This window comes from Lonchura striata, chromosome Z, assembly GCF_050655825.1.
Source record: "Lonchura striata isolate lonStrDom1 chromosome Z, ASM5065582v1, whole genome shotgun sequence".
NCBI lineage: Eukaryota > Metazoa > Chordata > Aves > Passeriformes > Estrildidae > Lonchura > Lonchura striata.
In genome coordinates, this window is record NC_140740.1 from 14,626,121 (window position 1) to 14,698,209 (window position 72,089).

Genomic DNA, 72,089 nt, shown 5'->3' on the forward strand with positions numbered 1-72,089 from the left:
CTTTCAGTTTAATTACAGATTCTACCTCTGTTACTAATGTAGGTAAAAATATCGTTTTAAAAAATATTAGTAATAATAATTTATATTGCTAGCTCTCATGTCTTCATAAAAATTTACAACACAGAACTAACCTATATTTTATTTCTCATATTACAACTCATTCATCTTTACCAAGATGTTTAGCAAAAAGAAATACAAGAACAAAAAAACTGGCCATAGTTATCTCAAACACATTAGCAAACATTTTTCAGCATGCAAAATTGAGTCATACCTTTTTCCTCAATATACACAAGTACTTGTACAGACGTTTTGTATCTCTAAATCCCAAGCTAAAGCTATTATTAACAGTTACCCTGATTGTCACCTTGTGCAAACCCCTGTTTCTACAGGAACTGTTAATCCACAAAGTTTATAAAGAGTACAATTATAACAAACATCACTAAATACCCTTCTTTGGGGAGATTTAAAAATATTCATGTTTCAGTAGATTCACTATCAAGTACAGTTTTTACCTCTATCCACACAAGAGAACAAGTAATCGTACCTATCAACATTTTTTACAAACATTTACTTCATTAAGTGTACTCCAGGAAATGAAAACAAACAATAGCCCCACATATCTATCTCAAAAAGTAACAACATTCCTAATAAATTAAAATGTTCATCACACCTGTAGTATTCCCCACTCCCCCACAAATCAAACAACTGTTAAAAAGACATATCACATATTAAAACACATTTAGATCAACAGAAGAGGGGAGCAGAAGTAATACTACAGATAAAATTGAGTCAAGCTTTATATGTTTATAATTTTTTAAACAGTTCTTTTGCAGAACCAGATCCACCAATTCTTAAGCATTTTACAAATAACACACAAACAAAACTAAAAAAAAATTCTCTTGTTTTAATTAAAAGACCTGAAACCAGACAAATTAAAAGTCCTCGCCAATTAATAACTTAAAGCAAAGAGTATACTTGTATTTCTCCAAGTACTAGAAAAGCAAAGTGAATTCCAATAAAGAGCATCAAACCATACAACACACCAAAACACACTAACAAACCCAAAAGTAAAAAAGCAATCACACAAACGTAAGCTAAACAGAGACTACAAGTCACGCCCAGTGTTCCTATGTCACCTGTAGAATCTGCAAACTTCAATCTAATGATAATGATACATGTGTAGAGCTTGTTTCGTAGAGCTCTTTTAACAAAAACATGAAAAGAAAGATTTCTTATCATTAGATTCTAAAAAATTAATATTCTAAACTCTCCAAAAAATGCAGTTTAAAAGTTAAAATATTATCGAAAATTCTTTTAACAAAGAGTAACTCAACAAAAAAGATATGAAAGAAAATCAGTTCACTTTGTATTTTCTAACTTTGCTTACTTTTTATCATGCAAATTTTCCTATACAACACCAAAACCAAATGTCTAAGTCACATTAACCAAAGCTACAAGATCAGATACCATATGTATGTCTCACTCAAATCCAAAAAAGCCTTTTTCAACCTGTTTAGTTAGTGTACCACTAAAAATTAGCCAATACCTATATAACATGATCTTTTAACAAAAAAGTGATTTAACAACAAGCTAAGTGAAATTACTAATAGAAACAATCGCACATGGGATTAAAGCCTCTAGACCAAACAACTCCTGAAAACAAGTTCAGAACCCCAAGAATTAAAGATCCATAGTTCCTTAGCAATAAATTTCCGTGTCACATTTTCAAGAAACAATTAGAAAAAAAATAATTCTCCAAAATACAGTGCTATTCACTCTTACTATGAATACAAAAATTTAAGGCTTTAGTGCAATTACTCATACACTGTAGATAAAAATCTAAAGTTAACAAATATCCACGGAAATTACCAAAATGTTATTAGTTCATTTGTAGAAATAAAACATAGCAAAACATTCTATCATACCCTAAAGACAAACCATGTAACATTAGCACACTCACTGTAATAACACCTAGTACTAAAACAGTTTCAAAAAAGACAAGAAAAGACAAAAGATCTATTCATATATACCCAAAAAATTACAGCAGTAATTTCAGTCTTTCAAAAAAAACCACAAAATATTTCAACAAGCTTCTTCTTACCTACAATTGCTTCAGAAAAAACATTAAGACAAATAGACAAGATTAAATATTAACTAAACAAACAAATACCACATCCAGTGCGCTCAGTAACACGCAGACTGACATCAGCAGTGTCCAACAAATTCCAAAATCAAACAACAGTTAATTTTCTTTTCTAACACATAAACAGAGTTGAAAAGAATTCAAAAGAATGTGCTACATAAATTTGTCTAATCATTCTAAATCCATTCACAAAAATATACAAAAACTTAAAAACTCTACAATCTACAATTAAAAATAAAGAAACATAGTTAAACAATTTATTCAGGAAGTAGAGCTTAACTCCTTAATCAAAAGAACTTTACAAGTTCAGTAAAATCTTGTTATTAGAATATTAATATTAATACCACATACACTTCATTATTCACAACAAATTACAAACTCATCAAAAAAGTTTTTATTTTCCAAAAGAAAAAAATTTTAAAAAATTATAGACAATTCACAAAACCTCAGCAAAAACAATTAAAGTCACTCACAAATTTAACCTTTACATTGAGGCCTTAAAAAAGTCAAAATTTATCAGAACCTAATACAGATACTAAACCTAACTTTACCCAACATTAAGAATGGTTTAACTTAGAATTATAGAGCTTAAAACAAACAAAAACAAAAGTACCTTCATGTAAAAAGTTTATAACTTTTTTCCTACATGAATAAATATATGCAGTAGTAAAGCTATGGAACACAAAGTAATAAATAAGTGACAAGTCAAAAATAGTTTATTTAAAAAGAGAGGGGGAATTGTAGGAATATATAAAAGGTAAAAAACTTTAGAAAGTGCAAAAAGGCCCCAGAAAGTAGACATAAAGCTGAAAAAGGCTGGGAAATTTCAAAACCTTCTCATGGGAAGCTAGGAAAATAAGAACCAAGTGAATTCATTTATATTTATCATAAGGAGCAAGAAAGAACAAGAACTTAGTGATAGTTTGAGATGTCAAAAGTCCTAGATATATGCTTTGCAAAAATAGAAAAAGTTTCAGTCTTATATAATGAATTACTCTATATCGTTTGAGGTTCATAGAAGTCCTTCTGGTAATGTTAAACCCACATGGGTCCTTTTCTTATTGGTTAGGGTATAATGACTCTGCACCTTTTCTTTTATGTTATAGGTTCAAAGAATATGTAGAAAAAGGCTTTGCATCAACTGCCATCTTGCCTTTGATCTAGATTTGCATGGATGTTCATTTCTCTGTGTCTCTGGCTTTTTGCTTGGAGGATACAGACATAATAAATGCTAAGTCTGCAACCAGTCCGGGTCCCATCCTGTTTTGTGAGATGCAGACCGACCGGGCAGAAAGTGGACACACACTCTCAGCTCTGGCCGCAGCGCTGCCCAGCCCAGGGGGACGGTCACTGCCCTGCTCCTGCTGCCCCACTGCTGCTGACACAGGCCAGGATGGCCTTGGCCTTCTTGGCTACCTGGCCAGGCGCTGGCCACCTTCAGCTGCTCTTGACCAGCACCCTGGGCTCCTTTGGCCCACGCAGCTGCCCAGCCACAAAATTGCCCGTTTGACTGCAAATACCGCATTAAATTGTCCTTCTAATTCTACAACCACATCTTCTAAGGAAGTATCATGAAGTTTTATAAGGATAGGAATCTAAGTTGCTGTGACTTCATTAAAATGGGCTTATTCAACTCTCTGCAAAACTGAGTTTGTAGGTCTTCAAGGCTCTGAGTTGGAAATTAGGAAATATCCAGCTATGCCTTTGTATTTGTTGTGGAATGCCTGAAAATGGATTTTCTTTCAGCCTGCATGCCTGGCCCTCTACAGCCTACTGGTTCTGGCTAAGCACACAGCTTACTCTGCAATTGCCAAACAGCACAAACATGAAATGTTCCTTTCTTACTCACCTTAGGACCAGCACCGCTGAATACATGCTTCAGGTGACCTGTAGTAGGCAAGGGAAAATGAACCAGATGCTGTGAGAAAAATTGTCTGGGCTGGTGAAACCCACAGAACAAGCACCACGAACAGAGAGTTTTCCCTTTCACAACATCCCTTCAGCAGACACATTTCATTCATACAACCAGCAAGAGATCCAGATAATATTCTTGGGCATGCCTACCCTTTGGCCTGTTTAGCCATTAAATGAACACAAACATGATGAAGAAAATGCAAATTGTTCTCTAACACTCAATGCTCCTGTTCTACCAAACACATAACACCTCTTTTAAAAATCCTCTCCTTCTGGTACCTAGGGTTTTTTTTAATCAGATGCATGCACAACTTCTCATTAACTTGCTGGAAACAGTTGCCCAGAAAAGCTTTTCCAAAATTCCACTATGATGGGGCAGGCTCTATTGTGACACAACACAGCAGCAGCTCCAAGTTCCAGGAGCAGACACTCACTGCTTTGGAGTTTGCTCTTCCTTGCAAAGGGAATCACTATTTAACACTCAGTCAAGGCTCAAGTTAGACAGTCAAATCCTTTCATGACAAAATGTAGAAAGAAAGAAGCTTTCCCTGAATTCTGGGAAATACTGCACAGTTGTTAGAAGGCCTTCCAAGAAGGTCTCCAGTTTACATTTTCAAAGCTGTCTTGCATGTCCCAGCAAACTGAGGAAAAGACAGACTCTGCTGCCTCAGACTCTCCCGTGGAGGGAAAAGAACCCCTGCAGGTTCCCTTGCAAATGCTGCCCCTGTGGCTGCAGAAATCCCCTTGTACCTGGATGCCTTGACAGGAGCTTTACCAAACCAGTGGCACCCTAGTGTTCTTTCTGTTTTAAAATAACTCAGGCACTAACAAAGAGCAGGAAGACATACAGAAGCCAGGTTCGGGTACACCCAGGGAAAACCTCTACTTACGTGCCAGGTTAGTGAGGTAATAGCCAGAATAAACAACGCCATAAGCTGTGAAAGCTGCAGCAGCAAGTTGCTCAATCATTGTAGCACTGCTGTGCAGATTTGTCCAACTCTAGAAAAAACAAGGCTCTTGTCAGTGGGCAGCTCTCACTGACAAGCGCCTCAACCAGGAGGATGCTCCTGCACTGAGCAAGCCCTAGGGTTGCTCTGACACTGAGGCCTTCCGTGCACCAAGACAACCTTCTGCTGTCACCATGACCACATGGCAACCATGCCCTGACATCACAGTGCAAGCACTCTATATTGGCCTGTGAATTTATGCAGAGCAATAACCACCCTTCCGTACAGCAAACGCAAAATAACCGGGGAAGTTCTTCTCTGTCACAAAGCAGCACAAATTCACTTTGTGGCCAAACCCTGTTGTTCAAGGAATCCAAGAGTAACTCCAGGAGTGCACCAAACACCTATACCTTGTACCCCAACTGAGCACTCAGATGGGACCCAAGCAAAGGAAACCAGACCAAGAAAACGGCCCAAAGCATTGCACTTCTGAGAAACAACCCTTACTTTTAAAAAATTTAAATGTTTATTAAATCTTAACAAAGGACTGAATAAGGAAAATTTGCAGCACTGGGAGTCTCTGACCATTACAAGCAGCACATCTATAGAATGGATGCTCTGCCTTTTATACCCTTAACCCCTCCAAAGTTTTGTCAAAGTTTTGCCATCCACTGGTGGAGATTCCTTTCTTACATTCTTATTGGAGGTCAGGTGTTGCTACGCCACCCACACCTCCTGGTCACAAGCCAGCCCTCCCCAAAACCCCTGACTACCAAGGCTATTGCAAGGGGCAGGGGAAATAGGACTCTGGGAGGATGTATTACAATAACATCACTATACATTTTTACATCCCCATAATATCTACCTCTTAACAGTGAGAGCCAACTGTTACATGACTCATCTATAACACACAGAACCAGGAGAGAAGGCACTGTTGGCATAACAGCTGAAACAATTCCTGACAAATCTCCCACATGTTTGCACATTTATTGGATATGCCCAGGGCTCCTGAGCATGTACATCTCTGCCTTTATTCCCCTTTGAAAGCAGTCAAACTGGCAGCATCTGCCTGCCAGTAGGAGCTGCTCCGAGCTGGGAAGAAGACTGTTGGTGCTGATTTCCAGAGGCTTCTGTGTCCCAGGAGAAGATAAGGAAGGAGTGGATTGAAAGGTGCTGGCGCTGCTGCTGCTCTGTGCCAGACAGCCCTGGCTGAGCAGGGCACGGCGCTGCAGACTCTTGCTCCTGTCAGAGCTGGGCACACCTGGGAACAAGGCATGGCAACTTGTGGGGAAACCAAGGACTTCATGGGTTCTGCACTGCTCAGCACACACCCAGGCCATCTGTGACCCAGAGTTCTGGCACCTAAAAAGATAAAGCAGACGGAAATAGCTGGGAAAAGTTTCATTTTGACCTTTCTTACCTGTTCACAGAAGTGGCCAAAATGAAAGTTACAGAGCAGGGCCTGATCCCTTCTCCTGCAGGAGGGGCCCTGTACTGGCTCCTGCCCAGGGCTGGTGCCCATGTGCTAACATTCAGCTGAGTGGGAGCAGAGCTCCTGGGGCTCTACAGCGATACACCAAGCCCAGCCCAGTTACCTGGTACACATGCAAAGCTTCAGAAAAAGATTAGAATGGAAAAATGTAACTGTCATGATCATTGTATTTTACTATGTTCACATGCTGTATAGGACTGCAATTTTATGTATTTGTGGTATTTTCACACATTTTAATCTCCGAAATACTGTCAGATACACTTTGATTCCTAATGGAAAGTCTTAAACTATTAATTTAGCTTATAAAATGAAGTTACTGACATTAAATAATATGTACTTTGTAGCGTAGAAGAACACAGTAATAGTATGAGTAATTATGATTGCTTAAGCACAATTGGCTTGGGTCTGTACAGGAATGTGAAATTTTGCAAGAAAATAATATTTTCACTAGGTTTTGTAAAATATTTGAGAAACACTTCTTGTTTGAAAGAATACGTTTCAAACAACCTTTTACTTAGGAGTTTGAGGAAGGTTCTTACTTTTGAGAGCAGTACAATTTTACATTTTAAGAATAATGTAAGCAGCTGATGAACTTTAGAATTATTGCAGACCATATTTAGTCTTTCAGAAAGTATTAGTGATATATATCTGATTCAATGCATCTTTTAGCCAGGTTTTGTCAGTGTAGGAAAGCCTGGTTGTAAAGCTCCCATTGTTGCCATTACAGCATTTATGTGCTGTAAATCATGTAAAAGTCTCCATTTTCCTGATTTCTTTTTTATTACAAGGGGTATTCAAGGGGCCGAATGATTCTTCAATATGACCCACTTGCAATTGTTCTGTGACTAATTCTTGCAGGGCAGTAAGCGTTTCAGTAGTAAGGGGCCACTGATCAACCCAGACAGGTTTATCTGTTAACCATGTCAAGGCTACAACTGGACATTCACCACCCTGCATCACAGTGGCTCCTATTAAAAATCCATAGCAATTCTGTAATAATAGTAATTAAAAATCCCAGTAATTCTGAGGGTCTGATGTTAGCTTGTTGGCCATCGGGATGTTTCACATGAATTACAATGGCTGACAAGCCACCTGTTGTAGAACCACCCAACCCCATCAGTCCAAAACTTGCACGAGTGAGAGGTCACGATTGAGGCCAACGCAGTCACAAGAGTATTGTAGCATCTGCTCCAGTGTCAATCAAACCTGTTACCGATACGGTCCCTGGATGATATCCACTGGCTGTGAGGATGCATGTCTTTTCTGGATGGTTCTCCGTTACTTTCTCAGTCCGGAACACTTGAGGTACTTACCGTATTGGGAACAAAACTCACAGAGGCTACAAGCTGAGTGATGCAAGTTCCTTTCTGAATAGTAATAGGGCACTCATCAATTCATATCATAGCATGACTCTGTCCTAAATAATCAACATCAATAAGTCCTAAATGCACATGAATACCTTTAAGTGTAGTACTTGATATCCCTATCAGAAATGCACTCAATCCACGTCCTATTGGGCCATAGGTGTCATGGGGCACTTTGCAGATTTCTTTTGTCAAAATAGTTACTGTGTCGGTGGTGGGTACATCAATCCCTGTGGACCCACTTGTTGCTCCTGAATACTGTTTGCAAATGGGTAGCTTTACAGTGCTGGGAAGGCCCATAATTGCTGTTAATGGTCGTCAGGTTATTTGTGTCCCCACACACCCCTTCGTGTTCTTCTTCCCATTTCCCTGCAACAGCTGACCATTTGCATGATACTTACTCGTGCACAGTGCCCAAATTTAGCACAATGATTGCACATAACATTGCTGCTTGCATTTGACTTAGATGTTATTTTCTGGGTATTACACTGTGCCCTTACATGCCCTTGCTGTCCACAATTACAGCATTTCGGTGGTGGTCTTAGAACTGCAGCAAGAGCTGTCATTTTATGCTCTACTGAACCATCTTTTGAGCAAGCAGTAACCATTTCAGGCAATGTGGGCTCCCCAGGTAAGGTGTCAATAATCGTTCTGCAGTCTGGGTCTGCACTTTCTTTCACCAATTCTATACACAATCTATGTCACAAAGGTTCATTATCTACCTGTTTTTCAATAGCTGCAGCAAGCTTTTCCACAAACTGCAAAAATGGTTCTCTCATCCCTTGTTGTATAGTAACATATCTCTGTTTTGGAGCTGCCATTTCCATTGTTTTAATTAAAGCACTCATGCCTATTTGCCGAGCTTGTGTCAAAATTGAAGGATCCCACCTTGCCTGCAAATCTGGGTTAGCAAAAGGCCCAGTGCCCAATAAGGCATCAACACCCACAGCATGACGAGTCGTGTTGAGGCAGCTGCATATTTGTTAAAGCTGTGAGCTCAGCCACTCACCTCCGAGTTTCTTGAAACACACCATACTGTACTGGTTGGAATAAAACTGTAGCAAGATGCATGATGTCATAAGGTACAAGCATACTGCATTAATTACATGTATTAATTGCATTACCTCTGAGGAATTAATACCAAACTGAGCCACTTTCAATTGGAGATCTTGCACAACCTTCCAGGCAAAGACATGATGACTGTCATCCTGCCCTATTCCAGGAACTGCATTAAAAACTGGAAAAGCCATAGGATTATCACAGGCAACATTTGCCTTAACACTCTCCTCCTGAGGTACTTTTGGGGCACCAAATCTTTCTATTAGGTCCCAATTTTTTTATTCAGCTGCTTTCTTCCTAAGAAATTCCCAAAACTTCTGAGGCTGTCATGGAAGCACAGTTACTTGACACAGAGGCAAAGTCCATGGGGCAGTAGGGCTAGATCTCTTAGAAGCTGAACTGCCAACAGTTCCCTGCCCCACCTCAGGTGTTACTGCGGGTGACTCTTCACTTGATTTGCTGTCACTGTCCAGCAGTGGAGGATACGACCTTGCAACTGTTCATGCAGCTCAGAGGGGGGCGGGGGGCAAATGGCTGGGCTAGAGTGGAGGGGTGTAGGTCTTAGATTCAAAGAAAAACCATAAATTTCTAACCAGGTAGAAGCTTGAGAAAGTGTTGAGAAAGAATGTAAGTTCTTTATCTCTCTTGTTCACATTGTTTATAATTAGGTTTTACTACTGTACGTCATCCACTGCACACCAATAGGGTGACATGTTTTCACTTCAGGACCAATAGAGTTGGTCTGCACAAAGCTCTGTATAAAAGAGTGATGTATTTTGAAATAAATCAGTTATAGTCTCAGCCTTCTGAACAAAGTCTGTTCATTCCCATCCTGCCTCAACAGCGTCAGAGGGGAGCAGGGGGGCAGACAGCTGGGTTTGTCTCTCTGCCAAAGACATTTCCGCTAACTGGCGCAGTGGTGCAGTGTATAGAGGCACCGCTGAAAGCTGCTGTGCAGGTGAGATAAAGAGGCTTAGGAGTCTGAGAAGGAGATACTCTGTCAGTCTGCCCAGAAGCCTTAGCAGCTTTCCCAAAAGCTTCAGCATCCAGCCCAGAAGCTCTGGCAACTTTCCTGGAAGCTTTGGTAGCCTGCCTGGTAACTTCCATGGGCACCTGCACTTTCTTCAAGGATGTATGCAACAAGTTCCCCATCAGAGGCCCCATCTGACTCATCCCTCCCATCAGACTACTTTATCAACCCCAAATCTTCATCCACCTTGTACTCTGCTTGTTCCCGCTGTTTTCCATTCCTTTAATGCCTCAAAAGGCGATCTCCAAGTAACAACTAGATTGACAATAGTTTTATCTCCCGCTCAGGTGACTTCCCACAGCTTGTTCCTGACTTTTTTTCCAACCTTTAACACTAAATGCTGTGTCAGGATCAGTAGCAAAATCCTATGATCTAGCCCACAGCAATATACTACAAAGGGCATAGTCTGAAGTAGTAATTCCCTTATTTCTTAACAAAGCTTTCTATGTAGCCAAAACAGTCTCTTCCTCTTTAGATTTATCTCCCATTATCACTAGTTGTTGCCTCACCTGCTTCCAGGTGTGTTGATAGGAGAAAATCAGGTCAGGACTTGCCTGTGGCTTCCACCCGCCACTCTCAGCTGCACCAGCGCCGCCTCCCCCGCCACTCCCCAGCGGGTCAGGGCTGCCAGTCGCTGGGACCCCGCGTGGCTCCAGACCGACCACGCTGCTCAGGCTGCTGCTCCACGCGGTGGGCACCAGCTGTCACTGGTATATACACTGCATCGTGAGGCGGTCGCCACACAAAGCACAGACCACAGGCGGTCTCAGATGGCAACTCTTTATTATCGAACATGACCTTTTATAAACTTTCTAATTGTTTATACTTCTTCTACCCCAACTGTTGGCCACAAAAAAATCAACATAACACCACTGGTGAACAGTAACAGTGACTTTAGTTAACTTTCTGAAAATGCTTTATCCAGCTGCAGTTCTCTCCTTATCTTTCTCCAGTTCTTCTCTCAGCCTCCTTGGTAGCAGCCTTGGAGAGAGCTCTTGATCAGCTTCTTGCCTCTCAGCTTCTTTTTGCTCCTTTAGCTAACAGGCCTGCTGTTAGCCCCTTCCACAGTAATTCATCCATGAGGGGCAGGAAACAAGAATAGGGGGCAGGAAGCAGAATAGGATTAAAAAGCCTAGTGATTAATTAGAATTGGTTAAAATCTGACAGACCTTGAGATGACACCAAAATTCATCATCCTAGAGTGTAGCCTACAGCACACTACTCGCATTTCTATATTCGGGAAACATGTTTTCTTCCTTTTACGCTGTCTTAATTTAAAAGCTGAAAGATTCAAGAGGAATTACTACATCCTCCAATGAGTCCATGAAGTTTCCTCTGAATGATCTCCTTTGTGTTACTGCAGTCTACTATTCAAGTATATAGGGACAACTGTCACAGTAATCTCATTAAAAATGTGTGCTTTGTTAAAATAACCATCACAAAAATCAGTCCTAGTAAGGCAGGTAAGACAGAATCAGTATTGATACTGAAAATCTATTATGAATGCAGAAAAAGGCAGAATCCAAAAACTTCAGAAGTATGTATATAATATACTCATTTAGTTGAAAAAAACTTACACGTTTATTAGAACAAGTTTGGGATTTTTTTTAAATCTCATTTTTTCTACTTTGGATAGCTTTACCTCAGCAGTCCATAAATTATTTTTGCTGTATTAAACTAGTGAAACAAGGATATTTAGTCTAGATTTTTAAATTCCAGAAGGAAGTATTATGCAGTGTTACAAATGAAAAGCTACGTTAGATTCCTAATTTATCAGTAAAATACCTAACTGCAGAATGATATCAGCAAGAAATTCTATTATTTTGGAAGAGCAGGGTAGTATGTTAGAGAACTCTACCTTTCCAGACACTGGAGAAGAAGGAGTAGCACAGGGGCTGGAATAGCTACTGCTTTCTGCAGGTTTTACTGAGGACTGAGCTGATCTGTCATCTGAGGATTGTCCGGAGAGCAAAATGTCTTTTTCTTTGTACTTCTTTGGCTGGTGGAGTGCAGGAGAAGAAGATTTCACTGAAACCCTACAAAGGACATACCTTGAGTTTCACAAGCAGTCACTGAACAATTTACATCGACCTGTCCACCTACAGCATGACCCCATGTATTACAGCAACTACAACATCTATTAAACCTAACTAAAAACTCATACTGACCATTCATTGCTTTTTAATGCTACTGTTAAACTTCTTCTGCTACTTCTCAAACATCACAATTCATGGACAATATTCCTGACTGCTCTCTCAAACAGCAGCCCCAGGTATGAAATACTTCTCTTTGGGATTACAATGCAGCATACAACAGTATAACACCTTCCAAATGTACTTCCACTGTTTTCACCTATTACTAGCAGAAACTTAAGTGATACTTGTATACATAAACTGCAACCTACAGTAAGCAGAAGACCTCAGCATCTTACTTTTCAGCATGAGAGGAGTCAGACAATTCTGTTTCTGTTGAGCTTTTTCTGCTGCTGGTTGACTTCCATGTAGATGCCAAAGGAAGTTCTTCACAAGTCACAGGCCTTGGTCTCTGGCCAATTCCTGAAGGCTGCTGCAGACCTGCAGACTGTTCTTCAGCACTCAGAACAGCTGTAATTGCTCTTACAGTTGTTTCATCAACCTGAGACCACAGCTTAGAAGGAGCTCGCATACGACGCAGAAACAAGCTGTGCCACTTCTGCCTGAGCTGCAGCAGCATACCAGCAGCCTGCAATGAATTCCAATTCTGTTAAATACTGATGAAAATTAGATCACACAGGTAAGAGAACCCTGTCTTTTCCCTATCAAGCAACACCTGGCATTCCAATATAAACAGAGCCCAGAATTGAAGGCAAGACTAAGGTCTTGGGGAAGGGGAATAATCCATATTTAAACTATGATGTTAATTTGCTTTCTTTTCCTTGGGTACAAGGTCATTTTGGAAACATTTCATTTAGCTCTGTACTAAACTTAGCTTTGTATTGTAATTCCACAGACTTTTTTTTTCCTTCTTATCTTTCAAGAAAACTCAATCCTTTCATGCTTTATGCCCTTCCTCTCAAATCAGTCTCTACTCATGCACTCTTCAGTATAGTTGATGGAAAAGAGCTCTAAGTGATATTTTTCTTACATCGACACCTGGTCAAGTGTGATGACTAAATTCAGAAGACTATTGTCTAATTCTGCTACCAGAAACGCTTCCATTACGATAAATTTTTAAAAATCACTCTTCTGGACATGACTAGGAGAGAGAGTATTATTATTAGAGTTGGTAAAGTTGTGTGTTTCATGACCCATAAACTGCAGCCACAGCTCCTCAATGACATAAAGACTTCTATTTCAAAGAGGATTTGAAATGTATCCTTCCAAAATCTGACAGCAACTTTCTCTCAGCAACTTCAGCTTCAAGTGCTCCTTTTTTGATCTGATTTTGGTTATCCTCTCAGAGAAAGAAGAACACAATATGCCAATGTGACTGTTCTCTCAGCTCCTGTCCAGATTTTAGCTTATCCCAGCTTGTGCTATGGCCTGATGGAGCACCATGCAGGCAGGACAGGAGGCCAGAAGGAGCAGAAGGGCCCTTATGCTGTCACTGTCACCTGCAGCTTGCTGTCCCTTGCAGTCATCATTTTTTGTCTGCCAGTCTCTTCAGAATCTGCTGACTTGTGGAAAGGGACAAAACTGCCAAGCTCAGATATAAAACATCATATTACCCAGAAAGTTTTTGAAACAGACCCAACAGCATCTGGATTGCTGAGGCTTTCCTGCTCCCTTTTGTGAGAGACAGGACACCCACACCAATATGGAGGAAGAGGGATGAGCACTCTCACTGTTGACTTAGGTGACTATTCTCTTTCTTTCTGCTGACAGGTAAAAGAAGAGAAAGGTATGGGTGACAGGTGATCAAACACTGCAACTTGGATTTTGAATACACAAATTCATGCAACAGACAACTCTGTGCCAAAGGGGATTGAAGCCGTTTAATTCTTAATGAGCTTGTGAAGTAAAGGTTAAATCACAGAGTACCTAGTTCGAGAGACCCAAATGGACCATGACATTCTTGGAGAAAATTCTTGGCTACTCAAATGTTACAAAAACCTTTTCACATCTTTTTACAATTCCTCTACATGAAGCAAACCCAGGAGTAATTTCTTACTTCAGGGTCCAGTTTAAGATGGAGCCATTCATCCAGCTTCAGCAGTGCCAGATCAGCAGACGTCCTGTCCTCCATCTCACTGTCGCTGCTATCATTAGATACCCCTCCCCCTGAATTAAAGACAAAAGGTTCATCAGAATTTCCATATTTTTTCTACTATTATTTCTATACAAAAACCCGCATACTACTGTATTACCAGCAATATTTTTCCTTCTAAAATTGACTTTAAATGTAAACATTTGTAAAACTACCTCTTCTTTTCTGCAAATACACTGCAAAGTCTTTGCTCCAGATAGCAGCAATCAAGTAGCCAGACCTGCTGAAGGTCCTACTATGTAAAAACGTGGATTGATATGATGTGACCCAACTCATGTACCTTCACCAGTTTTCACAGGCCACTATACAACTTTTGCCTAAAGCTGTTGGCAAAATCACACATGCCTCTATTTCCTAGTAAAACAGCAGATTTAAAGACCCAGTAAGAAAAAAAAAATATGTATGGCTATTAATTAGGATTCTTTATTTTTCTTAAGTGCAATTCAGTCAGCATGAGTACTACTCTAAGGTTCACAGTTTAAAAGCAAGACAGGAAAGCTTTAGAAATAAGTTGGACTTTTAGTTTGATTCAAACTATGACAACTAGAAGCAGTTATTTTTGCTTCCATTCCAACAGGACTCAATTTAAATGAGAAAAAAAGAAGGAAATGTAAATATATTCTCTATTACTTACAGTTAATAGTACAGTTAACTGAAATTAAAAATTATCAGTAGAACATATCTTGAAAATGTATGTGTTAGCTAGAAGCAACATGACTTGTTTGCCATACTGATTGTTTCTAAATTATTCTGTTTGAATAATCTGGTTCAATGATTCAAATAAAGTAGTCTGCAGAAAGAGAACATGCATACTACACTTCTCAGTACCAATACTACAGTTCTCATTAGATATTGTGGCTGCATTCTTTCCTTACAAACTATACTGCAGTTTCTGAGACCCTACGACTGTGTAATTTATGGACTTGAATAGGTAAGGAATCCCAAAATGGAGAGATTTGTTACAGAACCAACAAACTCTTCCTGAATAGCTACAGGAATTATAACAGCGCTGTTTCCAGAATCAGCCAATATATGTATTAAATATTACTGAAAAAAAAGCTCTGCATGTCACACGCTGATGTATACCAATGGAAACATCCCAAATCCAGACTCCAGTGTACCTTGAAAGGATGAAGATGCCTGCAAGGCATTACTTTGCAGTCTGGCTGGTCCACAGAAGAGGGCCACGGTGACAGGTGTCACAACAGAGCAGCACCTGATGTTTGCTGTCTTGTGAGCTCTCGTCATTTCATCATATATAAGCCAGTCTGTGGGGAGGGCCTGGATGGCTGCAGCTTGTCCATTTGCTGGGGCAATCTGTGGAAGAGCAGGTAAAACCAGGCTATTGTACCCTCTACCTGTAATTAATGTAAATTTGAACGTATTTCTCATTTTATCCGGAGACACTGTGGGTGCCTCAACCTGGCAGTGCCCAAGGCCAGGCTGGGTGGAGCTCTGAGCAACCTGGACTAGTGGAAGGTGTCCCTGCCCATGGCAGGGGCTGGAATGAGATAAGCTTTAAGGTCCCTTCCAACACAAACCATTCTATGATTCTGTATTTTGAGAATTAAATACATGTACAATTATATACATATAAAAATATACATGCATGTTGCTATCATGCTGGCATGGTAGTGTGGAGGAAGGTTTTAGAAAGGCCTTGGGAATGGTAAACAGAGGAAAAAGATACATTTATGTATGCCCCATTGTTTTAGGAAGGCCCTGGAAATGAGAAACTGAGGGAAAAGATACATTTATGTATGGTCCATTGTTTCAGGAAAGTCCTGCTTCAGCATTCCTCTCTAAACCCCCTTTCTCCCCACCCCTGAGCAGTTCCCATTGGACCTGGCCCCTGGGGCGGTTCTGATGTGCCTAAGATGAAAACTGTCTCTATTGTTTAGACCTTAACTCTTAATTCTGCTGTATAAAACTGTATCTGGGCAATAGCCCGGGGCTTTTGGTCCCTGCAACCGTTCAGGCAATACAACCTCTCTGGACAAGCATACCATTGGTCTCTCTTGGTCTCTTTATCTCGAATCCTAGCGGCGACTGAGGCAACGCTGCCGCTCGGACCGTGCTAACCCAGCCCTGCCTGGTGAGCCCAGGGCAGCGGGACCGCGGAAAACCCCGGCCCCGAGAGGGGACAGCTAGCCGGAGGGTCCCGGGGGGCCGGGGAGGGACGGGGGACAGCAGCGAGAACCCCCCGAAAGCCGCACATGCACATAAAAAAGTGTGAGAATTCAACCAGATTCATCAATTATCCTACCATGGTAAAACAAAATATGTTGTTTTAAAAAGAAATGTTAAAAATGAGTTTCAGAGAAAAACTTGCTTTTAAGAATAGGGATCATTATATCTTTAAAACAATTTTATAGCAGGGCAGTTTTTTTGCCTTTTTGCCTTTTCCATCTAGAGAAAGGACTAACTGAAACGACAGAAAAATGAATCAACTCCAATTCTATCAGCTGGGTAGAACAGTATTTTCTAAAGCTGTAGTGTTAAATGCCTATACTGCTTTTGAAGTACTGACAAACAGGAAAAGACATTTCTAAAACACGTGACAGATTTTAGTGCCCTTTTTTTTGAACTATGAATTCAAAGTGTCTTTACCTTTTTATATTGAGACTGACCAAGAACAGAGGTAGGATGAAATCGCACTTTCTTCTCCTTTGGTTCCGTCAACACCAGGCTGTCTCTGTCTACATGCACAAGATTGGGATACATCCCAGCCACTAAGGCACCTTTAATTACAGCCCAGTTCTCAGAGTTAGTATTAACATCTCTAATATCAGCTCCTCCTCTGGCTCTCACAAAACCTGACAAATGAAAGAGACAAAACAGTGCCATGTTACCTTGTGTTTGGCTCTCAAAAGGAGTCAGAAACAAAAGGTGAAATAAATGACTTCTTTGTTGCATTTTTCACCACTGCCAACCTTAACAGCACCAAGAAGAAACCATTACACTGAAATCCTTCCTGATAAGGGGTTTCATACTGACACAGAATACCACTATTTTCTACAATATAAAGACATTTCCTATGGGAATAATTCATTAAAACATGAAACGCAGTGGCATGTGGAGATGAAGGTGCTTTCAGTTTGATCAGGCACAATTCCTCATCTGCACCATACCCTGCATGAATGTGTGCATGACAGTGTATTTCAAATTAAGGAAAATTACACCAGTGAACATGATTTTTGTTACAATTTCTATATGCTTGACTTTAAAACAACGTTAAAATTGTTTCCAACTTCTCTACCTGAGGCTCTAAGCTGGCCAAGCACCTGTGTTCTCATTCCTGCAATGATTTCCATTGTGGCTCGGGACAGGAAGTTCTTTTCACAGAAGGCTCTCTCCCAGCCATCACTGCGTGCCTTCTGCCATGCCTGAAAATGTTTTTACATTTGCCTATTAATTTGAAGGACTTAAACTAAAAACTGCAGGTGTTTTTTTAAAGATTACATTTATGTCAATAAAATGAATGCAAAACCCACTCTAAAAGTTAATGTATCAAACCAGATTATTTTTTCTGTTCAACAATTAGATTCTCTTTATGTGCTCACTCCAGTGATGATTATGTCAAATTAAAACAATAAATAAAGATCATTACATTAAGATCATGATTCAAAGTTCAGTGTAGTAGGATGCAAAGAGGCACATTGTTGAAACATTCAAAATTTTCTAGGGTTTGAAACAAAACATACTACAAAAAGGGTTCCCTCACAAATTTATGAGTCCAATACACAGGAAAGGCACTAGGCAAAAAGAAAGTCTTCTCTGAGGACTTAATCACAGTCCGCCACTCTACATCCAACTGGTACATCTGCATTTTGCTTGGGTGATGTGCTGTGATTAGTACTCTCTGAAATGAAAGACTACCTGGAAAGCCCTGAGCAGGGCCATGTGGTCACTGAATGTCCCGGCAGCAAAACGCTTCCTGCACAGCACGGCTGCACGCTTTTGGGAGGCCAGCGTGGGCAGCACAAAAGGGTCTTGGCAGGCAAGAGCACAGGCAATGGTCAGAACAGGATCCAGGCACTTCAGAACTACAGCATACAACACCATTTTACCGAGGTGTGGCTCTACAGGTAATTCAGTCAGCTGATAACCAAGCTCAGTGAGATCTTCCCAAGGGTCCAGGGCATCTATGGTCTGTTCATAAACAAACAAACAAACAAATAAAGGAGAGGAGGATGGGTACAGTGGACAAAATCAATTTACAGTGAAAGCAAAAAGGATGTGAATAATGGACTTTAACTAGACTTGTTTCCAAACACTGAAGAAGCAAGTCAGACTATTAACAGAGACAAGACTTTGAAGCACTCTCTTCCCTTGACATGGAAAAACACATCCCCACACACAAAATGAAAACAGACAACAAGCAAAACTTCAAAACATCCTTAAGTAATTAAAAACAGCTTCAGTACAAACTGAAGTCAGTAAACTGCTACACCACAAATTTGGGATCAAACACAATTACCATCTAAACTTATTCCTTTTCTGACCTTAAGCATATGCACAGCATTTCTCACAGTTACAGCAGGCGGAGGATCAGGAGCTTTCATAAGAAAGTCTACAATTGGACAATTAATTGGAGCCAGAATTTTTGTGTACAAACAGATCTCCTGCAAGGTAAAAGGCAGTACAAAAAAAGATTACCAAGATTTGGAAGCAGCCGCCAAACACATGATTTGTTGCAATTAGTAGTATGGTTTGAGGACATTGTATTTTTTAAAGTTATAGTTTCTAACTGAACATGCACCTGAAGCGGCAGTCTTAGAAGTTCTGGAGATTGAAATTCCAACATATTCTGAAATCGGAGCCTGCTGAAGAGATGAAAGCAGACCCCAGGCTGACAGCGCCCAGCCCTTGAAAATAAAATATGGGAAGTTGTGAAAATGAGGATTTCTTTCTAAAAACAAAACCAAAAGCCAACAAACAGACACAGAAACTCAGAATGGAAAAGAAGAGGCACTACCATGAAGAAAGTGTTGTTAGGTCACATGCAACATGAGAATTTCCTAATCATTAATTATTTTTGAGAGTGTGGCAATTTTTTACTGTAATTTTAACCCAACACTGAGAAATCTGGAGAAAGAAAAACAAGGCTTTTCTAATGTAAAGTGCTGTGGGTTTTTTGCTAACCTAAGACCAGTCCAAATCTCAATCATCCTTTGTTGTAAGGAACCAGTTGCAAACTTTCTTGCTTCCCCTCACATCCCCTAAACAGAAGTTATCCTTGGAGTAAAAGGTAGAATAAAGATGAAGTAACTTGTGAGTGAATGAGGGAGGAATGAGCAAATTCTCTCAGTCATATACATCTATGTGCATACATGCAGCTTAATGCCAATATGATTGATTAAACAGGCATTTGTTGCTACATAAACTTCTGAGCCCTCCCCCACAGTGCTGGGAAGAATATAATCATGGCCTGTTAAGTCATGGATAGCTTGGAGAAAGTGAAATAGGCAGTCCTCTGCCCATACACATGATGTGAAAACATTGTGACTGCGGGTGCTACGTGGGAGAAAGAGGAAGGAGAACAAATTAATGGGGGGAAAACAACCCAGACCTTTGGGAAATGCCTGAGCATCACTTTTCTACAACTTGGGAGATTATTCCAAGGAAATACATGCTGACGCCTACTCGTCTGCAGAGAACCAGTGTTGGCCTCTATGCAACACAACACCGGAATAGGCCAGAAACAATTACTATGTTGTGTGGTTTATTCTAAACATAAAGGACTGTGCATATCTGCAAAATGGGAACCACTATGAGGCATTTATTACCTGCCTTTTCTCTGGATAGCACTGGCTTTTGAAATCCACCCCATTTTTAGCACTGTAGCACAACTCAGTGCATCAAAAGACTTCTAGAAAAACAAAGAAAGGAATACAAACTGAAAACTCAATAGGGTACATGAAATACAAGTTACTAGTTAGATTACCAACAGGAGTTTTCTAAAAAGTATGAAATAGTAATATATACAGCAGCTTCTGAGACAAAGGTACCTTCTCAATTTCAAGTGAATTAATGAGGGTATCTCCTTTCTAGTATCTTAATGCTCCACAAGTTTTGAAATTCAAGATTTTCAAGGTTTTTGAGACGGATAGCTTACAGTATTTGTCTTAAAACAAATTCATGTTGAAGCCTTTCAGAAAGGACTGTTGCCTGACAGGCACTAGCTCTCAGCTAGTAAAAGCTTTTTCTCACTTTACTGTAAAGTAATAAAAAAAAAAAAAAAGTTCTCCAAAATTTATACACTTTGTGTTTTAGAATCACACTAGGAAAATTTAAGGCAGTCCTACCTCTTTCACCTTTCCTGAGTCAATGACAAACACCACATCATTGACTGTTATGCTGGTTTCTGCAATATTAGTAGAAAGAATCTGCAAAGAAAAAACCCAAAACCACCAAAACTATAATAACTGCAAAAGCAATGGCAAAATAGGTCATTGTGGCATTGGAAAAAGTCCTCTAATACTTGCAATTTTGCGGATGCCAAAAGGTGGACTTTCAAGCACTTTCTTCTGGTCCAAAGTCTGCATACTTGAATGAAGCACGAAAACTTGGTATCTAATGCAAGACAAAAGGAACATTTTAAGGATCCTTAAAAGAAGCAATGAAAAGCCACAGTAACTAAAGGTTTTACCTGTGAGCATTATCAGAAAATCTCTTGTCATCCAAAACAATGCGGTCCCTCAGGCTCACTATCTCATCATACCCAGGAAGAAATATTAAAATTGCTCCTAAAAAAGGAAGTGGGTTTGCAAAGTTAAACAGAAAATTCAAATACATGTCGAATAGCACTCAGAAGGTTTTAACATCTGTGGATTGCTGAAAAAAGAGCATGATTATCAGAAGTCAAATCCACAACCACTGGTTAGGTATTTACCTACCTGCATCAGAACTATGACAGATGCTGTGAAGTAAGTGCATTATCAGATCCAGATCCACTTTTTCATCATCAAAACTGTGATGGTAAGCTGTCAGTAGCTCTCTGTCCTCTGCACTAAGGTCACTAGCACTTTTTTGGACCAGGGAACTGGAACTTTCATCCATGTTTCCAAATCCAAATGAAGCGCTGTAACAGGAAAATACACCAGAATCAAGGCTGCCCCTTCGGGTTTGCATTGAGCCATCAAATCAAACTTAGATTGAGACCAACTCAATTCAAGACTGTTGGTCTTGAATTCTGATGTTTAAGTGTTGCAGAAGGGAATCACCATACTATTACTGTTTACTGATTCCAATGTTAACCCAATGAAGGATGCCACTTTATTTATTAGTGTTAACTTTAGTTTTCTTCAACTTCATTGAAACACAACCATAAGCAAAGGAAAGTATAAAGATACTTCTCGTTTATCTGTTCAAGTAAAAATATTTGAGAGATATGTCTTCTCCAAAAATTTCCCACTAGCAGAAACTACACTAAGAGAAATTATAGTAGAGATAATCTTTACAAAACACTACCACAAGTATGACAACTGTAAGTTAATCAGAAAATCATTCTTGAATGGCCTAGTGTACACATTACTTCTGCAAATTTTCTTTAATATGCCTATTGCATATAAAAAATATAGATAAAAACACATTACAGATTTGTTTCCAAAATAAGCATGTGAAAAGAAAATGGTACATAGTATAGAATTAGCAAGTTGTGCAAGCATAAACAATATGCTATTGAGTACAAACTTTTTTGCTGTTTATTTTTTGAAATACTCCTATTCTTAAAAAAAGGTATTGCTATTAAGTCCAGATTTTAGAGCATGAAAAGCTAAAACCTGTTCTGATTAGAAGAACACAAATCTCAAATTTCCCATCACAACTCTATGTATATCATATACAACTCATTCTGCAAAACAGTTACAGCTTACCTGTAGGATTCCAACAGATGAACAACCTCTGTCTGTCCAAAGTGCCTAGCCCAGTCCACAGCCATCCTGAAATAGTTGCACAAGTATTTTTATTAGACTTTTCACTTCAAAAGATGCATATGAAGAGCACATCAGGAGAGGCAATTGACATCAGACTTTTGTACCCATTTCTGTATTGACATCAGTACTGTTATTGCTGGATCTGCAACTTCCCATTTGAAAGTGCTTGAATAGGTGTTAACAGCTGACTTTTAGGTGACTACAGTTCTTTACCACAACAGAATGTCAGTTTTACACAGGAGCAAACATGCTCAAGGAAGTGAGGAGGAAGAAGGTGCCATTCCTTTAAAAATGGTGCAGAGATCAGACCTGCCTGTTTGCAGTATCCTTGAAGTCATCTCAAAAAGTCACACCCCAGGCATAACATCTGGCTATTTCATGTCTTTCAGAAGCTGTCCTCACTATGCAGTTCACCCTTTTAACTTTAAATTGCATTTCTTCCCCAAGTTATTCAAATGTTAGTACCAAATATCAGACCCCTGGAATCCTAATTCTTATCATTCCATACTACAATTATTTACTGTACTTCCCTGTTTATATGAAGACATACTCCATGACCACAAAACCTGAGTTTCTACAGATCCACAAATATTTTTACATGCTACAATATATTTAGAAACATAACAGAAAGATCTTCTGATATGTGTAACTCCATGAAAATAGGAATTGCCAAATATTTTGGTTCAGTTCAGTAGATTACAGTTGTTCTACTAACCAGTATCCTAAACAAGACCTACTGAAACAAAATTTATAGCTCACAATCAAGACCATGTAATTAAGAATTCAATTTAGAATTTACAGAAAACAATGTGATTATCAGGAGTTAGAAATTGTTGAGGCTGTCAAAATCTATAGTTCTTACAGCAGTGTGATAAGCTAGCAAATTAATTTAGATGTTAAAGAATTTTCTTCCTCTCTCCTATATTGACAAATAAATCTATCTTTTGGTTTCTCTGTTTTTACCAGCCATTAGATGATTTGCAGTGGATACTTGCTCCCATGCTGATCAACTGTTCTACTTGACTCAAAAAGCCTCCCCCTGAAGAAATCATCAGAGCAGTCGCACCAGTTTCACTGTGCCTATAATCAACTGAGAAATAAAAAAAAAAAAAAATCCAGCAAACCCAGTATAAATGTTATTTTTTCATCTAAATATAGTACAAATACTGCTTTCAAATTCCAGCCCAAAGAGAATTTGTTTCCTCACTTTATCTCTGAAGTTAGTTCATATGAATTCTACACTGTTTTAGAAACACACTTCTGTCAATACTTCAAAACAATAACTAACTAAACAACTCATTATTTCTGCTAGCCCTATCATTTTTCAGTCAGCATCAGAATGCAAAGGTAACACCATTTGAAACTGGAGATAAAAGTAGCCATAAAAATCTAAGTACATCTGAGGTTGCTCTTTTCTTATGCAATAACACATGAAACTTACCACTGACATTTTCAGTTAAAATAAGATTTAACAGCTGAGCAAACGAATCAATATCTTTATGCAACCAGATGTCAGAAAGACAGGAATCCATTTCTTTTACTATCCACGGTTCAAGGCAATTCACATCTTTTTCAGTCTGAAGATAAAAAACAATATTGAAAGCTTAATCTTTTCCAAGAGTTGTCTTTATTCTCATACATTACCCACAAAGAATTGCAATGGTTATTTTTCCCAGCAGCCACAGAAACCCAGCACTCAGGTATCAGTTCATGCATTGATTTTGTCATACGCAAGTACGAACACAATGGCAGTCGAGCCATTTGATCTGAGGAAAAGCTGTGTGCAACCACCCGAACTGAAGAGCACACTTCAGCTAGAGCCGTTCATCCTCATCAAGTAATCTTTAAAATACGTTAATGTCCTGAAAGATTCAACAGAACTTTAGAAAACAGATTTTAAATGGCTAGTAATACAACACAAATATAAACACCTGTAACATCTCTTCCGACTAAAGAAAAAACTTACCAGTTGATTAAATACTGTGTCACCGCCATCATCCAACCGTTTGTACTCCTCATTTGTCCTTGGAACCGATTTTTGTCTCCGAGATGTCCCTTTGTTAGTGTTATCTTGAGCTGAACACCACTCAGCAAGAGTGTTCTTCTGTTTCTCTTCTAGAATGCAAAGTATTCCCCAAGAAAGTTTTAGAGTCATATTTATTATCCATTGTTTTCTACTAAAAAAGTTAGTCACAGCAGGTTTTACCAAGTTTTACCCATTCAACATCTTTTTTTAGTCTAGAATGCTACTACCAGTCCAACAGAAATGACATGTTTAAGGGTACCCAAAGTGCACTGCACCAGGGCTATAAAAACGAGGTAAAACCCAACACTTTGGTGTTTAACCCCCCAAACCTCCATTATTCCAAACTACTGCATTCAAAGTATCTTCCTTAAGTAATCACCTTCCACACAATCTCAGGCCAGATCTTTTTCCACAAATGGAATTCTGAAGACAAGTGATACAGTCCCTGCATGTAACAACTTACTTTTCTACACCACTGGAAGAAACATCAGAAAACACCAGTGTCCTAACTGAACTTTTCTGACCCCAGTGATCAGAGATGAGCACTGTGATCAATACCCAGTTAGGACTGGATATTGAATGTTATAGCTTTGGGGTTTGCATTTTTTACTTTTCCTTTAAATAATCACTGGGATCATTACTTTCAGTTGCCAGGAAAACTTCTGAAGCAGTATCTACTTAATCAACTTAAAACCAATGATGTTTAGCTCAAGAGTGTTAACACTTAAAAAAATACATCCATGCCTGAAGAAAGCAGTGAAAAATGTTACTGAAGGGAATACCTTGTCCATTTAGTGCAAGATGTACAAAATCATGCCTGCTTTAATAGCTGCACTTTAATTTGCACCCAAAGGTACAGAGCATCCTATGCTTCTTTAGCATTCATGTGGGCAGAGCCCCCAGTTATATATAACTCTACAGCATAATAATTAGAAAAAAGATGACATTCATCAACTGAGTGAAAACAGAATGCAACCACTGAATCAAAGTGATCTTTTTTCTTTAATTGCATAAACTATTTCCATAATGTAAATATTGACAGCTTAAAGATACTTGCTGTCATCTAAATCACACTCATTTAATCTCCTGACTCTGGAATTTCAACAGAAAATAATCCTGTTAATTGTTTGTTCAATCAATGATTCTCATTGCCAACCCTTAGAATTAACAAGTCCACTGACCTTGCTGCTTCTTTTCTTTGTACTTCACCATCTCTTTGTTTGTATACCCAGTGCTTCGTAAAATGTCCTCCAGAAACATCTCTTTAACTTCAAAAGGTCTCCCTTGGACTAAAATAGAAAAAATCCGTAAAAGATCATATATTCACCAGCTTCACTTACAGAATTAATTTTTTAAAAAACTACCTTCACTGGAGTTTATTTTTCTCGAAACTGTACAAAACAAAACATTTCCAAAATCAAATGCCACCTTGTTTCTCCTCAACCTCTTCAATTTTATGAAGTGTTCCAGCAGATGTTCGTAAGATTGACAATTATTAACTACAATTTTTTTTTAAACGAGAAAAAGAAAACAGCTGTTTTTGTTTAGGCTTACAAACAAGAACTTGCCATGTAAGTCTCCCATCTGGATTAAAAATGTAATTAAATAATAAGCAATTAATACAGCTTTTTGCAAGGTTCCACACAGAGACAGTAAATCTTTGTACTGAACTCCTTTCTTTTCATGAGAATCATGTGAGAAGGCAGCCTTATCTCCATGTCCTCTACTAATTCAGCAAAGCTGAGCTTTCTTTACTGAATACTTCTTGACAGATGAGACATCCCAGCGGCCTTTACCTTCTGATAATTTATCCTGATCTCTTTTTCAACAGGACTGTTTTCTAGACCTTATCTGTCGACATTGCAGGATGCTTTTTGCATGAAGATTAAAATCTCTACATTTTGATTTCTTGTTCCTTAACCTGACTCAGGAACACTCAGGATTTTCCTTCAGAAAGAACAATCCACAATTCACATACTTTTAGAAGCTGGTCACAGAGGAAGCCTTCCAACACTGATCACAAACTCTGTGTACTACAGCGATCCACAGCCACAAAATGTGGTTTCTGTGGTCAGGATTTTGTCAGCCGTATTGCTGAAGGAGACTCAAACCTTGTATATTAAATTAACAGACAAAGCCACTTCTTTTAATTCTTAAATTAACCAAAAAAAAAACCAAAAAAAAAACCCCAAAACAACAACAACAACAAAAAACGGGAAAAAAATATCTTTTGAATTGTTATTGGCCTGTTACATAACCAGCACAAACACTGTGGTAAATTGGAGAGATTGGGAGAGATTGCCAGCAGATTTTCCAACACAAATTGACCGATCTGAAAGAACAGGAAGCTGCAAAAAGACTAAACTGGAAAGTCATACAACAATCATAACCGAGGCACTCCCTTGCAAAAAAAATTCAAAGAACATGAAATCACGTGTAATTTCCAGATTCCTGTCTCCAACAAGCTGCAAACCTTATTCAACTGGGCAGAAATTCAAAACTGAGAACTAAACAATTCCATCTGCAAAAAAAGGAAGGAAAAAAAGGTTTCCTCCTCACAAACATTTGCTAAAATAAACCAGTAAGCAATCCCATTTCCTAAAACCATTGAGATTTTTTTTAAAAAGGCTGACATGCAGAGAGTCTACCTGATTGTCAGATAAAGCATTTCTCTTAAAAGCTACTTTTCAAAACACATTAAAGTTGGACATTACTGTTGAAAAAGTAAGAGGATTGCAAGGTGCCAGAGGAGGTCACCCATGCAGAAAACCTGCAAGCCAGGAGGGTGGGGCAAAAACCGCAAACCCACAAAAACCCGCAATCTCCCACGCATTTACATTTTGGCTTTACTAAAGATCAGTCAAATGAAATTAAACCAGCAAATAATGGTAACTTTTCTTTGCATTTGAATGTAGTCTAACTGCAGGTAACTGAGTCTGCAAACAAACTAAGCAAAACTGGATGTCTTTTCTGAATATTTACCTAGATGAACAACTACTAATTTTCCTTAAATCAGAGAATCATGTGATTCTTTTTTCATGTGAAACCCAATCTGCCTAAGCCTGTATTTCTGAACTGAACTGGTACAGTTATCTGTGTTTTATCCAGTAACCAGTGACAACCTTCACAAAGCCTGAAGAGTAAGATCCTACTGGAATGCACTGATATATATCACACTCATGTAGCTCCTAAGTCCTGTATCAGCATGAAGACAGAACTTCAATAACCTCTTCCTACTTCTTCAATTAAGAGTGGAGGGGGGCAGGATGTACCTGCATTTACAGAACTCCCAGTGACTCAAACACTTCACTTTGAATGAGGTGCAAACAGTCAAGAAACAAGAAACCTGCATACAGAAAGAACAAGGATTCCTGGAATTCTCAGTGTATTAATCATGTGCCTTTACTCAGAATAATTTGCTACAGTTTAGTAAGATCTGTGAGTCTCAGGGCAGGTATACTCAGACTTAAGAGTTAAGATCAAGACTTACTATGTATTACTGGGCAGCTTCCAAAATACCTAATAAAGAGATTTGCATCTAGAGGAGCACTAGAGAGAATTAGTTTTAAATTATTCTGGTTTTGCAGCACATCTCTCAGTTTTATTAGCAAGAAGTCACTGAACCTATCCCTCTCATGTACTTCATCCTGTAACAAAAAGGGAAAAAAAGAGATAAAAAACCATCACAGATTCACAACTTCTGACAAAAACAAACTTCTCTAAAAAAAAATACATGTTTTGGTGGCACATTACAGAGGCCTTAATATGTGTGAGTCTAGTTTAAGTAATAGGTTTTTTTTAAAAAAACTATCCATAAAGAAACAAAAATGCCTCAAAAAGTTTTTGTCAGCGCTGAGTGCATTGCAATGCTGAAGCTGTAAGCACCTTAACTTTAGAGGCTAAAGTGAGTATCTGAAACCTCTCTGGTTTTGTATTTGAAGCCAAATTTCAAGAAAACACCACAAAGTACAAATCTTATTTTAATAAATTCTCACTTCACCACTGATAAGCATTTAAAAAAATGTATGACACCACATAATCAGAAAAACAGACAAATTGCTTAGACAAGTCATACACAAAGCCTATAAGTTAAGGTACATAACTGATTAATCATCTTTTTCATTCTTCTGTTTTGATTTATATTATGAATGAAGGAAACAAGGAGTCAAAATACAAAGTTTGTAGGCTGACATCAAGAATGTATAAATCATTCTCATGCTTTTTTAACTCTGATAAACAGGCAGGCACCTAAACTTACCTTTTCATCTTCAGTACTTAAGTCTTGCCAAAAACATTCTAGTTCCCTTTACTTATTCAGTTCCATCATAGGAATATTGACATAATCACAAATGAACAATCTGAATAGTTTGCTAGCAATTAGACTCCACATTATCTAGAAAACTCTGGGCAAACAAATGGACTGAAAACCTGTATTGCTAAAACAAATGGTAAGAGAAAATCTGACACAATCACATTGAACCACATCAAGGTAAGCCTCCCTAAGGATTTTCTGCTGACCATGGAAGTTCAGAAATATTTACACTTCTGTCCCTCTCCACTCCTCCTGATTCCACACTTAACCATTGGCATGAAAATAAGATATTTTTACAGGAAAAACGCAAACACACAGAAAAACACCAAACTGCACAAAACATGCATTCTACTCTGAGGACTCAGAAAGTCTTTGAAGTTGATTCAGATTCTACCAAACAAAAACACCTAAAGTGCTCAGCAAATTTCAGTAAAACAAATGAGGACCTCATTTTCCAAAGCAATACATATTGCTCCACCCCACATGAAAGACCACAGGATGCTCACCACAATAACATGGGTCACGGTGGAGAGAGTGCTGTCTCCTGCCATCAGCGTGCCAAGGAGCATGTCATTAGTGCAGAATGTTACCAGCGTCTTTGGAGAAACCCTATGGATCACATCACAGAGACAACTCAGGGGTTTGCACCATTTAAAGCTTTCCATGGATCAAAAATTAAAGCAGCTGCTGACCAGAAGAGAAATTACAGTTCTCTCCTCAAAAGATTCATGCACACCACTTGTTTTTAAACTATGCCTTTTCCCAGACATTTCCTAACAATTTGTAGTGCTTGCGCCTCAAAACTCTGGACAACGTATTAATTGAAAGAATAAGATTCAATATTAATAACTAAGGAAATAAAAGAAAACTGTGAAGAAACCCTGCACGTCATTCATTTTACTAGAAAATTCCATGTGGAAAACCAGGTTCCAATTCCTCAGCCTGTGCTTGGATATAGCCTTTGTACTTGTCTACACGTGGTGGGATGAGCCTGTCTGGACGCCAAGTGCCTACCCAAGCCACTCTATCTGTCCTCTCCACGGGCAAGAGAGAGGAAACATAACAAAAAGACTCCCAGGCCCCAGAGAAAGATAAGGAGAATGTGGGTCTCTCCCACGGGAAAGTGGGCTCTCCACGAGCTTCTCCAATATGGGTCCTTCCCATGGGCTGCAGTTCTCCAGGAACTGCTGCAGCACAGGTCCTTTTCCACAGGGTGCAGTGCTTCAGGAACAGTTTGCTCCAGTGTGGGACCCCACAGGGTCACAATCCTGACAGCAAACCTGCTTCTGTGCGGCTCCCTCCCCGGGGCCGCAGCTTCTGCCAGGAGCCTGTTTCAGCACAGACTTCCCAGAGGATCACAGTCTCCTTCAAGCATCTACCTGCTCCAACACAGAATCCTTCACAGGAGGATCCCTGCTGCACCACAGACCTCAACGGCCTGCTGGGCCACAGCTGCCTCACCATGGGCTGCACCATGGGCTGCTCTGGCACCTGGAGAATCTCCTCCCCTCCTGCACTGACCTTCCTGTGTGCAGAGCTGCTTCTCTCACATGCTTTCACCACTCTTCATGAACTGCTGCCTCTGTTGTGCAGGTTTTCCTCCCCCATTCCCCACTGTCCCAGAGGCACTATCACCATCACAGATAGGCTCAGCCTTGGCCAGAGGCAGGTCTGTCTTGGCTGGCACCGGCTCTGTCACACACGGGAGAGGCTTCTGGCACGTCCTCACAGAAGCCTCCCCACAGCTCCCAAAGCCTTGCCTTGAAGACACAACTCATTACAGCTGACTAAATCACAGAGGCATCTGCTTGATCCTCTGGTTTTTCAGGAGGTGAAAATACTGAAATGTTACAATTCCATACCTGGGGCACAGTTAGCTGTCCCAATAAAAACAGCAATTCTCACTACTCCCTCTGCTACTGCCATCCTAAAAGAGCTGAAAAGTTCCTCTGTACTGTACTCTACAGCTTTTCTCTGGAAGACAGTTGAGAAAACCTTAAAAATTATGTTTCTGTCTTACTAGAAACACCTCTCAACATCTCCACTCCAAATTTCTTTTGTCCACAGCTCAAAATATTGTTATCTCCCCCTTTCAGTGTTTCCCTGGAGTAATTGTATTGATTTTTCTCAAGCTGGATTTTCTGCACTGCTCCCAGTAATTCTACCATTTTCACCTGACTTTGCTCTTCTTCTGCCAGCATAGTACTTCCATATATTAATCATTCGGCTTATTTGTGACACATCTTCACCAGCTCTTCTAATCTCTTAATATCCTTGTGAGCTTTCATACACATATTTGAATTCTTATTGTGGCTTCATTGTTCAAGTGCATTCATTTTCACCAGCTATGTGTTATCTTTGTTCACTCAAGCAACACAACCTTTAGCCATCTTCTGGTCACTCATATCTCAACTGCTGGCCTTTCCCTGAAATGTCATTTCGCTACACGGTGCAAAGATGTAAAAACCCCAAACAATCCATTCATGCTCTGCTTTACAGACAAATTCATCAAGTGATACTGAAACCTCTACTTTTACATCACTTCATGTTTTAAACACAGCAGCTGAAGAAGAATACATTTAATCCAGGCTAGACTGATAAATAATGCTCAGCTTCATCAGTCACATTCCAATTTTTCTGTTTTCCCTTTTATGGCTCCTATCAACTCTCACTACATAACATTTGTTACAGCATGCTGGTTTTCACACCTACCTTCAAAGCTTGCAGACCTTTTGAATCCACACATGTTAAAAGCAGAGAGAACGGGGAAAAAAAGAAGAAAGTGTAGACTTGATCTGAAAATCAGACAAGGATTTCCATGCAGAAGAAATCAACAGAAAATACCTGAGATTCAGTTCTGTAAGACAGCCTTCTACATGAAACTGCAAAACACAGGAAGAAAGCCATCCTTTTCACTCTTACGTATTCCTTACCTGCAGTAACGTATCCCATCTGTGAGGCTGCAGCACAAACATACTGCAGTTTCAATGTACACAAGATTCACAAGACCAACACAAGATCAACCGACACTTAGAAGTACCATTGGTACCTGCTCTCTAACCGGATCTGGTAACCAATTGTCTGGCCAATCTTCTCTCTTCTTTCTGCTGCCACTCTTTCAGCCACTGCAACAGCTGCTAAACGTCTTGGCTGAGTACAAAACACACGACAGGGAGTTCCATTCTTGTAGCAGTCATCAAGGATAAATTGAGGGATCTGTAAAGAAGTGGTTCAAATTTGCTTTTTGAGAAAGTCACAGCTTTGTTAGCACAGGGAAACCATTAACTGCATATCAATATTGCACATTGCAAAAGACTTTTCATTACAATTATCATAGCAAGCATATCTGAATCAGCAGAAAGTAAATTTCTAATTATAACCTATTTAGGTTTTTTTTAAAGAAAAACCTTACAGTGCCTCCCTCCTGCTTCAGAGAAATCTAAAAAAAAAAACCAAAGCCCTGCAGATAATCTCACATTTTAACACAAAAAATAGATTACTCTGGATACTAAGAACAGAACTAGCCTTAGAAGAAAAAGGGTTATACAAACATCACAGCTACTTTCCCTTCAATATTTTGTATTATTTTAATGAAAAAATGGTATCTACCAGAAAATTGTAAGGAATCATTTTTGCTTCTAGTACCTATCTAGAGGCTTAGTGTTTCAAAAGCAACAAAATAAATTGGAACAACATTTTCAATCACACAGGAAAAGGAAAGCCTTGAAACAGCATCAAAGTACCCCATATCACAAATGTTACACAACTGGCATTAGTTTAGAATAAATACTGTTATAGTTTTTATTTCATTGAAGCAACATACCTGCGTCGTTTTTCCTGATCCAGTCTCTCCTATAATCAAAACAATTTTATTGTCCTTTATGGTTTGGACAATTTCTTCCTGTTTTTCAAGAACTGGTAGTGACTGCCTGAAGGAATCAAACTCTGATTCCCCTCTTTTCCCTGGGACCTGGGGGATACCATCATTAAGTCGACCACTTGTCTTGTTTACTTCTTTCTTTTCTGTGAAGACAAGTTAAAAGGTCATTTATGCAGACACAGAGGAAGGTCACAAAAACACTGCTCAAAAATTGTACTTAAAAATTAACATTGCTGGCTTTTTATGCATCCCTGTGGGTAAAGTGACAAACCCATCACACATTTAGATGTCATATTTATAGCATGTCCTGCAGTGCTTGCAATAGATATTTTTCAAAACAGTTATTACTTTCATAGGTATTTTGAAGAAAACCAGACTCTTCCAGAGCATTGCTCCAAGTCAAAAAAGCCTACAAAGAGCAAAAGGAGAAACAAACTAAACCAGAGAATATCAGCCTGGCGTATTTTGGTGGCCTTTGTATCTGCGCCCACATTTCACACCTGCAGTTCCCCCTAGAAATACACACTGACAGAGTTAAACCTTTAAGCTATTCCACACGTTTGCCTGAAATCATACCAATGCAAGCATGCTGTATCAAGAGCCCTGGCCCCCACGCAGCAGTGCGATGTGTTAGAAAGCAGTGCATAAGTAGCCAAAAAACAGGCACATCTTCTGAGGGAGCTACTTCACATCCATCATTGCAAGTGCTACTCTGTAATTCCTTGAGAATTATTCTCTGGCAGAATGAAAAGTTTGCTGTAAACTCAGTTATACATATGTAATGCCATTAACAGATTCATATTCTAAATTTCAAGCTCTGTTGTACCAAGACAAACAGACTAAGAGATCAGGAGAACTAAAAATACATTCTTGAGATGCAGAGAAAGGCAAATATTAGACTGTTCATTAACTTATCCCTTACATTCCTAAGACATTGCATTTCAGCACTTTTATTACAGCTTCCCTCTGGTTCATATAACAATCCTATTAAACAACTAAAACAATTGGAAATAACAGCAAAGAAAGCACGTCAAGAAGAGACACCACGTATCAAAACCATGCAATTAAACAAGGCATACTGGTACAAATGTTTTCTGTTCACTACACCCATCTCTGCACACAGAAACACAGTGCAACTCTTCCACTTGTAGCTGCTAAAGCAATAATCTAGATGAAAACCTTGCTTTTAAAAAAAAACCCAACATTTCGACCAAAGTTTGTCTTTCCGTGAACTCTTCCATATTCAAGAAATCAAGAAGTCTGGACAGTAGTCTCTTAAGGACCAAATCTATTTTGTAGAGATGAAGAAGTAAAAACTGAAATTTTTGATTTATCAAGCACATTAATTTCTATAAGCAGAACAGACAACCTCATTTTCTAATATAGGCATTCTTATGGCATCACAGTAACACTGACTCTTCAACCCCACCTCATAGTTACTTCTGTGAAGCCACATTTCAAAATGTGCTTCCAAAAAGATTTGGCTGGAACTGGCTCAAAGATTCTAAATTAACACAACACAAGGTGGACATCTCAATGTGCATGATACGACTTCCCAAATTCCTCACAGCACCAGTTATAAAAGACCTTAAAAGTAAGGAAAATTAATGCATTTGTTTGAAGGTGTCTGTTAGGACACCAGAGGGGACAGAGCAGGAAGAGGTTTGTTTTGTCACTGGGTTGCAGGTGGTTTCGAGTGGTGTCGATGGACAAGTCCAAATCAGAACACATGCTGAACGTACCAGATTCAACAGCACAGGCACTTCCTCGCTCTGTCCTTGGCAGGAGCTCCGCGCGTTCCTTATTTGTGACGGGAAAGCGCTGAATTAGGCTCCGAACGGCGTGTTTCGTACAGAGAGCCAAGTCACAAGTCATGACTGCGTGTGCCTCTGACACATCCTTCTTCCTTACAGTCAGGTATCGATTGGCTCCTTTTCTGTCAGGGGGAGGGAAAACTTATTTTAGGAAAAAGGAACCTACTCTAGGTTAACTTTTATCTGTCAGGGTATGAGATGCTAAGCAAAATCTTTGGAAAAAAAACAGAAATCACAGTGAGAACCTTTTTTAGTGGAGCCATTAAATCCACAGAGTATAAAATCATGCTGTCCCAAAATGCATGTCACAAGCTTTTCCAAGCATGCATACAGCAATGAACAAAGATGCTCATATCTGTAGCTACTTTTACACTTTTTTCTCTAATACTATTCCTTGCAGCAAGTTGAGGATGTTGAAAACATCAATCAGGTTATCATTAGTCTTGAAATTCTACCATCTGCACCAAAGAACTGAAAACTGTACCCCGACTCACCCTTTGCTTTTAGATACCAGTCCAAGAGACTGACAGAGCCGGTGAACAAATGCTCTTTCAGTACTAGTGAAACTAGAAGGAAATTCCATCTCTAGAATGATAAATAATAATGAAAAGACAGTAACAATGCAACAGGCAGTAATCTTGACAACTCAACGTTACAGAACACAGAATTGTTAGGATTGGAAGGGAGACCACCCAGTGCAACCCCCCTGCAGGGTCACCTGGAGCAGGTGACAGAGGAACACATCTAGGGTTTGGGATGTTTCCAGAGGGGGAAATTCAATGCTTTCCCTGGGCAGCAGTTTCAGTGCTCTGCCACTCTCAAAGGAAAGAAGCTCTCCCTCATGTTCAGGTGGAACTTCTTCTCTTTGAATTTATGGCCATTGCTCCTTGTCCTGTCACCAAAAAGCCTGCACCGCCTTCCTGGGACTCATCTTGGAGATATTCATATGCATTAGTGAGATCCCCTCTCAGTCTCCTCTGGGCCAAACAGGACCAACTCCCACAGCTCTCCTGATGCGAGACCTCCATCTCAGTGGTCTCTGCCGGACCCGCTCTATCAGCTCCCTGTCTCCGTGCTGGGGAGCCCAGAGATGGACACAGCACCCCAGCCGTGCCTGACCAGGGCCGGGCAGAGGGGCAGGATCCCCTCCCTGACCCGCTGCCAGCGCCCTCCCCACACCCGCAGCTGCCCCGGGCCGGGCCGTGCCGCGCACCCGCCTCGTCCCCGCTCCGGAACCGCTCCAGGGCCAGCTGCGCCGCTATTGCCACCACCTCGTCCACGCCGGCGGCCCCGAGGGGCTCGGCCCGGGCGCGCACCGCGGCGGCGGCAGCCCCGTCCCCCGCAGCCCCGCCGGGCTGCCGCCGCGGGACCCGCCCGTGTCGCGACATGGCCCCGACACGGCCCCGCGCGGCCCCGCACGGCCCCGACACCGCCCGGACCCGGGGCCGCAGCCGCTCGGCCCGAGGGCGCCGCCGGGGTGGGGCGGGGCCGGCTGGAGCCGCCCGCAGCCGAGCCGGCCCCGGCGGGAGGAAATTGGCGCTTGTGCCGCCGCTCGGGGGGCACGGCTGCCCGAGGAGCGCGCTGCGCGTGTGGCTGCGGGCAGAACGCGGCCCTGCTCCCTGTCCCGTCATGAATTACCTGCTTTCATGGCATGGTGTGAAACGGAGCTGTGGCGAGGGTCATCTCGGGCCTCAGCCTCCTCACTCGGTAAAGTGTTGCTTGCCCTGCTTTTCCTGCTGTCCTTGGACTCCACGCTGAAGACACGAGCTAGAAACTTAACCAAATCCACTTGGGCCTGACACAGGCCTCGGTACTGAAGGCTGCTGCTTCGGAAACATCATTAGGTCAGAAGGAGAGTACTTGGAAGAAGAATAAGCTACTACTCCTCAGTTGAAATGGGCAATTAAATAAATAGAAAATAAACACTCACTGTCTGATGTAGCTAGCTGAAAAGTAGCTCTTAAGCGACCTCCAGCAAGGCTTTTACAAAGCTAACTTCAGCATAATTCTGCACTGAGAGATTACACTGGAGCGGAACAATTGATCTGTTCTAAGGTTACTTTAATTTTTTTTTCAGTTTTTCAGTTCAGGTATCTGACTATGTATCTTCAATCAAAGTACAAAATGCTAGTTCCTCATAGCTGTTCCTGTGACATTCAGTACTGCCACCTCAAAGCACATCACAGTTATGGAAAATTAAACACGCCAGCTGAATAAGATGAGCATTCCTCTTATCATCCTTGGTATCAACAAGGAAAAATGAGAGTTCATAACTAATTTGAAAGAGTCACATCTTTACTTAAGCACCCAGATCTCTTAACAGTTTCTACCTCTTAACAGCATCAGCTTGCCTTCCTACAGACAAAAAGCCCCATGATTCTGAAAAAAGATTCCTCGGCTCAATTCTGCTCTCAGTTTGCAATCCTGTAAATACAGCAGTGCACAGAGGTAACTGTTGGGTTAGGGCTCATCTGTATGGCTAAATGGTGTGAAGCCTGAGTGCATCCTGCATAACAAATTCCTTAATACATGCCCTTCTCTTTTCATTGCTTTTTTGACTCTCCAATGCTATTAGAAGGGTGAAAAAATAGGAGAGTGTGGTCAGGCATGCACTGCCTGCTGCAGCCCTGCTGAATACTGAGTCACAGTCTGCACTCAGCATATGAATGAGCAAAGAATTGTGCTTGACCAAGCTCTTAGACATGGAGATTGTATTCTTTATAGGTATTCTCCTAGTAAAAATTACTAGCTGTGGATTTTCGTATTTGAAATAACAACCTGTAAATATTTAAAAATTCTGCTTTCATGATTGGCCTCAGAGATACCTTCTGGCTAATGTTTACTCAAAACAAATAACCCCTGGAATAAGAATTATTTTCTTGTATTAACATACGTCAAATGCCCATGTATTTTTTATAAGAAGAATTAAGAGGCAGCACAGTTTTACGCAAAAAATACATCTGCATGTTTAAATACAATTAGGCATTCTTATTTTACCTTCCCTAGAGTCACTTTTGCTGACTTCTTTTCAGTTTGCAGAACATTTTCTCTCTTGTAAACACTCTTATGTTCCACAAAATATGCCAGTTCTAAGAGAAAAAGAACTGCAAAGGATGTTAGTGAAACAGTAGTATTATGCACTGTGTTAGACTGTGTCAGGCTTGACTGTAAAATAATTAGTCTTTCTGGTTTTTGTTTGTTTGGGATTTTTAAAATATTTTAAGTGGTGTAAGACTTGCTAGCTGTTGAAATATGATGCAAGGATCACTGGTAAGCCAATTCTTCAAGATCAAGTTAATGAAAGAGCACAAGATATATTTATCTTTTCAGTTCCTTGAATAATAATAAAAAAAAAAACAAAAAAACAAAAAACAAAAAGAAGCAGAAAACCCATAAAAAACCCAAAACAAACAAACAAACAAAACCCCCAAACAACCCAAACAAAAAAGGAATTCCAGTATGCAGGGGTTTAAGCATTATGGTACATTTGTAACCAGACAGCTGTTTGCTGCTGTGATCATTAATGATCCCATGAAGTAAGTTATGTATTTATACAGATTTAGGGAAGTAAGGCTGATGTCAAATTATATTGAGAGATATTTGTTTAATAAATTAACTGCAGTGAAAATGGGCATTTCTTGCTTTACTGCACACTACTGGATACACTCCTACGTTGATAGTTCCCCAGACCTTTGGCTGCTGATCCGGGTGATTGCCACTGCCCCCTTTCTGTAACCTCTCCTATCATCCGCTGACGCATCATTTCTTACTTTTCTGTCTTTTCCACTTCCACTTCCCTTACTTCACTTCTATTTATTTTTGAGACATCAAAGAAAAGGCCTTTTGATCAGTTCTGTCTTGTTCTGTCTTTGTAAAACAATCTCTCTCAGGTCCTCACTTGCCATGGTCCAGAACTTGAGCTTTGTCTCTACAAATCCATTTCCCACATCACTGTTGAACTGAACTGAACTGCAGCCCTTCAGTGCCCTCAAGGCATCCATAGTATTCAGCAATTAATCCAGAATGAAGGCTGGGAAGAGCACGATTCCAACAGACATTGTGTCTCTCACTGCTTCCATTCAGGCATTCGCAGGGCCACTCTGGCTGCAGCCTGAACTCTACTGAGCGAGAGGCCACGGCCGAGAGGATCAAGCCAGGCCTCTCTGGTGCTGGGCACAGCCTGTTCCTGGCAGACCTTGGTGCCAGGCACGGAGAGGATGTGACTTGTGCACTGCTTTGTCACCACCGCTTCTGCCTGGGCTGCATCCAGCGGTGGGCACACAGGAATCCCTCGTGCCCACTCTGCAGGACACCCATAGAGACCGTCAGGCTTTCTGAGCACGCAGACGAGCATCAGGACACAGCCGGGACTGCCCCGGAGCAGCTGCCAGTGGCCACCGGCCGGGCAGGGAGAGCTCCCGGCTGCCTGGATGAGAACAGCCCCATGGCCCTGTGGTGTCCTGTGCAGCTGTGCCACAGGGGACACTGTCCCCAGCTGAGCAGGGCCCCTCAGGGCCGGAGTTCCCGGGTGGCCTCCTGCCCGAGGTGTGGGCCCGACTTTTCCGTGGACAGCCGCAGCTGCTGGAGCCCCTGCAGCGCTGGCTGCGCCGCAGGCTGGAGGGGATATTCCGGCTCTGGTGGTGGCTGGTTGAGGCCGCAGAGAGCTCCATCCTGCACGACCTGTGCCTCAAGGGGCTGAACGCCGAGGTGTTGGTGCAGGGGCTGCAGCCTGTCCTCGAGCAGCACACGGCTCCACTGGTGCATGGCACCATCAGCATCATGGTGGGCCAGTGCAGCGAGGAGGCCCAGAGGCTGCTGTGCTCTGGTGCCTTCAGGGACGACAACAACAGCCCTGTGGCCAGTGCCAGCTCCACCACCTCCAGCAGCTCCCAGAGCAGCAGCTCCTGGATGGGGGCTCCTGTCCATGGCCCCGAAGTCTGTCATGTGGAGGAGGAAGCTGGTACATCGGAGGCTGCTTTCCCTGGGGGTCCCAGCTGCCCCCCACCTGTGCCAGTCTCCGTGGAGTGGGACTGGCCCCAGGAGGAGCCATGGCAGGAGGTGGTGACAGTGGCAGATCCCTCTGCCCAGGGCAGCAGCTTCAGCCCCTCCACCCCTCTCCTGGGCTACAACCGATTGCCATGGGCACCCTTGCACCCCATTAAGAGAAGGGACTCAGCCCCTAGGACTCTCCCCAGCCCTGCAAGAGGCCAACCCACTGGCAACTCTAGCAGGGCTCTCACAAATCTTTACTGAAGGAAAAGGGAATAAATGGTTATTTCCCACACACGCTTTCTCCCTGTAGGGCAGGAGTGACAGGAGTGCTGGGTCAACTTCTAGCTAGCCCCTTCCCTGACCACGCCGAGAGTGGCCGCCCCTTGCCTGGATTGGCCTGGTGGCAGTATAGCAGGGCTGCTAGAAAGCTGCAGCAGTGAGGCTGCTCCCCCAGAGCACGAGCTGTATCTGCAAAAGGGTCGGGACAAAGAACAGGGAGGGGTCTTCCAATGGTTTCTCAGGGAGGTTTATTCCAGGAGAAGGGTCAGGGAAGGAAAGACACAGAACAAAGGTGTGCACCAATTTATATACAGGGGAGGGTACAAGGGGAGGTTACAGACTTTCTCAAATTTCAAGGAACCTGGGGAGGAGCAGAAGGTAGGGATTACAATGCTCAAACCCATAGGGAATAACAGGGGAAGAGTACAGTTTGAATGAACCAGTTAGGTCTTAGGGGGATACAAGATTGACAGGGAAGGATCTGGAAGTAAAGACGGGATTATACTGACAGACAAAGGAGGAGGGCAGAGTTACAGTGATGGACATGGAAGGTACTGGAACAAAGAGCATCTTTGGGGAGATGGACAAGGGAGGTGAGAGGATAGGCTTCAAGGACAAACCATCTGCACAGGGATAACAGAACCAACTTATGGAAGAAAAACACACTATCACCCCGGAGAAGCTAAAGGCAGAATGGACAGCTCAGGCAGCTGATCTTGATGCAGGACCACGCTCTCAGACCAGGGTGGGATTAAAGATAATTTTAATGACCATACAATGCTTGATGAGGGAGAATATGTGTTAAATGGAGTAGGCGAATTGGGAATCTGTACTTTCTCACTAACTCAGCGAATGAGGAAACAAAGAGGGCAAGATGAAATTGTGAGTTTAGGATAAAAGAGAGACTGCGACTTCCAAAAACTCAAGACACATCCCACAGAGTTATGGCCCAGTGGATTCTCTCCCCTTATTCATATCCTTATTTTTCTATTGACTTTGGCATTGCCATGTTGTTTTCCCTCACATGTCCTCACTTCTTCCTCTTCTCTGACTAGAAGAAAAACTGCTCCTATGGGGTACCATTGCCAAAAAGTTTGACTAATTCAAAGTTTCTTGCAGGATGTCACAGCACCAAAATGTTGATCTCATGTAGGCTCTGCTCCGGGGAACCGCTCATTACATTTCTGCTCCCAGCCACGTGGCCCTGCCACCACCATGGGGGCAGTGGTGGCCACTTCAGGGCTGGCACTATTGAACACCTCTCTTTATGTGGATGCTGGGAAGGAGAAGCTGCTGCCATCGCCCCCCTGCCCTTCTGTCCACAGTGCGGCTGGCCAGGAGCAGCCAGGCAGAGAAGGCTCACCACAGGTCGTGCCAGGATGGCAGCAGCCGTGGCAGCTCATCGCCACGTGCTGCACCTGGATGGCCCCTGGCAGCAGTGCCTCGCCACCCCTGGGAAAGAACCACACATGGGCTGTTTTGCTTTTGTTCTTCAATATGTCATCACTGAGATGTTACAACCTCTCTAATTTGCCCAGCAGCATGTCCCTCTTCAGAGCCATCCCAGACCAGCTCGGTCGGACATGGTGGAAGCTTCTAGCAGCCTTCCAGAGAAGCTACCCACATGGCCCTCCCCTGCTACCAAAAACCAAGCTGTGCCAAATCCAACACACCCAGGTGCCTTTTTCCAGCTCTGTCTTGTTCCTTCTTTACTTCCTGGGATATTCCTAAAAACAAAATCTTCAACAAAGTGATTACAGCCCATTGCTCAATCAAAAGCTTAGCAGATCTTGAGGGCTGAGGGCCCAGGTTGGACAGTCATGAGCCATCATAAACTGAAATGAAGAGTCATCACCATCTCAGCAGAAAATGCCTTCAGTAGCCAAAGCAGCTGCCAAAGGGCTGTTCTTTACTGATCTCCTTAGGATCCATTGTGGAAACAGCCTGAAAGATTGTTCAGCACATTTAGGATTCCTAGGAAAAGCAGGCAAAAGCTGTACACGCTGGGAGCAATAGAGTCCTTTTGAGAGGAGACACCAGGTCAAACACTGGGAAATAACGACCATGAGGAAGAAATGAGCAGCTGGATCTCAGGGGAGGCAGTGCCACAGCCTGGCTTCATTAGTGTGTGTGTAGATCAATTTTACAGCCCATACTTGAATGTATGTACATATCAATTAAAATAAATACTTTTTAAGAAGAAGAAATCCAAATTCCAAATCGCTTCAGAATTTGAATACATTTCTGGAATAGAGTTTTCTATGTGTTTCCTGTGATGTTTGAGCCAAGGCAGGATTAGAGCTCTGCATCCCAAAGCCCCATTCAGGAGCCTAACCAAAGTGTTTGGATTCTTGCAGGCACAGCAGACGCTTCAGCCCCCAGCACTCCACCCGGCAGTGCTGGTTGTGCAGCGCTGAGGGCATCCAGCTCAGCACAGAATGCACCTGGGGAAGGGGAATCACCACCAGTAGATCTGGGCCTTGCTGCTGAGAAAATGATTTGGGAGAGCAGAAGATCCCTGCCTGAGAAGTCTCCTTCTGTTCAGGAACCTGCATTGGACAGGGATGAAAGGGGCTGGACTGAGAGCGTTTGAATGCTGTTGCACGGCTGAGAAGCAAAGGCTTCTTCAGTTCAGCTGTGAATGGACAGGGCAGGATTTGCTTGGTAAAAGAAGATTTCCTAAAGAAGAGGGAATGAAAAGGGGGATAGCCCTTAAGTGAGGATGAGAGGTGTTGGCCAGGTTTGCGTGCTCATTTTCCTGGGGAGAATCCCTTCTGCAGGGGCCTTTGTGGTAAGGAAGTGGAAGCTCTGTAGGTTCTAAGAGGCTTTGTTTGATGGGAAAGAAGAGAAGAGTGCCTGGAGAATTGCCACTGAAGGCAAAGTGTCCTGTGCAGGGAGGGGCATGCGAGAGGTGCCTCTGTTCCAGAAGCAGATGTGGAGATGTGGGCTCTGCCTCTTTTGGGTGGGAAGGCCAAGGCAAAGCAGGGCTGGGCTGCAGCTGCTGCTGCTGTGAGAGCTCTGCTGTACCTGTAGGTGCTCCCAGAGCCATGGGTGGGGCTGGGCTGGAGCTGCAGCTTTCCTGTCCTCTCAGTAACCTGGTGCCTGCAGTCCAGTTTCCATCTGGGAAATCCTCAGCTGGGCAAACTGGCCCGTCTTGCTGTCCATGTTGCAGAGCTCAGTCGCCTTGCTCTTGGGCATCTCTGTGGGAAGAGATGTATGTTCCCATGCAGTCCCTGCCAAGCTGTAGCCTGGATGAGACTGCTGTGCTCAGGGCTGTGGAGGGAGGAGCACATCCCTGTGCCAGGAGCTGGCAGGACTCCTTCCTTAGAAGCCATCTGTTGCCTTCATGGGAGACAACGGCGACCTGGTTGCAAGGAACAGCACGGCAGCCCAGTCTCCCCTGGGCCACTCGGGCTAACGACACACGCAGGACACCAATGTGGTGGACGGTCGAAAAGCATTTATTATCTTATCTCATGGGTTTAAATAGTCTTGGGGGACTCTGCTACGTCAGGGGGGGTTGGCAGGGTCTCTAGGGTTAGTCAGGAGTGGAAAACTACTTGGTTAGGTGTGGTTACATTCTTTGGGGTAATGGATAACATGTTGCAGGGTGAGAGGGGGATGGGGGTCTTTCTTTCCGTCACATCCCGAAATCTTCCGTTCGCCTGTCCCTATCTACTACACCATCCCATGTGTTCAGTGTCACACCCATGTCCAACACTGTCAGCTTTGACAGTTTTTGGACTGTGTTTGAGGAGTCAAATCTTTTTGACTATTGAAGGGCTTTGGTGCCCAGACTTCTTGTTAGGAGCAAGGGATTAAGAGTGTGAGCCACAGAGTTTTTGGACCAGGTGTTCTGTGTAACTGCTGAGAAGGGTTTCTTTCTTTCTGTTTCTGTTTCAAGGGGAGTGTTATTGTTGCCCCTGAGTGTTCAGGAGAGGAGCCTGTGGACAGAGCTGCAGCAGAGGGAGCTTTGCCTGGCACCCAGAGCTGCTGGAACAATTCCCACAAGCCTGGTGAGGACAGAGCCCCTGAAGGAGTCAGAAGGAGGGTAATCTTCAAAATGGGCTGATGTTTCAGAAACTTTGTTTATTGAAAATCCTCCTCTATAATCCATTCTAGGAAACTCATCAACAATCCTACTCCATAATCCTACTCTACAATGCTATTCTACAACTCTTCAACAACCCTACTCTACAATGCTATTCTACGAAACTCTTCAACAACTGTACTTTACAATGCCACTCCACAACCCTCCTCTACAATCCTATTCTACAAAACTCAACATTCCTACTCCACAATCATACTCTACAATTGTAATCTACAAAACTCTTCAACAATCCTACTCTACAAGCTGTCTCTACAATTCTATTCAACAGAACTCTTAAATAATCCTATGTTACAATGCTACTCCACAATTCTCCCATACAATCCTATTCTACAAAACTCAAAATTCCTACTCCACAATCCTACTCTTCAATCCTATTCTACAAAACTCTTCAACAATCCTACCCTACAATCCTATTCTACAAAACTCTTCAACAATCCTACTTTACAATGCTACTCCACAATCCGCCCATACAATCATATTCTACAAAACTCAATATTTCTACTCTACAATCCTACTCTACAATCCTATTCTACAAAACTCTTCAACAACTGTACTTTACAATGCTACTCCACAATCTGCCCATACAATCATATTCTACAAAACTCAAAATTCCTACTCCACAATCCTACTCTACAATCCTATTCTACAAAACTCTTCAACAACCCTACTCTACAATACTATTCTACAAAACTCTTCAACAATCCTACTTTACAATGCTACTCCACAGTCCGCCCATACAATCATATTATACAAAACTCTTTAACAATCCTACTCTAAAATCCTACTCTACAATACTATTCTACAAAACTCTTCAACAATCCTACTCTACAAGCTGTCTCTACAATTCTATTCAACAGAACTCTTAAATAATCCTATGTTACAATGCTACTCCACAATTCTCCCATACAATCCTATTCTACAAAACTCAAAATTCCTACTCCACAATCCTACTCTTCAATCCTATTCTACAAAACTCTTCAACAATCCTACCCTACAATCCTATTCTACAAAACTCTTCAACAATCCTACTTTACAATGCTACTCCACAATCTGCCCATACAATCATATTCTACAAAACTCAAAATTCCTACTCCACAATCCTACTCTACAATCCTATTCTACAAAACTTTTCAACAACCCTACTCTACAATACTATTCTACAAAACTCTTCAACAATCCTACTTTACAATGCTACTCCACAGTCTGCCCATACAATCATATTCTACAAAACTCAAAATTCCTACTCCACAATCCTACTCTACAATCCTATTCTACAAAACTTTTCAACAACCCTACTCTACAATACTATTCTACAAAACTCTTCAACAATCCTACTTTACAATGCTACTCCACAGTCTGCCCATACAATCATATTATACAAAACTCTTTAACAATCCTACTCTAAAATCCTACTCTACAATACTATTCTACAAAACTCTTCAACAATCCTACTCTACAATACTACTCCAGAATCCTATTCTACAAAACTCTTTAACACCCCTACACCACAATCCTCTACAATCCTATTCTACAAGACTCTTCTACAAAACTATTCTACAATCCTACTCAAAACTGGTTGTGGAGATGACACCTTGTCTTGGTTATACATTCTTCCCTCCTGCATCCTCTTCAGGACAGTGATGAGTGGTGCCAGGATGGACACTGGCTTGGCTGATGTTACAAATGGATGCTGGCCAAGGGGAAAAAAAAAAAAAAACAAACAAAGAACAGTGAACCATCTCCTTCCAAGTTTAGTGCTTCAAATACTCAATCACGATTCCTCTGGTTCCTAGAAAGACCTGAAAAGTAAAACAATGGGACCATCAGCTGCTCAATTCTCATGTGCAGGATTTTGCCATCACAGGCAAACCCGGCCCAGAATCCCACTCATCCGTTTATTCTGGTTTCTCCATCTTGCTGGGGTTTTTGCCCTGCCAGTGCTCTAGAAATGGTGCTTTCTGTCCCTGGAGTTTCTTCCTTTCAAGAAGCTCCAATGACTCCCATAGGTCCCTGTCTTGTGCTAGTTTCCACAGGCACACAGAGCAGTGTCTGCCTTTCTATGCCCTGCCCCTCCTGTGCTGCATGGCACCTTCCTTCCCAGCAGGGCCAGCCGAGTGGCGCTGGGTCCTGCAGTTCCCTCTCTGCCACACAACCTGGCAGTCAGCCTGGGCCAGTTCCCCTCTGCCTGAGCGTGCCAGGCAGCAGATGGGGCTGGGACAAGTCCCTCTCAGCTCTCCCTGTTTGTGTGCCAGAAACCTCTAAGGGTGGGGTGGGGGGCACAAACCAGGACCCCTCAGAGGCTCACAGTGAATCCCCCACAGCCCCTCCTGCCCACAGCCAAATCTCTCCAGAGTGCTCTGCCAGGACTGGCAGCTGTGGCTTCCTCCACCACCATTTCATGTCTCTCTACAATGCTCTACGTCAATTCTTTTGCTGTTAGGTAAAACAGGACATTACAGAGCCCTGCCAGCCCAGCCCAGTCTAGCACTCCTCAGCATTTTCATTTGAAGAGCACCAAGAGTGGAGGTGAGGAGGAAGGGGGCTCATCTGAGGCCTCGGACCTTGGTGGAGGAGGAGCCCATCCCTCGCACACTGTTTCACCTCAGCCCCTTGGCATTTTACCTGCAGCAGCTCGTTGGCAGACCAGCGCCGCTCCTCGTCTCTCTGCAGGCAGCAGCTCAGGAAGTCACGCAGCCAAGCCGAGAGGAGCTTGGGCTGCCGCAGCTGTGGCGTCCCTGCTGTTGCTATCAGGAATTTAGTCTGGAGAAACAGGAAACACAAGGCTACACCTGCTTCTTTCCCATCTGTAACTGCCCTCCCAGAAGCCATTGTTTAACCTCTCTTCTTCAGTGGCAGTTTCTGCCCTGGCAGAGACCCAGAGATGACTTTCCTTTACCAATAAAAAACCAAACTCTGATGCAGCCACAGCTTTGCCATCATCCCGCAGATCTTGCCTTGGCAGCCAATTTCATTGATTGACCTAGTTAGTTGGGAACTACATCAGCAAAAGCACATTTGCTTCTCTGAGGATTCACACCAGTTTGGCAGCCTTTTTGGAAGGGTGACTTTGTAATACTAACTAATTCCAAGGATTAGGACATGAAAGGCATCTCTGCAGTGCTTGTGGGTCACTTCAGCCCGGTTGCCATACAACAAGATTCATCAGGTTTTTTGTCTGTTATTGAAAACAATGGTAATTGAACAAAAAGAAAGGAAATCCATCAGTTAATCCCCAGGTAAGGAAACAAATATTTATAATCTCATATTCCACACAGACACATTAAGGTGCATGCACAAATGTATGGGGATGAAAATGCCTGCTTGGACACACAGGAGCCACCTGCATCTCTTTCTGTCAGCAGTCTGAAAATTTCAGCTTCCCTTATGCAGCAACAGAAAAACTTTTCCTGCTCCGAAGATGGAGAGGTGCCATCCCTGTGGACACCCTCTGCTCATTTAGCTACACAAGTCAATGCATGAATGGAAGGCCTATCCCAGAAAATGCCAGGAAACAAACAGGAGGTTTTTGCAGGCTCTCCCTCTCACCAGGCTCCGGCTTGGTGATGTGGAGAAGGTGGCTTGGGCTATGAGAGAAACACAGTCACTAAGTGTTTCAGCAACACTGCACAAGAAGCAGAAGAGACTCTGTGGCCCTTGCAGCCTCATGTCCATGTTCCAGGCATGTTTCTCAGTGGGCAGAAACTGCACAGGGGATGCAGTTCCTCACTAAAACCACTCTTTTAGAAGCTCTGTTAGGTTTGGCTTTCTTTCCTTCATTTCTGGAAGGACAGCACCAATTCTAAGATGCTTGTTTCCTTTTATTGTGGCCATCTACACAGACCAAAGAACTGGAACCACTTACAACCCAAAGGAAAATATTGCCTGAGCATGGGGTTTGTTTGCATGTGGTATAGCTTGAGTTCCACACTGATGCAACCACAACTACAGCAGATGCTGATGTGTTGCAGGGACATTTTAAGGACGGGACCTTGGTGGCAGTAGTTCCAGCAGATGGCAATGGGATTTTGTCCAATGGCATGCAGAACACAGGGCAGGTGAGAAAGACAAGCGGGATCAGTGAGTATTTGCCCCTTACCGTGGCAGGACTTCGGCTCCAGTAGGGAACTTTCCGTTCTATCATTTCGATTCCCACAATTCCAAAAGACCATATGTCCACTTTGGGGCCATATGGTTGACCCATCACCACTTCAGGTGCCATCCACCAAGGAGTCCCGGCTACCGAGGACGGTCTATTCTTCTCAGGGCTGAGCTCAACAGAGATGCCAAAATCAGCTGAGGGGAAAGCAAAATACTGCTTTTATTTGAATTCTGTGCAATTAGGAAACCAAGCAAAAGAATTGCCCAGTAGAACTTTGAGAATGTGCTGTTGAATCTCCTGGACAACTGTCCCTGCTCTGTTTCCTCAGGATTTTAGCCAAATCCCCACATTTTGTACACTGCCTTCAGCAGTGGCTTTTGTTCTATGGAAGCTTTAGACTTGTTGCTCCCTCCCTCTGCAATGGACACACACAGAGCAACACCCCTTTTGACTGCTTGTTCCTTGTCATACCTCTGTGCACCTTGCAACCATGTCATCAGCTCAGAGCGGGGGGTCCCTGCACTGCCACCAGCACCATTCCTGGGGAGCTGGCAGCCACTCAAAGCAGCCCCTCACCCCACATCCCTGAACGCTGCACCTGACCAGGAATATACTGACCCAGCTTGACAGAGCCGTCGGTTCTGAGAAGGATGTTGTCGCTCTTCACATCTCTGTGGATCACTTGGTTTGAGTGAAGAAAAGCCAATCCTTGCAAGCACTGAGAGAGTCAACAGAACCAGGAGGGCAAAACACAGGGATTTCATCACACCAGAAAAGAAACAGAGACTCTAAAAGGTTCCCATTCCCCAGGAGAATGGCGAGTAATGGCAGAACACAGTGCCATTGAGAGGAAGAGCTGCTGCTCCAACACTTGCAGAGCAGGACCTTTCTAAGGAAAGGCATGTCACCTTTTGAAAGAGCAACAGCACCTGCTGTTGTAGACTGTCCCCTGCAAACCAGCCAGGATGACTGCTGCTGCAGTGGATGTGCTCAGAAGCAAAGAGCATTTTAGCTGCACTAGTATCCTTTTTAGCTGAGGACTGAGAGAAATGAGTCTCTCTTTTTTCCTTTGCTGTTCATTTCAAATCCTGCTACCAGCACCTTGCTTCTACAAGTGAGGAATGCAGTGAAGACAGGCAAAAATTTAGGGAGGCAAGATGGAGAACAGCAGATACAAGAGGCAGAGTGAGAATACAACAGCAGGAGATAAGAGTACAAGAACTGAGTAGAGTGAGTGCAGGGGCACTCCAGGCATTTCACTGGAGATGCTTTTACATGCCCATAGCATACCAGCAACGCAGAAGCAAAGTTTGGCACATGAAACCTCTCCTGTTCTGAGCCCCTGTTTCCCAGATAATCCTACCCAAACCCTTGGAAGCACAGGTGGGCTTGCTGACCTCCCGACTGATGACTGCTATCTTGATTTCAGTCAGGAAGGTCTTCCTGATGACATCGCTCAGAGCGCCTCCATCCATGTACTCCATGACCAGCCAGAGTTCCTCACCCAGAAGGTGGCTGAAGGAAAGAAACAAGGGCGTGAAGATAAACATGCATGGCTAGGTTGATTGTTTGCTTCCAGGCTTCTTGTTTCCAAGGCCCTTTGTGACAAGGACAAAATAAAAGGAATAGACATTCCCTCTTGGCTGTGCTTTGTTTGCAATCTGTGCAGTCTCAGGGAGAAAGGCACAGCTGTGAAAAAGGAGATGTCTTAGATGGCCAGCAAGTGAAAAGTGTGGTTTAGTAAGAGCCCAGATCAAAAGCCTGTCACGCGTGGTGTTTCTGGAAATAAGCACCTATCTTCCTGGCATGCATAGCAACAGAAAAGTGGGGCAACAATCCAAAGATAATCCACTTTAGGATGGTTCATCATTCAGCATTGAAGAAACTTTAAAAAATCAATGCAAAAAAATGTGGAGGCAGTGAACTTAAAAGGTATTAACATATAAAATACAGCTGATCCAAGGTTTGAATAATTTTCAAACTACGTGTGTCAGGGAAGACTCATGCAGACAAGATGCACTCTCTTCTCATCCATTGCAGATGAGTAGAGAAATATTAATACATTATAATTAACAGCTCTACTTTCTAGAAGTGTCCAAAGTGGATTTTTAACCTCTCATGTTTGCAGTATGTACATGCATATTCACAGGATAGGACCATGACCACTCACCTGTCTAAATAATTCACAACACTGGGACTCCTATGCTTCTTCATGATTGTGATTTCATTAACAGTTAGTTGCTTCCTCTGCCATCCCTTAAGGCTTATTTTCTTTATGGTCACCTAAAATGACACTGAAAATCAGTAACTTGAGAAGTTGGTGTCATGAGACCACAAAGCACATGGAGCAAGTGATTTTGCAATGACACAGTTGAGCTGTGCCAAACTGCCTTGTGATTAGGCATTGCAGTAATTAGGAAATGACATTGCAATAGCCCATTTCTCCACTCCCTTGGGGGCCAGTTACAGGACATGTGGCCACTGAGGTTTTGCTGTGAACACTTGGTGACACTGGTGTCTCAACTATCACCCACAAACCGCTGAGCCCACTCCCTGCTGCTTTGTATGGGATTCAGAAGAAGTAATCCATGCCTTAATACTCTGTGGCTACATCTTGGGCTATGGGCAGGGCTTCGAGTTTCTAGGGATGCCTTGCAGATCTCTCCCTATGTGCAGTTCCCAAGTGCAGCACTGCAGGTGGCTAAAGAACTACCAGTAACTTTCAGATGTATTTGCTGGCAACCAGAAGTGAGAATTCAGGACTCTGAAGCTGTAGCCCCAAAGAGCAGTGAGATGCTCTAAGGCACCACCTTTGTTTTAGCAATTGAGAGAAAGTGAGCACATCCTTCTCTGAAATGAACTGCTGCCCTGCGTGATTTCCTTCTGGCAGCTGAAAAGGACAAAGACTGTCTCCAATGTATTTTGCAGGCTGGTACCAGTCTGTGTTTCTTGTGCCTCTTCAGCACAGCTCGACCCAAAGCTCCGGCCACAGCTGCTCACACCAGAGGGGAAAGCCCTTGAGTGCAGCAGAGTCTGTGGGGGATGTTGGCATTTACCTCTCCTCCTGTGGCTTGGTTGAGTGCTCTAACCACAGATCCAAAATGCCTAGAAACAAAACAGAAGCAGAGAAAGGAGAAGCTGTTTATTTCTTAGAGTGAAAGCCGGCCCACACAGGAGATCTCTGCTGTAAATGCCTAAAACCTGCAGGATGCAGGAGGGCTCTGCCAGAAGGCAGATGATGCATTTTCCTCTCAAGTGCATGGGCAGTGCCTGGGCTGGTTGCAGAAGCGCTGGGGTTTACTGACTCAGCTCCTAAAGGGAATTTATTCTTTCATCTTAGGTTTTAGTTTCTAAACTCTGTGGTTCCTATTCTGAGCATGGAGTATTTCCTTCCACAGACCATGTGAAAGAAATGTTCCTGGGAACTGTTATCTCACAGCTTTGAGAGGGGCTAGGTTGCCCTTTCAGGCAAGCAAGATTCTTCTTTATTCATTAGTGTGGCAGTGTGGTTTTGAGACATACAAAAATACTGAAGAAATTAACACAGAGCTGTCCCACACTTGAGAGACAAGGAGATCTTCCAGGTCCTGCTCCTTGATGTAGGCAGACTTTGGCAGCATGGAGATGTCTCTGACAATGCCTTCTGAGCACCCTCACAAGTTCTGAGGAGCACTGAAGAGATGGGACAATCTCCAGTGTCTGAACATGTTTGCAGCTGACCTGACTTCACACTGGATAGATATTCCAGTGGAACTCCTGATCTACCAGTGATATACCAGAAGAACCCCTGGCCCATGGTTGTGTAGAAGTAAGTGTGGCTGGACTCACCCCTTGCCAATATATTCCATTTCAGTGTATTTCATCTTGGGATTTTCCACGTTCACCATTTTCCCTGAGGGAAACAAAATGCAAGATGCTCACTTTAAAGCAGAGATCCCAGCTTCCAGGAGATACAAAAGGCAGCCCCAGTGTCTGGAGGCAGTCAGCTAGTTACAACAACAGCAACAACATCAACAGGACAGGCAGCCCTGCAGTGCAGATGGCTGGCACAGAGACTGATTGTGTAGAGCCCTTGGAAGAGTTCTCTTGACAGGAAACAAAGCACAGGGAGATGCATTCCCAGGAGAGGAGCACATCTTCTCCAGCTTTCAGCCAAAACATTGCCCAAACAATGCCTTTCCAACTGTAATCCAGAGCAGCTCATGCTATAACCAATGTCGACAGTGCTTTCAGCATCGGGACCCTCACCCTTCATGAGCAGGCTGAGCTCACAGACACCCATCTTGGGGCTAAGGAAGGTTCCAGCCCTGTCCCACCAGCCCTCAGGGACATGGCAGCGACCACAACAAATGAGTGCCTTTACCTCCTGGCTTTCTGGATCCACACTGGAATAAAGTTGAAAATTTCTTTTTAACCAGGCTAAACACGCCCTTAGAGCTTCATCCTTTTCCTGATGGCTATCAAATGCTAGCTTTACATTGTTTGCTCTCAGAACTGCGTTCCTGATTCCTTTTATGTTCAAAGATCTATACTCTCTCATACTTTTCCTCCCTGCTTCATTATTTGGGTCCCAATCCGCTGGTGTTAGGGGCATTTTAACCTCCCCTGGGGGAACATCTGCAGGGTTGCCCGTTCTATTTTCTTTCTCCCACACTTTTATTCCTGCAATTTGTATTAGCTGCATCTCCTCAGGAGAAAATAAAATCCCAATTATTGCATTTAATTCTTCACAGGTATAGATATTAGGGCCTAGAATTGATCTAGCTGGTCTGCAATTCCAAGGGGATCCTCTACCAAGGTCTTTATTTCTTTCTTAAAATTTCTGACCTCTGAAGCTGTCAATGGGGCATTCACAAATCCTATTCCCTCATTGGCTCCTCCCATGGGAACTTCCCTTAGGGGAACACAGACTTTCTGCCCTTTTGGCTCCTGAGCAACACTCTTTCATTTTAAACCAAGTTCTAATGGTGGGCTATTGGACTAGGGGTTTCAGCTTTACCACAATTACAACCTTGAACTCTATTTCCTTGCACACTATTCTGCCAATCACTATTCACTACTGATCCCTCTCTCCCTTCAATCTTTGTTTCATTTATGTGTCTTGGAGGTGTTAAGACAACACTGTGTAAAGGAGGTTGATTAGCACTGGATCTGAGGAGGTTTGGAGGGTGTGACGAAACATTAATCCTGGAGTCAGGGGTTATAGCCACCTGACTTGGGGTTGTTAATGTACTTCCTATTGATGGTGTGGAGAGAATATGGGGAGGAGTCTGAGAGGCTGAAGGGGTAGGTTGGACAGGAGGAGGTATTGAAAGAGCAGGTTGGACGGGAGGAGGTATTGAAAGAGCAGGTTGGACGGGAGGAGGTATTGAAGGAGCAGGTTGGACGGGAGGAGGTATTGAAGGAGCAGGTTGGACGGGAGGAGGTATTGAAGGAGCAGGTTGGACGGGAGGAGGTATTGAAGGAGCAGGTTGGACGGGAGGAGGTATTGGAGGAACAGGAGGTGAAGAGGGTGGAAGATAATCCAAAGGATCCCACTTTCTTGTGGGTTCTTCCCTTGCGTCTTTAACGCCCTTAATGTCCTTTGACACTTTGTACACTTTAGCTTTTTCCTCCAGGCTATTACTTTCTAACCAGCAACTTGCATACTTATTTTCTTCCTCACTCACACTCTCCCTCCAATTCACACATTTGTTTGAAGCTAAACACAGCCACCTGTCCTTTGAACCATACCAAGGCCAGTAAACTGATCCTTCTTGGAGAGCTTCTTTTGGCCATATTTCCATGCAATATTGTATCATCTTTATTTTATCTAATCCTTTAAACTATATATTTGAAATAAAACAATTAGAATATATAATTTTTTTATTTATAAACAATCAAATTATAATTAATGAATTGAAACAAAACAATTAAAAAAATAGTCAGAAAAAAACAATTAAAATAAAATTTTTGGAATACTTTTTACTTTTATTTTTTTAAATATATGAACAATTGAATAAAATAATTAATCAATTTAAATAAAACAATTGAAATAAACCATTCAGAATAAAACAAATAAAATAAAACAACTGGAATTGAAATAGCAACTTTAACCTAGTTTAGATTTAAATGAGAATAGTTAAAAATCAGATAATTGAAATAGGATAAAATAATTAGTAGAATAGAAACTGAATAATTGAATTAGAATAACTGAAGTCACAACTGTCAAATTTAAATAAAATAATTAAATGGAATTATTGGAATTAAATAATTAAGATGGACAAATTTTGTCTAGTAAAACAATTGAATAAAAGAACTCATAAACGGAAATAAAACAATTAAAATGTAAAATCAAAATAAAACTATACTATTAAAGTACAAAATGAATCTAACAGAAACAACGAAATAAAACAATGTGAATAGATTACAATAAAAAGATCAATCTAAATATTACTAGTAATGATCCAAAATACCAAATTACAATTCTCATAATTGAAATGAACACAATGAACAAAAGTAATGGAATAATCCAATAAAACAATCTATAGAAACAAAAAGAATAAAAGAACTCACTATAACTGACCACAAGATTCCAATCACAAGTAAGTCACACATAGAAATAGATTATGTTTCTTATAGCTTGGTGATCAGGATCACAAACTTGAGCACAACTAACAAGAAGGCCCCCAAGCCCTCTGTCCACCTTAGGCCCCCTCGGCCGCCTCCTTCTGCATCAATCAATGCCTGCCTGTCACCACTGCCCCTTCCAGGAGGGCCCAGCCCCGCCACAAAGTGGCTCCTCTGAGCCACCACTGCCTCGCCCCCAAATGGCACCTCGGAGCCCGCAGCACCACTCACTCCAAAATGAAGACTGAACTTTCTACTTATGCCAAAAATTGGAAATTTGTACCAATTAAATGCGTTCAAGTAGTCTTGAACTCAAACATAAAAATTTAGCAACTTATAATTTTTAATGCTTCTACCTTCAAACTAACAGTACACTAAACAGAAATACTCTCTCTCTAACTAAATGCTTTTAAGTTCATTCTCCCTGTCCGGTAAGTGGTCTGGGGACTCTTGGCTACCACCTCTCCCCAGAACCTCACTATACCGGTGCTCCGACCTTCTACACACACACAATGAACTCAGTGGGAAACAGTTAAACAATAACCATTTGTATCCCCAAATAATCAGCACCTAGAAAGCAATTATACCAACAATTAGGTGTACTAGGTAGTCCTGGACTCAAAAGTAAAAACTATGTAACTGAAGTACCATGCCAAAGGAAACAATAAATTCCCTATGGGAGGCAGGTTCTACTCTCCCTGACCCTGGCTCGCCGCGCTGGGACGAGATCCCAGCTCCGTCTCCAGCTCCCGATGAGCTGAACGGCCGCCCCGAGCCGGCCACTCTCACCTCGAGTCACCAGGCCAGGAGGATCCCCCTAACTCCCCTCGCCAGCCGAAACCAGGTGCGTCCACCTGCCCAGCCCACCCCGCGCAGGACCAGGTGCGTTCCCCGCCCCGAGCGCCCGGCCCTGCCGAGAATTGGGGTCCTACCCCCCTCAGCCGGGACTCCGATCCCCCCCACCAAAAAGGAGGACACTCCTCTCAACGGTGGCTCCCTGTCGTCGGTCTCCAGGTAGGAGTATTTACTACCACCGACGCTGAGGTCCTCCTTCCACGTAGGAAGGACCTTTCCAGGCACTGGGTTTCTGGGAACCCACGGGAGTCACCTTTAATGCCTTTGGACGGTCTTCCCAGACCCACCCCTGGGAAGCTCTGGGCACTCAGCCCTCCGTGGCCCTGTTAGGGGTATCCCCTCACTCCGAGGCGTTCCCTGGGTGCTCTTGGGACCGAATCCCTCAATCCAGCCCAGCCCGGTGGTCTTGGGGATGGCTGAGCCCCGAGGGTACCACACTCAGTCCTCTGCCCTCTCGCTTCCTTCCACTATCGCTCCGGGGGTCTGGCCTGCCGGCCCCGTCTCACTCACACACACTCCCTCCATTCGGGCCGTACCCTTCCGTACCCTCCGTCCCCCTCGCACACTCACCCAAGTGCCGCTCACCCAAGTGCTGCGAGGACCTCTCCTGCTGCCTGGAAGGCGATTCTAAGTTGTTGAGGCTTCCAGCCGTTCCTCGGGATCAAGCCAGCAGCCCCTCTGTGCATCCGACCTAGTCCTCAGTAATCCGGGCAGCTGAAATCAGCTGGGTGCACCTCCCAAATCCAAGTCCTACGCCGGACCCGCCTCTGGGTGTGGCTTTCCCGGGCGAGGCCCCAGTTGTTATGGACAGGCTTAAAACTTTGACAAAAAAAGAAGGCCATTTAATTAAAAAAAAGTAAGCCTGTTTGTTGCAGACAGAACAACTGGAAGCCAAAGCCTGCAGCTAGTCCAGAGACTGTTTCAACTACTTAGTAACTGTATTCCTAGGAGCATTTCCAAGCACACCTGCTCCCATGAAAGACCCGGGCGTCACACCCCCCAGGCCTTTTAAAGTCTCTCTCCTCTCCTGATTGGCCGCTCAGGATCCGTGCTGTGATAGGTCTCTTTTCCTGTTGCTGATTGGCCCATAAGTTGGTGCAGTCTTGGCCAATCATTTTGAGATTCTCGCCTCCTATTGGTTGGCCTCTCCTCCAGTCCTGATCCGAGCTGTGGCCGTGTTCCACGGTGCAATACTTCTGGAAGCTTCTCTGCCCCCCTCCACAAAGATTGGCATCTCCTCCCTGGGTCCAGTCCCCTTTTAGCTATACACAGCAGTATTGAGTTTTAATACAACTAATCACCTTGCTTTGCGCCCACAACACCCAACCCTGCACCTCGCCCTGTTAACTACAGATCCAATTATAACTTGTTACTTGTATCAACAACATCCCTTTTATACATACCTTGTTAACAACATTCCCCAAAAGTTTAAACTTTATTTTTTTTGTTCATAACACCAGGGACAGCACCTTTCTCCTTAGGCCCTGCTCTGCTCCGGAAGGTGAACAGAGCAGAAGGAGCAGAATCAGTATTCACTTTTCCTTCTAGCCACTCTGCCACGGGACCTGTGTTCAGAAGGAAGGGCTGTGGCTCCTGAGAGCAGCAGGGAACCCATCTCAGCCCTGCCAGGTTCAGGGCTGCTCCTCCGCCCCTGGTCCCGTTGGGTGCTCTGGGCTGTGGGGAGAATGGTGGGAATTGATCCAGGGCTCTGGAGAGCACAAGGATATGTTCAACTCCTGCTCTGCATGAGGAAGCTCATTTCTTACAAAAGTTTCTCTGTTATTACAATTCATCCTTTTGGGTATTTGACAACATGCTGGGTGTTGAAGAATGGGTAGGGATGACTTTTCCATTTTTTGAAAAATCCAAAAGGAGATTTAATACTTTATATAAAAATGCAAAGACACTAAAGCAATTCCAAATATACATTTAATAGACGAATATTTAAGCACCTTGTATTTATCTGAAAGCACCGATTATGAGAAATGAACAATGCAAATATGCTGTCTTTCTGGTCTGGCCTTCAAAGCTCAAAAAGCCCCACTTCTCCTATGCCTACAGACCAATGATGAAATGAGCTGAAAATGTGCTTTTCCTTATGCTGACAGCTATGCACCACAACTGAAACCAATGCTTTAACTCTTCAGTTACTTTTTGCTAATCAGTGCTTCCCTAGATCAATACTTTCTAAAAAATTATATATATATATATATATATATACACACAGAGAATGCTTTAATTCCTAACCCTATACCAACATTTTTAAAGAAAATTGCCTCAGCCGATAGTGTTGAACCATACTAACATCTGTTTAAACCTATTATAATATCAGCTGAGTGCCATTTCATTACTTAAATTTACTTGACCATAAATCATTTCCTTAAGTGCTCCTTTTAATGAGAATACGTGGCATTGCATGTCACCTAGGAATATAGCTTTTAGAAAGACATTTAGATAATTTAGTAAGACATTTCTACGTACTGTCATTGCATCCACCAAGTAGCTAAAAGTCTACCAAAAAATGAGAAACAAAAAACATCGGTCTAAAATTTATGGCCATCTTGTAATTAAATAATTTTATTTGTGTCTGTTGAAAAATTACCTTTGAGTTTAATTTTGACAACTCAAGTAGTCTTCTTGACAACTCAAGTAGTCTTCATTAAAAACAAAAATCAAAAAGTCACTTTATCAGGCTAATACTAATGTTTTCATTTTTTTCATTAAGACCAAGCCACATAAAAATTAGAGGGTACATTGAACCTTGTCTATTACTACCTCTACCTAAATATGGCAATATTAGGACATCTTGAAATATGACTGAGGAAGCAGATAAATAATACGATAAAGACAAAAATGAAAAACCAAAACTAAGGATTCATGTCCACACAGACAACCAACTTTTAACACACAGAGGACCTCAGTTCAGTTTGGTCATCTGAGTTTTCTGTTTCATGGCACAATGAATTTACTCTCCCACTGTTTACCTGAGATCTGCCTGTGCCTCTTTATTACTTGTGTATAACAGAAGTAATTGTCTTTCCTCTCTTATGTCCACTTTTTAAATCTCTGGACAGTTGCATTTCTCTTCAGTGTAACATAGGATTATACTGCTGTGATTGAAGGAAGCTACAACACAGTTGTACTGCCAACAGCTCAAAGGTGGTAACCAACTGCAGACATTCAAAAACACATTCCTTCAGAAGCCTCCAGATTCTAATTCTAATGAAACCTTACAGCACTAAATGCAGCAGTTTGTTAATATACCAGTCATTGTCAAAGAACATTGCTTTCTTTGGCTGTGTGCACAACCTGCTACTCTTTTCATCTTCTGAGCAATGAAGTCATAACATTTTCACCACAGCATCCACCAGAGTCTGGCCTGAGAAATTGAATCCCTCTCACCCCAAGCAGGCTGTGCTTCTTTTTCCCTGTACAACACACACCGGCCACAAGAACTACAATCAGTACAGTCCAGCACAGAAGAGCAGACAGGCTATATTTAAATCAATCAAAACTTTATTTATAATTGAATTCAGCAGAAATGAAAGTTTATACAGGAAGAACTATATACATAAAGAAACAAGTCTCTACACTGTCTATTGTCCAAGATCCATCTCAGTCTGTCCTCAGAAGCACTCATAAATAAATGGGAAAATATACTGCTGCATTGAGTTTCACCTCGCAGGTTGGGCATATGTGAGCAACCCCAAGGGCAATAGGGAGGCATCTGCTGCAGAAGACATGGCCACATAGGGTTGCCACAAGCTGTCGTCCGTGCTGCACAATCTGGAGGAAAGAAAACCACAACATGTATTGGGAGGAAAGAATTTGATTTTGCTGCTCAACTGGCACCAGGCTCTATTTAGAGCACCTAGAATTAGGATTATGAGGGACCCACACATCTGCCAGTGCCATCTTGGCAAGGGCTTCTGCCTCTACATTCACCAAGAAGTGACTTGTGGAGCTTCACAGCAAGGGCTGTGCTTCCAGCCAGCTGCCCACAGCATCCCACATCATCCAAGTGACTTGTGCAGCTCCCCCATTCTGGCTTTCACCTCCCACAAAGCAGAAAGGACAACAACAGGTGGATCCTTACCTCTGAGTAAAATTCCATGCAAAGCGGACACCTGATAACAACTCCTTGCTCAGCACTAGAGGAAACAGAACTAGAAAGAACACGCAGCTGTTAATATAACCACGCTTCAGTGGTTATTGATATATAAAATCTCACATATTCATACAACTGCGCTGACTAGCCATGACACATTTCCTTTGAAGAACCCTGCTGTCTTTAAGACTCTGTTTGCTGTGCATTTAATGAGGATTTGGGGTTTCCCCTGCCCTGAGGGAAAGGGTGTCCTGGCTTTCCCTAGGAGAAAGGTGCAGTCAGTCACCCTGCTCTGGGCTTTGAAGTAGCAGCAGTCTCTAGCACAGGCCAGTTTGTGTATGGCAACTTTGACTTCCAGCAGGTCATCAGTAACAGCTTTGTAACTACAGCATCAGCTGTCCTCTGGGAATTATTCACCCCAGAATATTCATTCCAGGACCCAATTTTAAACTGCAGAGTAACACAGTTCTGGCAAGATCTAGCCCTGGGAAGGAGCCTTTGGTCAATTTTAAATGCTGCAGCACTGAGCTATTTCAGCCTTAACTAAACAGAGCAGCTACATTCAGTAACTGAGAAGCTTGAGACTGGAGGGAAAAAGTATTCCTGTTTTATATTAACCAGGGGTTGGGATTTCGTCACCTACAGACTTAACAACCAAAACTTAAGCATCTACAAATTCATTGGTAAAATGCATTATGGTTTAGAATCGTAGAAGCCCTTTAGGTGGCATAGTTAAGGCCTGACACCTAAAAGTTCCATACTCAGGTAGTCTCCTACATTGCCTTTCCAAAAGGCTCAAAGCACACCAGCTTTATTAAAACCTGTGTCTTTCCCCCACCCCAAAAAGACACTTTGAAAACCTTAGATCATAATTGTAATGTTCTTTGTTGTCCCTAGTGACAAAGACACTTGGTTAAAATTAATCAGTCTGATGAACTGTGTCTTTCTTATCCTGATGGAGTGCTCCTACAGCAGGACTTTCCTGTTCCTCTGCAGAATGGGAATTTTACTGCACAGGCACCCAACTTGAACTGCAAGATTTCCATCACAGAAGCAAGCAAATCAGGGCTTGTGACATCCAGCACTGGCCATAAAAGCAGGACCTCCACAACTGCCTGTGTGCAAGTCTACCTTGGGAAGAAGGGATCCAGCTCCAGGAGAAAGGCAACCACCTAGCACCTTTCCAGCAGGGAATTTTTGTTGGAATTCGCCCAGCTGCTGCCTGCTGGCCCCGTGATGCCGAGCCCCAGTAATTACAATGGAAGCATTTCCATACCGAACATCACTACTACAGCTTGTCAGAAAAAGCAAATGCAATACTGAGCTATGGCCTGTGACAAATCCCCATTCCTTGCCATACTCCCACACTCTTCTCTAAGGCTCTACGCAAAGATGTACATCTGCTTTGGGCTGCTTTTTTCTCCCAAAATTCAAATGGTATCATGTGATCATCCTGCAACATGGGAGAAGGAGGGAAATAAGTAGAGTAGGGAAGGCATCAAAGATAAATCAGGCATAGCAGTATTACTAAGTCCTGCACAGAAAAGACAGAAAGGCACAGAATTCTGTGTGTGGTGGGGCATGAGGCATACATACTCTGAACTTTGAGAGTCCTCCTCCTCTGCTCCCTGTTCTGCAGGGCCTGAGTCAGCCACAGGTGCATCATCAGCTCCTGTTCCATTACCAGAGCCATCCACCTGTTCCTGGCTGCTCAGTGTAACATTTCTCCTTTCCTCTCCATGCACTGTAATTTAATTTTCAGAAGTTAGATCTATTATTCTCTCTCTCCCCAGAGCTACCTTTGAAACAAATGATATAAGTAGTCAGCAATGGTTCCTATTTTAAATGGACACTATTCAGCTGGGTTAAAAACAATTTCAAAAACTTTCCCAAATACTAGGACTGGACCCTTCCATACATTGTGACTACTCTGCTACAAAACAACATAAAATATTTGCTCTGTTCAGCCTCCACACAGCTAAAAAAGATGACCCAAGAGATTCTCAAGGAAAGTCCCTGGATACTATAAAATTACTCGGAGCAGTATCCCCTTTAAAAATTGCCATCATCATCCTCCTGAATTAAGATAATTTGAAAATGGAGTTATATGTTATGCAAAATGTAGACTATGTGAAAGATTTCTTAAGGAAGGATGCACTTTGTATTGCTATATTTGATCATTCTATACTTTCAAACCAAATCACCTGGAAGGGAGATTTATTCCATTAAATAGACAGCAACTAACAAACATGCTTCTAAGTGGGGAAGAAAAACAAATTCCTTCTTGGTAGAATTGCCTTGTAAAGGTTCCGGGATTGACATGCTTGAAGGATCTCAGATTTGGGGAAGGGTTAACAAAGCTTGGGGAGAAGGATGCCCACTGAGAGTGGACACAAAAAATGCAGAATTGAGGAGCCAAAAGAACATCTGGCATAACTCCCAAGACCAGGAAGAGACTAAGAAACCCAGCACTCCTGAAAGCAGCTCTGACTGGTAGACAATAATTCCTGCAGGGGGAGATTGCAACCCACAACTCATGGAGCAGCAACTCAAGAAACTCCCCAGCCCAAAAGAAGAGGGAAACTGAGCAATGGACCAAGTGGACTAATTAAAGTGAGAAATAAGCAATCATTACCCAAAAGAAGACAGAATACGAGCTAAGGAGATAACCATGTCACTTGTAATGCTAATTTCTTTGTTTGATAAAATCTATAAATAACAGAAATTATTTTGAGAGTGCGTGTGTCCGATTTGTGAAATACCACTGAGCACCCAGACTGGTGAAACACTGAAATAAATAACCAATGTCTCTCTCAAGTGTAGGATTATTTACCTGTCACACCCCAGTAACAAATCAAATTTTTGTGGACAACATATTGACCAAGTCACAGGGAGAGCCATTTTTAAAGGGCCTGCTCTGTAACAGCAAAAGGGTCAAGAAATGTTTTTTAACTCTCAGAAACCGCAGGCAGAGATGACCTCTGCAACTCCAGGGTCCATGTAACACTAATCAATCACTAATCAATCAAAACTGCAGAAAGTGTTACCAAATTAAAGTTCCTTCTGCGTAAGTATTCTGCTACTTTTATTGCAGGCATTTCCCACTGTGACTGACAGAGGCCACCACACACACATTGCATCCGTTCTCTAAGACACTGGCCAGAGGCTTTAGCCCTGCCCCTTGCTTTTTGCTAAAAGCAGTTTCAATCCCTGCTGCTTGACTTTTTTGGGAAAGTACAACAAAACTAATGATCACATTTTAGATAAAAGTCCATTACCTACTGGAAAACATCAACTCACCTTCAAGAAGCTTGCATTGGTGCACATGGGAAGGGAGAGAAAAGAAGATACAATTAGATTTGGTGAGCCCCCTGGTGCTGCACGCAAACCCCAGCTCAGAAAGCAGTTACAGCAGAAGAGGGGAGCAAGGGTAGGGTATCACCCTCTCAGTTTGCCTAAGAGCATTCAAAGCAGTAGCACAAAGAGCTGCTGCCCTGAAAAGCAAAGAAGTGGGTGCTGCTGATTGTGCTCTCATTGCTGCAACAGGGTACAGGGGCAGCTTAGGAACCCCCTAAACACCCTTCTCCCCTGTTCCTGTTCCCTATTTGGATTTGACCTGGCGCTGTTTATTTTCCTCATTCTCCCAAAACTGGCAAATTCTGCTATGATAACCTTAACACTTCACGTTAGATGAACAGCTACTGAAGAAAAGAAGCCACAACAGAAATCTGGAAGTAAAGAATTCCAGTTTGCTGTTCTATTGGCACCAGGCAAAGTGGACTTGGACTATGTGCAGTCTTTCAGGCAATGCTATAAAACTATAAGGAGCACACAGAGCTGCCAGTGCCATCCTGGCAAGGGCTTCTCCCTCTATGGACACCACCAAGAAAGGACTTGGAGGGATGGGCAAGTTGGAGCTTCCCAGCAAGGGCTGTGCTTCCAGCCAGCTGCATGTGGCATCCCACCGAGGACAACTGAGGAGACAGAGTGGCAGCTGAGACAGAGACAGAGCTCCCACTCTGTCTCCTCCCCTCCCACAAAGCAGAAAGGACAAGAACATGTGATAAGATCATCATGCTTACATCTGTAATATCATCCTGCCATGTCAGAGGACTCTCAAAATGATCTGGCCATTCATCAGAGTTAATAGAACTAGAAGAATATGCAGCTGTCCATTTCACAGTGCAAAGAGAGCTACCAAGACATAAAATTGCAAAAACAGAAATAACCACTCATTCTCATTTAGCAACATCCCAGCCCAGAAACACACCAGTGCAAGAGCTTTTATGTACTGCAAGCATTACAGTGTATTGCAATCCATCATTTAAGAAACATTCAATAATGCCTTCCTGAATGGAGAAGAAAGGTTTCTCTGGGATTTTGCTCTGTTGTTGGGGGTTTTTTCCCATTAGTTCCCTTCCACACAGGCCACTATGTTTCAAATCAGATTCCAACACACAGAATCAAGCAGTTTGGCAAAAAAATCTGTCTACTGAATATCAGAAATTACACTTTGGAGAGACACTTCATCAGTCACATACTCATCGTTATCTCTTGGCTCCTCTTCTTGGTTACTCGCCCATAGCTCCGCTGAATTCTCTGTGTCACTGGAGCCATGTGGCTGCTGCTGGCTCTGCTCCTTGTCCTGCACCTGTGAGTTGACACCCTCCCGCTTTGCAGGACTAGCAAGACCTGCTGGCCATGCACTAGAGGGAACCAGAGAGAACATGCAGCCATTGAACGTGAAGCCAATAATCTCACTGCAGACAGAGTTACCAGCATGTAATACCTACTCTGATTAAACAAAATCCCAGCCCAGCACCACAACTGTTCCCCAAGCCGCTATGTGCTGCAAGCATTTCAACATCTATCAAGCCACACTGTAACAAATATTCAGCCATGACATCACGAAAAGAAAAGAAAGGTTTCAGCTGGATCTTGCTATGTGGTTTTTTGGATTCTTTTGCTTACTTCTCTGCCAGACAGGTCACTACATTCCAGGCCTGAAGTTTCTGCACAGACTTCAGCAGAACCCAGAAGCCTGGAAAAACCTGTTCCCACTATATATCAGAAATTAGATTTTAGAGAGATATTTTACTCTCACATACCCACTATCTCCTGGTTCCTCTTCATCACTACTTGCCAGTGGCTCGGATGAATTCTCTGATGCTCTGGAAAGATGTGGCTGCTGCTGGCTCTGCTGCATGTCCTGAAATGGGGTAGAAATGGAACCACCACTTAGGAACCACCTGAACACTGTACTTCCTGTGCCCCTATTTCAGTTCCCTAATTGGATTTGGGATGGAGCTGTGTCTCTCTTTTTCCCCCAGACTGGCAATTTCAGCTGTGATAGCCTGAACACTACTTATTATATGAACAGCTACTGAAGAGGAAAAAACCCAGTACCCAACCCTGCTCTTGCATTTGGTGCATGTGGAGCTGGGTCATGCAAATTCTGCTGTAAAATTTGAGGCCTTTTCTTTGCAAAGGTTCAGGAACAACCCTGTCAGGATATAACTCCTGTGCTATGTTTGCTGCATGTTTCTGTTTTGCACAGCAGCAGTGGCAACCCAAATTTGAGCAGATACACTGCACTGTGGGCTGGATCCAAGCATATTCTTACCAAATATTAAGGGAAAATGAAAAAATACCAAATGTGACCCTTTTAAAGACTTCTTGGAATAAGAAACCAGATCATTGTGTACCCCAGTCAGCCCCACTTGCATTTTACACCTCAATGACAGAGGTACCTGAAACTGATGTTGCAGGTAAAACACTTCTTCCTTGGGAAGTCAAAAATCTCCTGTGCTTTCCTTTAAATCACAGAAGCAACAACCTTTTAGGTTGCTCACCTGCTCTCTGCAAGCAGTTCTCAGGCATGCTGATATGTTCATGAGTGTGTTTGTGGTTGACTGGGAACTGCTGACTAAACTGTGGCAAATCAGAGCCATCATTCAACCTTTGAGGCCAGGGTACTCAGTAAGATTTCAGAAGACAGACAAGAAAACTAATTTGAATGCAAGATGGAGAGGAGTGTGCCAGTCATCACTTACCACAGGAGACTCATCATCACTGATAGTGATGACTTCAGGCTCAGAAGAGGCACCTGTGAGATCTATGACTTCTACACCAGCTGAAAAGAGAGAACATTAGAACCATGGTCAGAGATTGCAGAGGAATGCAATGGGTTACCACTGTAGAACAGGCTGTGGCTGGATTCACCGTGCCCTCAAGTTCAGGAATGTGTCCAACATTTCACTCAAGCTTTGCCCTCAACAGTGCACAGGGAGCAGGGCAGACCCTGTGCAAAACAAGCTGAAGGGCAGCTGAGCTCCTCACAGGTTCTGTTGGATGACAACAGATTACAGGAGGTTCACACCAACAGATGATTCATTTCACACAGGGGAGTGTTTAGCACACAGGAAAAAAACCAAACAAACAAACCACAGCAATTACTAATTTTATGGCACCATGCTGTAGATTGGTTCCTTGAAGGATGGGGCAGAGCTAATGACAGGTTTTCCTCATCTCCGTCAAGCTTGGGAGATCTCAAACTCAGCTTGCCACCCTCCACTGTGGCAGCTGCAGTGACTGCCAGCTCATCAGAACACACGTTCAGGTGTTTGAGCAGCACTTGAGGACCTTTCCTACACAGCTCATCTCCCACTTGCAGCCACTAAGAGCAGCAATAACAAGCAGCAGCAATAATGATCTCAGTCACAAACCAAAACCGTTGTCAGAAGGCTTGCTGTTTAGGGAAGCCATACCAGGAGCTTCCTCAATCCCAAGGTTTCCCTTCCTCCCCAGTAAAGGGCCTAGAAACTGGCAAAAGCACATGGCCAGATGGTCTTCAACCCTCCAGAAGCCGCTTCTGTTCTTACCAGGCTCAAAAGCACTTTCCTCAAGGTCTGTTGGCTCCGTCTGCAAAGTTCCACCTGCGCTGGAGGGCAGCAGCCTGCTCCGTTTCCAAGCTGGTCCGGAATCAACTGCTCCTCCAGGGCGCTTTCACTGATGCTGACAGGGAACAAAGCCTCAGCATTTTCTCTGCCACTAATAGTAACATGGCCCTTGGGTTTTGCAACACCAATGACAGCACACAAGGATACAGAAAGCACTCCTGCAAAGGCTGGAATACACACCAAATGCTGCTGTGGGCCATTCCCACCCGAGCACATCACATCTGGGAAAAGACAGCACCCCTGATCTCTGACAAGCCACCTCCCCGAGAAAGAGCCTGTCCCAATGGCTGAAAATGAGGAGACCAGCTCCCAATTCCAGCAGGTTGCTGCTCACACCGTAAGCATTTCTGCACTACTGCTAACAAGCACAGACATTCAAAACCTTCCCAATTCCAGAACATCAAGTTACATGAAGTTTTCAAAGGTTTCTGTTCCTCTGCATTTGCTACAAACTCTTGAAATGCTTTCTAGACGTACCCTGGAAAACGTTTCAAGAATCAGATTTGCATTGAGTTGCAAAGTACTTACTGAGCTCATGGTGTTTCGTGATCAAAAACAACCACCAAAATAAGTGGGACAAACTGCAAAAAAGGAATGTCAGGGATGTGATCAATCCCTTTGGTTCCTTTAGGCAGCCCACTGCAGGTTTTTTGGCGTGACAGAAAACTGCTCTTCCAAACCTATCAGAAAAGTAGAGGTGAGATTATCCATTTGGATTGCCAGTTTTCTTGAACACTCCCATGCCTTAAGACTCCCATTCCCAAGTCTCTAGTTCCTGTCCAAAGCAAGAGGCGAAGTCCATGACTCCGGTACTTGAGCCCACCCGCAGCCCATCCTGCAGCCCAGCCCAGCCCCTCAGCATCAGAAGCCTTTCCAGGAATCTTCTGCACTCACCTGTACGATCAGTCCAGAGTTTGGCTGGCAAATGTCAGCAAATTGCTCTCTATTCCCTTGCGGGATGGAGAAGACGGATGCTCTGCGTCTGCTGCGCAGCAGAGAATCCCTCAACTGGCTCAACAGACTCCGTGCCAACAGAACCTTGGAACCAGGAGTGCCCCTGGCAACCGGTGGCAACATTCCATGCCCAGGTAACTGATGGCCGCAGTGCTCACCCATGGAGCTCCAGAAGGCCATGGAGGCAGCTCAGCCATTGCCTGCTGCTGCTGCCGCCCCCCAGGTCGGGGCGCTCAGGGCCCTGCCCAGCCCGGCCTGGAGCGGTCCATGGACAGGGCAGCCACAGCTTCTCTGGGCAGCCCGTTCCAATGTCTCACTGCCCCTCAGCTCTCCCGAACACCCAATCCCAATCTCCCCTTCTCGTCTAAAACCCTTCCCCTTCGCCATGGCTCTCTGCCCCCTCTGGGCACCGCAAGGCCGCGGTGAGGCCTCCCCGCTCTCTGCTCCTCCCCAGGCTGGACAGCCCCGGCTCTCCCAGCCTGGCCAGGGGACAGGTGCTCCAGGCCCCCACACATCCCCACGGCTCCTCCGGCCCTGCTCCACAGGCACATCCTGCTGGGCTGGGCACAGCTGGGCACAGCTGGGCACAGCTCCACACGTGGGGCAGGGCAGGGGCAGAGCAGGGGCAGAGCTGCACTTCCCGCACCCTCAGCCTGAGCAACCCGAGCATCACTGGAGCCTTTCTGTGGCTAAAGAAACCCCACCACACCACACCTCCCCAAGTCAGAAAGAAGTTTAAACCCTTCCTTAACCCTCCTCCTCCTGGTTTATTAGTCTGCTGCTGTTTTAACTCTTATCCGAATGTTTGAACTTTAACCCTAGTAAACAGCCATTAAAACAAAATCGAAGTTTGTTGTTTTTTTTTTTTCCAGACTGTTGAAAGTCTAACAATTCAGTACATTATTTCAAGTCTCTGAAGTCTTGACATTTTCAGGGGTCCTATGCTACTCTACCAGAGTTTCCCAAAAGGGCTGAGGAGTTTTCTTTGCTCCCGGTGTTATGGACAGGCTTACAACGAAAACTTCAAAGTAGCAAAAAAAAAGGAGGCCAGTTACTTAAAAACAAGCAAGCCTGTTTATTACAGACAGAACAACTGGAAGCCAAAGCCTGCAGCTAGTCCAGAGACTGTTTCAACTACTTAGTAACTGTATACGTAGAAGCATTTCCAAGCACACCTGCTCCCATGAAAGACCCGGGCGTCACACCCCCCAGGCCTTTTAAAGTCTCTCTCCTCTCCTGATTGGCCGCTCAGGATCCGTGCTGTGATAGGTCTCTTTTCCTGTTGCTGATTGGCCCATAAGTTGGTGCAGTCTTGGCCAATCATTTTGAGATTCTCGCCTCCTATTGGTTGGCCTCTCCTCCAGTCCTGATCCGAGCTGTGGCCGTGTTCCACGGTGCAATACTTCTGGAAGCTTCTCTGCCCCCCTCCACAAAGATTGGCATCTCCTCCCTGGGTCCAGTCCCCTTTTAGCTATACACAGCAGTATTGAGTTTTAATACAACTAATCACCTTGCTTTGCGCCCACAACACCCAACCCTGCACCTCACCCTGTTAACTACAGATCTTGTTACTTGTATCAGCAACATCCCTTTCATAAATACATTGTTAACAACATTCCCCAAAAGTTTAAATTTTATTATTTTGTTCATAACAATCCCCCCTCTAATTCTTTGATCGGGCTTTAGCCTGCATCAACCTTAACTCATCAAAGTGAACTTTCATAGTTTTGGTAAAACTCTTAACTTCTGGTATTTCTCATACATCTCTTTTGCACTTTCTATTCCTTTTCCTTCTTGGTTTTCTTTCATCATCTGTGAGAACCCCGGCCTTATTCTGGGGTCCCATGTGGTGGTGAAATTCCTCCTCCAACCCGTGCTTCCAAAGAAAACCTGCGCAGGCTCTTGCTCTTTGGACTCAAGGCAGTTTATTGTTAGTTATCTAAAAGATTGTCTTCTCGGGCTGCGGCTGCTTGATCAGCAGCCCAGGCAGAGGCACACACACACACTGACATCCTCTCTATCTACTGTCTTCTTCTTCTCTCTCCCCACCCAGGGCTGCTGCTATCTTTTATATTATATATTACGTATTACGTGTTTATAGTTTTCCCCCAATACCTAATACCTATATTGCAAAGTGCTTTTTTACTCTAAACCAATCTGTGAGTACCAACATCACCAAGAACATGGAGGTAAGGAAGAAGAAGGAGGAAGGACAGGATCAGCTCACTTTCCTCCATCTTAGAACTTCTGACCCCCATGTACAAAGTAAAAACCCCCCTGTACAGGTGCTAAAACCCCCCTGTACAATACTAAAAAAATTTCCCCTCTACTTTGTAACTACTTTTACTATACGATCTAGCCCTTTGTGACTGCTTGTTCCACCTCCAAAGTTGGTAACTCATTCCATGGCTCAAACTCGAAATCACAGCTGTTTCCAGCTGCCTTCTGGGGTCTAGAATACTTCTGACCAAAGCCTGGAACCTCTAAAAATGTCTGAGAGACATTTTGAGTTCCAACAATCATCATAATTTTTCCATCATTTTTTAGATTCCTCTGCTTGTGTAGCCTCTGACTGTTGCCGTGTGTCATGTTTGCAGAGGATGTGAGGGGCCTTCGTGGTGAGCTGCTGGCTGTAAGATCTTTCAGCAATCAGCAGTGTGAGGCCACGGCTCAACAGCTGCGCTGGGCAGAAGAGCAGTGCAGCAAGGCTCTGGGACCCTGGCAAGCTGCAGAGGGAGTGAAGAAAAGGAAGATGGTGCAAAAACTGGTAAGAAACAATACATGGCTGAAGTTTTCAGATGAGTTTGGGGGGCTGGCTTAGCAGAAGAGCAGCCTGAGTATGGGACATGGTCACAGGTATCTGCTGTAGGCTACACGTTGCTGAGCCAGGCAGCAGAGAGGGTCAAGAGCTCACACTTGAAGGCCTGTGAAGAGCCAGAGGACAGTGCTGGGACAGTATATACAGCCACAGGTTCAGCATGGGCAGAAGCCAAGTTCCCCAGGAGGCTGGGTGTTCACCACCCAAAGCATGGCAGTGAAGGGGCAGCATCGTCCCCACAGCCTCGTGCCATGCAGCAGACTGCTGCTAACATTGCTGCCAACTGCAGTCCCAGCAACTGGGTTCCTTGCTTTCTGTCCTCCCACGGTGGACACAGGTCTTCCCTTGGAGCCTGAAGCAGTTGCAACAGGCCCCGTGGTGCTGGCACTTCAGCTGGTGGCCTGTCTTGTGACTGGGTCATTGAGGTGCTGGCCCCGTCCTCGTCCTGCAGTCCATCTGCAGCTTTTCCTTGATCAAAGGGCAGGGGAATTTGAGAACAGAGCCTCTGAGAACAGACAGAAATCCTGAAGAGAGGGGGGCCAGAAAACAGGCAGCCATCAGAGCAGGGAAGGAAGGTGACCTCTCCTTTCCTTACACATGCTGGCCCTTCTCCTACGTGCTGGAGGGCACAAAGCCACTACTGTGCACTCTTCAGGTGTGGGGCTTGTTGGAGGGGTGAAGCTTCTATTTTTTTTCTTTGGGGAGCATTGATGGGACTTGATCTGGATGTGTCTCTTCCCCTAATCAGGAGAGACAGCTGGAACAACAGAGTTGGGAGGCACAGGAGCAGCTGGAGGAATGGGCAAACTTCATGGCAGAGGTACAGAGGGGACAGGAGAAAAGGCTGCTGGAGATGAAGCAGTAAATAGCCATCATGCAACCTGGATGAGAAAAGATAAGAGCCAGAGCGAGTCAAGAGGCACAGAGTGTGAAAAGAGTTTGTGAGTTGTTTTGGACTCCTCTGGCTCCTTATGGGCACTGCTTCTCTGGATATTGTCTGTCTGCATTGTCTCTTATCTGGCCCTTGGTAAATACAGGAAGGAGAACAAACTGCTTTTCGAAAGCATGAGCACATCAATCTTGGTTGCCACACAAGTGCTGTGTGGGACATTTAAAGCCGTCTTCTCTTTGTTTCTGTGCAGCAACAGTGCACGAAGACTGCTCTACTTGATGAGATGTGCCAGCTGCTGGGAGATCTAAGCAAAGGCCAGCAGCAGCTACAGCAGCTGAGGCAGGAGCTGAATAAGGAGCGGGAGAATGGAAAGGTGAGCCTGACTAGCCAGGGAGCAGAGCTTGGAGGGGCAGTGATGGGATTGTGAACTGGAGATGTGAGGAAAGGGGAGGCAAGGACCATTGTAGGCCCTGGAAGCACAGAGCCTGGCAGGCTCCAGCACTGAGCAACAGGAAGAATAGCTAGGATAGAAGGGTTAGAGCTGGGTAGAGAAGCAGAAGGAAGTGGCTGAACACAAATGCTTTTGAGACTGCAACAGCAGAAACCTGAGCGAGATTGCAGATGCCAGTAAGATTCCTCTTGATAGAATACCAAGGACAAGCTGCAGGCAGTGTTGCGGGAAGCTTGGAGCAAGATGAAGGCAATGGAGAAGAGGCACAATGAAGAAATGGAAAGGATGCACAAGGTCCTGCTGCAGTACAGGCTGTCTGAAGGAAAGCAGGTGAGTGGAAGAGGAGGAAGCACTGCAGTCATGCAACAAGTGGTCTCTGCCCTTGCTGCCTTTCCCCTGCAGAGCTGCAGGTGCATGGGGCCAATGTCTCTGACCACCATGCTCTGTGGTCTCCATGGCAGCTGCTCAGAAGGACACTTGCTGGCTTGCTTAATCTCAGCTGCTGCCCTGGGCAGCAGGGCTAGTGCTTGGGCCCAGCAATCCTGGAATGTATTTCTACTGGCCTCTTAGTGCTCCCTTTGTTTTCTGAGGGGTTTGTTCAGGCGAGCATGGTGACCCATGCAGATTCTGAACAAGTTGTCCTTGTCCATGGTGAATGCAATCCTCAGAACAGGGTGAAGGGTAAAGTTGCCCTTTCCCTTTCACAGTCTCTACTACGGCTGACTGTGACAAGCTGCAGTCACTGACTGCTTGTTTGGGTTTGACTGGAGGGGGAAGAGTTGACAGCTCCGCTTGCAGC

General features: G+C 43.3%; 1 protein-coding gene and 1 long non-coding RNA gene across 2 annotated transcripts; both read right to left on the bottom strand.

The window, feature by feature from the left end:
* Nucleotides 1–7,672: 7,672 nt before the first annotated feature.
* Nucleotides 7,673–17,290, bottom strand: LOC144248201 (3'-5' RNA helicase YTHDC2-like). Its single transcript, XM_085567850.1, has 2 exons — nt 12,381–17,290; nt 7,673–11,985 (listed from the first exon to the last, which is right to left on the bottom strand). The coding sequence occupies exons 1-2, from the start codon at nt 12,659–12,661 to the stop codon at nt 11,715–11,717; spliced, it is 552 nt and encodes a 183-aa protein (XP_085423976.1). The 5' UTR covers nt 12,662–17,290; the 3' UTR covers nt 7,673–11,714.
* A 16,801-nt stretch (nt 17,291–34,091) lies between these two features.
* On the bottom strand, nt 34,092–35,307 carry LOC146763656 (uncharacterized). The gene is made up of 2 exons (XR_014951646.1): nt 34,658–35,307; nt 34,092–34,285 (listed from the first exon to the last, which is right to left on the bottom strand). It is a non-coding gene; the product is annotated as an uncharacterized LOC146763656 (long non-coding RNA).
* Nucleotides 35,308–72,089: the final 36,782 nt, after the last annotated feature.

Excerpts from the sequence above, each read along its gene's own strand:
- LOC144248201 (XM_085567850.1), bottom strand. The coding sequence starts at position 12,661 with ATGCTGCTGCAGCTCAGGCAGAAGTGGCACAGCTTGTTTCTGCGTCGT. Across the intron at positions 11,986-12,380 it reads GACTCCTCTCATGCTGAAAA|GGTTTCAGTGAAATCTTCTT; the intron begins GTAAGATGCTGA and ends TGTCCTTTGTAG.